Genomic DNA, 72,089 nt, shown 5'->3' with positions numbered 1-72,089 from the left:
TTTTCTTGCCCTCCCCGAAATCGGCTCCGCGACCTGCCCTTGCGTCGCCATCTTGGCTTCCTCGCCGTTCGCCTCTCGCGAGGTACTGCAGCTCTCTTACATGTTTTCCCACTTTCGTGATCCACTCCGCGGTTCTCAATTCTTCGGGGGTAAATTCGGTACCCTCTACATTCACCTCCATGGTCAACGTGCCTCCACTGCAGGGTTCTGAAACGAGCACCGGGGGCTTCGTCCGTAGACGAGCCGCCGCGTTCGTTTACCGCTAGCGTTAAGCTTACCTGGGCGGGACACCTGGTCGACACAAACATTTATTTATTAATACTACTGTCTCCTATTTCAGGAGACGTGGTAGGAGTGGTTTACAACATATGTGCACACAAAAACAATAATAAAAAAAATGTTAAAAAGTCCACTTACAGTAGTAAAATAGTTCTCCAGATGATCCCTGTGACTTCCGACAGGTGGTCGTAAACATTATTTCCAGAAATCGGCACAATTTCCACAGACGAAGCAACTTTCCACGGATCCGATGTGAGCCACGATCACACTCCCTGGACCCTCATGGCTTTCATCTATGGCGAGATGAAATATACATGCAGCGTCACAGGCCTAACGCGCGTAGAACGGCTTGAGTTGCACAACGTGGACCACTCTGGGTAGTCGCTGGTGGCGTCCTGAAGGTGGGGTTCCGTCGGAACGGACCTCGAAGTTCAAGTCCCCAATGCGGCAAATGATTTGTTAGAGACCGAAGTAGCGTTTTAATATTCTCGCATAGTCCGCGGTGGCGAATGGGCATCCACACTTACACTCTGTCTCCGGGCTGGAACTCAACGTCGCGGCGACGAAGGTTGTACCAGCCAGCGTCCACACGTTGCTGGTCCTTTATCCGATAGCAGGCTAGCTGGCGTACCCCTTCTGCCCGATGGTTGACCAGCTGGGCGTCGTCGGTACCGTCGTCCATCGGGTCGTAGGGCAGCGTTGCGTCAAGCATTGTCGTCACCTTCCTGCCGTGCACTAGCCGAAAAGGTGGCAACCCCTTATCCCACGTCTTGTCTTCCACGTACACGTACATCGAGATCATGTCGGCGATGGTATTGATTAGTCGCTTCGTCAGCCCGTTGGTCTGTGGCTGGTATGCCGTGATTAGGCGGTGGTCGATGTGGCTCGGGCGGCGTATCTCATGCGCCAGTTGCGCCATGAACTACGAGCCTCAGACTGTAATCATGAATTGGGGAGCGCCGTGTCGGTGGACTATAGACTCAACGAAAACTTGGCTTCTTTCAAGACGGTTCTCGACAGGAGGGCATTCGCCTCGTCGTGCCGGATGGGATAATCAGCTTCCACGATTATCCAACAGTTTCGCCGCCGCGAGGGTGGAAAAGGTCCAAGTATATCCCTTCCAATCTGCTAGAACTGTGTAGTCGGGGGCGCGATCGGCCGCAGGAGGCTTGCCGGCTTCGACGGCGGTTTCTTCCCTCGCAATTACTCGTGGCACGATCGTGTGTAGAGGCGGGCAGTCATTGGGAGCTTTGGCTAAAAGTGCTTCTCTCGGATACTTGCGAGCGTCCTACTGTAGCCAAGGTGACGAGATGTGGGGTCATTGTGGTAGGCTTAGAAGATTTCTTCTCGAAGACTTGTTCGGGTTACGTCGAGTTACTCTCCTCGAAGTTCTCTTTACAGAGAATAACTTTCCAGTCGACAAATCTTGGTAGGGCACGTGAAAAGGCTCGGACAATCATTCGCCTCGTTTCTTCAAATGGTCGATAAGTGCGCGAGGTACGAGATTGTCCCGTTAAGCGCTGCAATGCCAATAACGCTCAATACGTCAAGTAAGCGATCCTTGTCATGGTCGTCATTGGCGTACACTGGAGCTTACGCGACGGGGGCTGCGGAAGGCAGTCGGCGTCGCTGTGTTTTCGCCCTTACTTGTAGACCGTGGTCACGTTGTACTCTTGAAGTCGTAGGCTCCATGGAGCGAGGTGTCCCGATAGGTCCTTGAGGCTCACTAACCAGCATAGCGAGGGGTGGACGGTGACCACTCCAAAAGGGGTCCCGTATAAGTAAGGGCGGAATTTTGTGATGGCCCAGACGGCGGCCAGGCATTCCTTCTCGGTCGTCGAGTAATTTCGTTCCACGATCGCCAACGTCCGTCCAGTGAAGACGATCACGCTCTCGGTACCCTCTTGTTGTACCAGTACTGCGGCGAGTCCTGCCGCAGTACTGCCCGTCAAATGCTCAGTGTCAAATTAGCTCGTCAAATGCCCAGTGTTGCTCGTGTCTTTATTCAAAGTTCACGCCGTCTTTTCTCAGGTGCGTGAGTGGTGCAGAAAGCTTGGCGAAATCCTGAACAAACTGCCGGTAGAATGCGCAAAGTCCCAGGAATCTTTGGACGGCCTTTTCGTTGGTGGGTAGTGGAGATGCCACCATTGCGCGAGTCTACTCGGGGTTAGGAAAAACACTTTCGTTGCTCATAACCTGGCCTAGGAACTTCAGTTCGCCGTAGGCAAACTAGCACTTCGTCGGGTTGAGGGTGAGTCCGACGGTCTTGATTTTTTGAAGAATGGCTCGAAGGCGCCGGAAGTGCTCGTGGAAGTTAACCGAGAATACCACGACGTCGACGAGGAAAAAGAGAGAACTCTCGCCTTTGAGGTCTGCCAGTACGGTGTCCATGACACGTTTAAATGTTGCTGGCGCCACGCACAGTGCGAAGGGCATCACTTTGAACTCGCAGACTCCATTGGGCGTGATGAAGGCAGTCTTCTCTCGGTCCCGTTCGTGGACTTCGATCTGCCAGTAGCCACTCTTCAGTTCCATCGACCAGAAGTATCAGGAGTGGCACAGCCGGTCAAGTGTGTCGTCTATGTGACCGAGCGCTTACACGTCCGTCTCCGTCACCGCGTTGAGCCGCCTGTATTCTACGCACAATCTAAGCGTTCCGTCCTTCTTTTTCACGAGCACGACCGGTGAGGCCCACGGGCTGCTTGAAGGCTGCATGATGTTCTCGTTGAGCGTCTCTTGTACTTGTTTATGAATGGCCTCTTTCCCATGAAGAGACCCGGTACAGTCGCCGATCCACAAGGAGCGCGTCGTTATTTGTAAGGATGCTATGTTTCGCAACTGTTTGGCGCTGTATCGACTGAATCGCAGAGCAGTCGCTGAATTTGGCAAGGAGGTCTCTGAGCTATCGTCGTTCCGTGGCACTGACTTTGAGATTAACGGCGAGCTGCGGCGGCGGTGTACTTCACGGATGAGATGGCGAGGCTCATCGGAGATCACGGCGATTTCGGCGACGTTCCGGACGTTGTCGACGTGTCCTACAACGGAACATTTCGTGAGGCGCTGTGCCTTCTGTCGGATGTACGTCACATGGACTACAGTGCGTTCATACTGCATAACTATTACGCCCCTTGCAACGCCTATTCCTCTGCCGAGAAGCTGTTGGACGTCTCCTTCCAGAAGAAGTTTTCCGCAGTCGACAGCATCGGTCACGACGGGCACAAGAACACTCGACTGCGGCACCCGGTTCATGTGGTCCGCAATGACTCAGAGGCCGGCTGGCGTCGTTTTGGATCTTCCCGAAAGTAGTCCGGGCTTTCGCAGCTTCAACTTGTTTGCTGCAGGGTGAATCAAGGACAGGTTTTCATAAATTTCGACCTTAGCAGTGCACCTCCCAAAAGGAGTGGCGAAGTGTCCTCCGGCGGTGCGTATTTGCCTCCCGACCCAAGGTATCATGACTTCCGAAGGCAACGAATCAGCTTCCCAATGAAAACTGTGTAATCTGCTCTGGTGTCCACGAGTGCCGACGCGTCGCTGCCATTGATAGCAACGTTGAGGTTGTTGGGCACCTTTGCAGAATCGTCGTTTCGATGCTTGTCATCCCTAGAGTAAGGACCCTCCGACGTTCATTGATGATCTTACCGTCGGACGTTTTTGGCAGCTTCATTTCAAGTGGTTGCCGCGGTTAGCTTCCCCGGCGAGGCATAGTTGACAGGCTCTACCGGCGGGACCTAAGAAAAGGTGATGCATGACTTCGCGGAGAAGGCGAGCGATATATTCGGCGAGGAGACAGCTTAAGTGATGTCAAGCGGCGTAGGTAGTTTTCGATGTCCCGAGGTCTATCCGCATAGAGTGGTCGAAGGTCACTGTGCGCAAACCCTCACAGACCCAGCTGGCGGTAGGGGCATCTTCCGTAACGTCGCGCCAGCTTCCACTCAATGGTAACAAAGCGGGCGTGGTCGGCCGTTCGCCACACGTCGGTTTTTCTCGGCAAGGGTTGTTCTGGGCGGACGTGCTGGACTTGTTTTTCGCGTCGAGGTTACTGCGGCGTTGGATTGTGCCGTCGAGTTAGCGCCTGGTTTTGACGGGGAGCAAGCGGCGGTCGTCGGGTCACGGCGGCGTATGTCAGCGTCGGCTCCCCTTGCGCAACTATGGTGACGGGAGCCTCTGGTCGGAGCGATCGGTCAATTTCTTCGCGAGAATCCTCAGCGATGAAGAGGGATGTCGGAGGACTGGCCGCAGGCAGCGACTTTCGAAGCTCGTTCCGGACGACGTCGCGGATAACCTAACGGATGCACCCGGGTACTGGCACCGATGTCGTCGCTAAGCAGCGTGGAGGCAATGGCGCCTGAATGTCGTTGAGTAGTAGGAGGCACGTGATTAGAGGGCGCGCTCTGTGTTGGTTGCCTCCGTGACAAAAGCTATGACTGTTGCCGGCGAATTTGCGAACGAGGCCTCCCAAGATGTCGTCCCTCACCCCGCACATAAGGACACGCAGATTCTTGTTGTCCGTGGCTTTTCGGTCGGTACGTGCGCACAGTCGCAGGCCGTCTCGAACGAAGCTGGTGACGCTTTCGTTGGGGCCTTGTGTCCTCGTTCGAAGGAGGTCCTCGGCGCTCTCCCATCACTGCTGACTGACGAACATCCGTCGGAGCTCTACTTTCACCTGGTTCCATGACGTAATCGAGGTTTCATGATTCTCAAAACAGTGTTGCGCCGTGCCCTCTATGGTAAGCTAGACGTTCTGCAGGCATTGCTCAGGCGTCCACCCATTATGCCGTGCCACACGCTCGTGCTGGTTGATCCAGTCCTTGACGTCTTCGTAGAGGTTGATGTGGAAGGCGTCGGAGTACAAGGGGCGTCGGCGTACGAGGGGGACGTGCAGGTAAACGACGCGGTAGGCAACAGCGGGAGTTTTTGTTTACGGGCCCAGTGGGCTCATTGAAGGTTTCGTCGACTTATTCGTCTGTAAAAAGTTCACGAATCCGTTGGAAGTCGAAATTTTTGGCGGGTTGACCTTTAATGTGGCTGCTTGCTCTGGACTCGGTAGTCTACACGGACGTTCTTCTTGAGCCCGGGACTCGGCTTGCGCAGCGAGACCTCGGAGAGGCGTCTTTCGTGGGTTTCGGTACCCCACACCTCCACCAGAAATGTCACGAGGTAATGCTAAGGATAAATATTTAATTATGTTCCTTGCGTCTTTTTTTTTTACAAACCAAGTTTATTATCAGCTGCATTTTTTTAGTGATTTATGTAGAATATCATTGACTAAGAATAATGCTCGCTACAGATCCCAAAGAGTTTCCAAAGCTCAGTTTCTGAGAGAACGAAAAAAGCGCTCTACTTTACAAATAGCTCATATACTGTAGTAGAATATATAAATGGGATAGTTGGTACATCACTGAACGGAAAGCGCCGAATCAACAAGGACGAAGAAGGGGACAGAGACGAAGCACACTCTCAACTGTAGGTTTATTGAAAAAAATATTAACTATCAATACCGTCTGTCGGGGTGCTGGCTTAAATAGAAAAACTCTTTATCTGTTAAGTGCAGTGACGGCGCATTAATACACAGACTCTCCCCTTGCTATCTTATGCGGAATGCCTCATGTATTTATCGCGCTGTGCTGTTAGCGTATCTCCCCGGAACTGTTTTTTTTTTTCGAATTCCGGGCCACATGGGCACATATGACAGTGCTCCATAAGATTGCCCGACGGGGACTGTTTCACTGACCAGGCATGTTCCCTGGCATTCTCATTTCTGCAACGCCCCGTTTTGCCCACATACGATTTCCTGGAACTCATTGGTATGTTACATACCTCTGACGTTGCGCACTCCATGTATTCCTTAGCGTGTTTCTTTTGACACACTGTACCATCTTCCTTTTCGTTGTTTCTTTTTTTAACATAGATGAGACAGCTTGTATGGCGCTGAAGCCACCACTGGTACTTCAATATGAGCCGCCAGTTTTTTAGATTGTGAGATAGATTGTGAATGTAAGGAATCACCGCCGGTCTTTTCAGTTGTCTGGAAGGAATATGATCGCATCTTTTTTCTTGATCTTAGAAACAAGGTTATCCGCTACTTCTTCCAAGAAGCGATCGGGGTACCCTCCGCGTTTTAGACGATTTTCCTGCGTGATGAAGCTGTCACCCGCGACATGGTGGCATGATTTCGCCAGCGAGGCTCTGATTAGGCACGATGCTGTTCCCCTTTTAACAAGTTTGGATTGCGCAAAATTGAAGTGGGCAACACCCGGAAAACTATGCCACACAGTTGTGGCATGACAGACTCTAGCAGCAAAAGCAAGACATTGTTGCCCCGATCATGGGGAAGCACTGTCGCGAGGAGAGCTGCTTCGTCATGCAGTGCAGATGTTGAGAAGATGCATGCGGCAACAGTTGGCAAAAACTGATGTACAGCTGCAGTCCCGTTGTTGTGCCCAACGTCTGCTGAATAGGTTTGAGCAACAATCAACCACCAATGGTGCCCAGTGTTTCCGGAACAATTCCTCGAAACATCTATCCCAACCAAGCGCAAAAACTGTTGTGTCGTACGGCTGGAACACTTTTGTTAAGCAATATTTGGCGACAGCATTCTGGCAGTATAAAAGCAAACTGTTTTTCAATCTGCCACGAGAACAGTTTGCTGACTATGAAAACGGACGCTGCGATGACATTTTGAAAGCTTTGTTTTCTGAAAGCAAAAAAAAAAAAGTTACGTTGCCACAACATTTCGGAATCAAAGGGCCCGACGCTACCGCAACATCAGTCGAATAGTACCAAAACTGTAGTTCAGCACTCTCGCAAATGCAAACGTGACGTTGTTGGCGGAGCTTGTGTTGCGTGACAATGTTTCACCTACAGCTGCGTTGGTCTTTTTTGGAATATTTAGCAACATCAAGACAGCACACATTTTGCTGGGTCAAAGCAATGGTTCGGTAACTGTTGCGAGCATGAAACAGTCAACGGTTGGCCGACACAGTTGTCGGAGTGTTTTAGCAGCGGACACTTCTGCAGTGTTATGACTGCTGCTACAACATTGTTGCGCGATTGCAATAAAACTGCTTTCATGTAGCGAAACTTTGTTGCGCCGACTGTCTCTACAACATAAATTGCATGGACAACGTTTGCAAAATATTTTGACGAACGCCTTCTGCCCATACTGGTTTCAAGTGGACATGGGTTGCGTTGTCGTGCGGCGAAGAGGAAAACGGACGGCGAGGCGTATAGACGCTCGCAGACAATTACCGCTTTCTTAAGCTCATCGCAGCTGAAATTTCAAGTTCCTCCCACAAGCTACGTAACCCCGACTGAGCAGTTGAAAACACTCTCTATTCTATTCATGCCAGCTGCCATTAGTCTTCCGTATTGCCACCTTTCGTCTCTTGCGTCAATCAGACGCTTTTCGTTAGCAGACGGGTGCCGTAAGAGGGATATCGAGTTCTTCATATCTGTCTTTACTCAAGTCATTTTGTTCAATTAGATTTTTCATACAGAAGACCCATCACCTTTAGGCATCTCTCCGCAAAATACTTGCGCGATACGTTACGGAGACAATTTATGGCGTTCTTTAAATAACCAAGGATTCATTTGACTCAACTGTAAGGTCGGACTCGTCCCAAATAATGAGTCATGTTCATCTTCCGGTCTAGTTTGAGCTCGTTCTTCAAGACCCATTTGTGACTTGGGTCGGTTTGTATCTGGTTTGTTGAGATGGGACCAACTGCCATTTACAAATGCGGAAATTCGGTCTTGGAGTCCCGTTAATTAACACTGAACATCCTGAATATTCGGAATGTAGACAAAGGAGTGTGTAATTGTAAGAATGGAACTGCTGACGTAGCTGTCGTGCCGGAGGCATCTGAAGGTTCCTAGCACCATACGCTAGAAAAGGTCCTCGTTTTAAGTTCTTTAACGTCAACTGTGCCTTCAAGTAAAAGGCTAAAACGCAAGCAAGCTAGTGTAAGAACCATAACATTACGAAAATTAAAAGTGGCGCTAAAGACGAGGACAAGTAGAAAACACAGACACGGACAGGCGCTGACTCACAACTGATATTTAGTGAAGAATAAAAGGAAGATAAAGCAGAAGTGCAAGGACATATACGAATGGAAAAAGAAGACTAATCGAAACGAAAGAGAGCTACAATTACTTTTGACCCCACCAAAAAAAATTACGGTAAGAAATAAAAAAAACAAATTACACTAAAAAAACTCCAATAAAAACCTACTCCAATTAAATGAAAGAAAGAAAAAGAAAGAGCAATAAGAGGATGCTGAAAATTAATTTAGTTAAACGAAGTTCTCACACAAAATATTGTAAGCAGTGCAATTCCTTCGCCGATAAGGCTACCGACGGTGCACTGCTCTATGTATCCCCTTCAGCTGCTATAACTTGCGCGTAATAAATTTATCTTGTTCTTTAATCACTGAACTTCCTTAGAATTTTTGTTCGATGGAATAGAGGAGTACACTTGCAGTCTCGTACATGTAGAGCAAGATGTCCCGCCGGTGAAGACTTAAGAGACAGTACATGCTCTCATAACCTTATGTTCACACACCGCCCTCCCCCCCCCCCCCCCCCCCCCCCCCCAGTCTGACCCACATACACCTTCCCACACGAGAATAAAATCTCGTATACTACGCCTCTAAGGCAGTTCACAAACTTATTAACATGTTTGACATCGCATTTGTCCTGTTTGTCGTGATGAGAATTGCTTTTCGGACACAGCCTTTTCAACGTGTCAGGTGCAGAAAGCACTATCCTGACATCAAACCTGTTGGCTACCTTTTTCAAGGTATGTGATGTGGAATGGATGTACGGCACTATGGCTGGTCGGCTCCTCTTCTCTTTGCTTTGGTCTTGTATTTTTTCATGCATTAATATATTTCCTGACACGTCCATCAAGATGGACTCCGGGTATTCGGAACTTTGCAGTCGCTGGATTTGGCTGGTGAAGCTCTCTCCGGCTGAATGTTGACACGACTTGTTTAACGCCCCTCTTAAGCAATTGGTCACGATTCCTCTTTTGGTGAGTTTGGAATGTGCTGAGCCGAATCGGACTAGTTTTTCTTTGATCTTGGTGAATACATCCAGCACCAATGGTTGTCCTGGAAGGTCATCTGCAAGTCTAAAAATTTAAGGACGCTGTTTGTGGGAAGTTCATGTGTAAATCTGGACGGGGGGGAGTCCTTGAGAATGTTTCACAAAGATGGCGTGTACGTCGTGAACTGCTTTGGTGTTGCTGTCTTCCGGACGATTAGAGAGAAGGACAAGGTAGTCGTCGACGTATCTAAAAATACGTGTGACTTGGCCGCTTGGAAGATTGTCGGCAATAACCCGGTCGCATGGACAGGAAAATATCACATAACACAGGGGCAACGCATGACCCTGTGCACATTCCCTTTCTTTGAACGTAGTTCTTGCCGTTAAACGTGACTACAGTAGATGATAAGTATAACCTTAAGAGCTCTAGAAATGATTCTTCCGGAAGGCCACAATTATTTTGAAACGCTATTGCTCCATTTGCTTCAACATAATCATTTACTGCTTCAAACAGTTCAGCGTGTGGGATGGAATAAAATAAATCTTCAACGTCGAGAGAGAGCCCATAACGTACTGCCGAAGCATTGGTTTTTAGATATTGAATTAAGGCATCAGAATTGGGTACCAGGAACGGATCATCAAGTTGAAGAGTGGAGAGTTGACGGAGAAGGAAACGTGGAACCGCTCCCTGCCAAGAACCCCTTTCCGTGACGATTGCGCGAAAAGGACACTCTTTCTTGTGCGTTTTGGCAGTAAAGAATATATCTATCAGGTCTTTTTTTGCAGACGTGATCTTTTTCGTTAATTTTGTCAATTCAAGTTTGTGACACAATTGAAGCGCCTTGGCCTTCATTGGCTTGGCATTGAACCCTGATAACTCTTTGAAGTTTTTTTTTTTAAATGGCTATCCCAGCTTTTTCTTGTGGGATGTTGCTAGCTACCAACTAACGCAGGTACCGATAGAGTAACCAGAGGGTTATTTCAACAGCGGCGGCGATCTCGAAGGAGCCGTCAAACCTAGTAGCGCGCGGTCCCCACATCTCCGCGGTAACATAGACGACGTTTAGGGCCACATTACCGCGGGTCGGTTCGATTAATCACCTCCGTCGGTGCCAATGATCGTCTACCTTGTCTCACTCTCTCGAATATAGCGGAAGAGAAGACACACGTACCAGAGTAAGGACGGAGTCCAAGAGCATTTATTAACATACTCTTTTAAACGAACTACAATGTCCCCATCCAAAATGCCCCCCGCGCCAACGGCAAGGTAAGGAAAGGTCCTTACCTGGCCAGGCGCGGGGTTCCGGAGAGCCAAGACCAGGGAAGCATCGGAGAAGTCGCCGACACACGTCCTATCTCTTTCGCGGTCACCCGTTCGAGTCCCCTTTCCCGAAAGCGGGAAAACAAGAGGCGAAACCTCCTCGCCTGTCACCAGTGATCCGCATCCGAGCGGCGGAACGGAAATCGGCCTCCCCGAGAGAGAGTGGGAGGAGGGCCCCCCCAATACAGGGGACCCTCCGCCTCACGAACAGGTCGGAGCTCACGGCGAAGAAGGCCGAGTGTTCCGACCCGCGGCTGTTATTACAGCCATCGGCTAAGGGAGACCAGAGGAATCCCCACACTCTAGGAGTCTAGATAGTTCGTTCTAGGAGCTACAACAAACCCACCTTCTTTATCAGATACCAATAGAGTCAGATTGTTTGTTTTGAAATGGTTGGTTATAAAAGCCGATGTTGTCATGATCTTTTTGTGAGGATTTGCTTTCAGCAACACATCAACAAAGTCGTCAATGCAGCGGATTCTATCGGTTTCCCGGGCTTTCGCTGCGATGTTATGAACGGTTTATAACATATGTACTCCTTGTCTGTGAGGCGGAGTACAAAATTTCGGACCTTTTTCGAGCTCCTTTGCAATGTTTACAGGAATTATGGCAACTCCCAACATTGCAACACACTCGCCTTGCTGTTGTTTCCTTCTGTTGTGGTGAGTTTTTAGTTGGGGAACGTAGGACCACAAGATGAATTCAGTCATCTTGCCAGCTGTGAGCAGATTAGACTGAAATCTTGCTTCGTGACCGCCACTGAGCCTGGAATGGATGTACGCCAGCCATAGTGCCGTACATCCAGTCCATTACACATACCTTGAAAAAGGTAGCCAAGGGGTTTGATGTCAGGGTGGTGCTTTCTGCACCTGACAAGTTGAAAAGGCTGTGTCCGAAAATCAATTCTCATCACGACAAACAGGACAAATGCGATATCAAACATGTTAATAGGTTTGTGAACTCCCTTACAAAAAATTTATATCTGGCCAGATCTGAAGGTTTCAGATATGGCCATATCAAAAATTGGCCACATATAACCTGATATGGTATATCTGCCAGATATAGCCTCATACTGCCAGATATAGCCTGATACCCCTGGCCAGGTATGGAAATCCCAGATCTGGCTAAGTAAGGAAATTCCAGATCTGTCCAGGCATTTTAAAAGGACACAAGCCTGAAATCAGCACTTTATATCTTTTTATTGTCTACAATTCTCCCAAGTACCCCGGCCCGAAATTGAGAGTTAATTAAGGATACGGTGGTCCTTCAGCTCCCTAGGGATCGCTAGTTTTGACCAATTCCATGGTTACAGTGTTTCGAGTGTAATTTGTAGTCACCCTGAACAAGCCTCCCATAGGGCTCAAGTACCTGTCATATCACTTCTAAATTTTCTCGTCAGTGGCAGCGTTTATAATACTGTGCATTCTGTCCAAACTTCAACCAGACTGAGCCGCCGAAATCTCTTACCATATTATCATTCTCGTGATTGTTGTTTTAGCAGGAATTACTTAAAAACCGAGAAATCACAACCACCAAAACCGGGATTTAGCTCAGATTCAGCAAAGCTGTTTATGACATTTTTAGCGTTTCTAACTTAATATCAGCGTCTTTGAAGCTGTACTAGAATGATAATAATGTAAAAGATATGTCTGCAGTTCATCCAGGTTAAAGGTTGGATGGAATGCACGGTACTGACATTGGCGGGACATTTTAAAAGTGGTATGGCAGGTATTTGGGTTCTGTACGGCACGTGTTCAGGGTGACTCCGAATTACACTCAAATCTGTGTAACCATAGAATTGCTCGAAATTTTCGATCACTAGGCAGCTGAAGAAACACCGTCTTTTTGATTCCTCAAGTACGGGCCGAGGCGCTTGGGGAATTGAGCAAATTCTCTATTCGGGCGTAATGTTAACACTTTGAAATAATTAAGCTACATTGAAATCCTCGTGAAAACTAGCACAAATAACCTCAAACTTAAGCTTGTCAAAGCTGAAGTTTGGAATAATTTGTGCTAGTGTTTAGCTCGCGAAAAATGAGTCATTTGCAGTTTGCCAACAAAGAATTGTTTTAACTTTTTAAACTTTTTAATATATTGAAAACCGGCCGCCAGATAAATCTGTATATACGCCGTATGAGGCTTTATATAGGCCAAATAAGTCTGTATATACGCCAGATAAGTCTGTATATACACCATATCAGGCTGTATGTAAGCCAGATAAGTTTGTATATACGCCAGATAAGACTGTATATACACCATATCAGGCTGTATATACGCCAGATAAGTCTGTATATACGCCAGATAAGACTGTATATAGGCCGTATATAATCATTTAATGTTTGATATGGCCAGATCTGGCCCAGATATAAGATTTCCATACGGGCTGCCTTAGAGGCGTAGTATACGAGATTTTATTCTCATGTGGGAAGGTGTATGTGGGTCAGACTGGGGCCGGAGTGTGAACATAAGATTGCGAGTGCATGTACTGTCTCTTAAGTCTTCGCCGGCGGAACATCTTGCTCTACACGTACGAGACTGCAAGTGCACTCCTCTATTCTATCGAACAAAAATTCTAAGGAAGTTCAGTTATCAAAGAACAAGAGAAATTTATGAGGCGCAAGTCATAGCAGCTAAAGGGGATACATGCCGCAGTGCACCGTCGGTAGTCTTATTGGCGAAGGAATTGCACTACTTCCAATATTTTGTGTTTGCACTTCGTTTAACTATCTTAACCGCCGAAATCAGAAACCTCGCTCAAACTACACTCAAACTGAAGGGCCCCTCCACTTTCTCGAGGAAGGCGCGATGGCCGGCGCTGGCCAATCGCGACGGCGGAACCTCCTCGCGATTGGCCAGCGCCGGCCCTCGCACCTTCCCCGTCGAAGTGGAGGGGCCCTTCAGTTTGAGTGTAGTTTGAGTGAGGTTTCTGAATTCGGCGGTAATTTTTAGAGTCCTCTTCTTCCTCTTTCTTTTTCTTTCTTTCATATAATTGGAGTAGGTTTTCATTTGAATTTGTTTAGTCTAAAAAAATTTTAATTTTTACCTTAATTTTTTTTTGAGGTCCAAAAATAACTGCAGCTCTCTTTCCTTTTTGGCTAGTCTTCTTTTTCATTTCGTATATGTCCTTGCACTTCTGCTTTATTTTCATTTTATTCTTCACTAAATATCAGTTGCGAGTCAGCGCCTGTCCGTGTCTGTGTCTTCTACTTGTCCTCATGTTTAGCGCTACTTTTAATTTTCGTAATATATAACCAACTAGCCCGTCACATGATTCTTGTAAGAACCATAACTCGCAGGCAACTACTCAAGGAATGTAGAAGAAACAGAACATTTTCTGCACTGAAAGCGCATTATATCAATTATTCTGATCTACGGAACCGCAGTGAAGGATGACCTGAGAATGAAATTAGACGTAAACGTGCGATCCGCCCACTGCGTGAGGCTGATGACCCGGGCACTTACTCCCCTTTTTTTTCCGCGCGCGCCCCTCGTTTGTACTATTCACATTCTGAGATTTGTGTTTCAACTATTATCCAGTGTGCAGCGCAGTGATTCACGCAACCAGCGTTGCCCAGAAGAGGGAATAGACAAGCTTTCAGGTTTTGTTTTAATTTGTGCTACACATAATAAATCACGCATGGTTCTGCGTGCCATTACAGCCGATGATTGGAAGACAAAATACTGTCTTCCAATACTTATATAAAATACTTAAAACGCCGTTTGCTTTGTTAGCTCTGAAATAAAAGATAAAGAAGACAAGAAATGCTCCAAGACAGCGATTAAAACAATAAAACAACCGCCACATTCTTTTCTTTCCTTTTTCTCGGTGTTACCATATAATGACGGCGCGCCAATAATGTGCTTGAATCAGAGCTATATAGGAATTGTGATGTCACGATCGTCTCTTGTGAGAGGGGCTGACGACTTGCTAGCAGCATGAATGTTGGCAATTATTTTTTGAACTGCGGCAACCGAGAAGAAAACAGTTCTTCGTAAGAACCCTTGGGCCGCCTATCGACTGCCTGGACAAATATTGCTTTTGGAGTCGCCTGCGAGGTCCTTTCGAATTTAGTTTGATCATGCCTGTTTATCAGTTTTTATGCGAAATCAGGAAAATGTATGCGATGCGGTCCCTGTACGTGAAAGCGAACATTGAGTGGCATCCTAAGGAACCTTGACGACATAAAACGTTTTGCTTAGGGCGTGCATTCGTACTTATACAAAAAGAAACCAGCGCTAAATGAGTTGAAAGTAAATACGCAAATGAGCTGGTGTAGATGAAAAATGACTAAAACCCGAGACCACAGGCATAAAACGACAAAAACACTGAATTGTATCAAATAGAGCTGCTGCGTCCTATCTTATCTGTAGCCTCGGGGTTATTGCAATGTTAAGCGTTCAATGGTAAAACGTAAGAATCAATTTAAAATCAGGTGAATTAAGCAAGACACCGCAAATAAATAAAAAACATGATGCTTTGGGAAATTTCCTGTGAATGATTCAGCCTTATGCTCAGCGCAGCAATCTAGCCGCGTCTTAAAATACGATCTAAGAAACAGCTAACTGATCCGTGCAGGGGCGCGCTCAAGGACAGCGTTTATTGCGCAGTTTTAGCAGCTAACACCGCTGTACTTGGACCCTGTTTGAGGCTCTTTTTGAGTGCCTCAAATATATCACATGAGTGCAAGTGATATATTAAGCGATATTTTTTGTGGGATAGTACACGCACTTGTCAAGTGTGATGCCCTTCACGCCAATGTAGCCACAATATAGGTGCCATTCTTAAGCAATTTGCCGGAAAAAAAGTGGTGAACATCTAAGATACTCTGGCGATAAAAACTCGCTGTGCTTCGTTTCAGCTTAGGTCCGAGCGCGGCCTATGTTATGAGCCGAAGGGCCAATCATACAGCGCAAAAATCGCAGCGTCATGGCGTGCTCTCTGGGCTTTATAGAACTAGCCGGCAGAGGAGCACGCACAGAGAAACGGCGAATACCGGCTGGTCCTACCAACTGCAGAAAGCACGCCATGACGTTGTGCCTCTTTAGCAGTTTGATTGGCCCTTCGGCTCATAACATCGGCCGCGCTCGGACCGAAGCAGAAACGAAGTTTAGACACTATTTCAAAAATAATTTTCAGTTGGAGCTGTTAACCAAATTTATCAGATGACAATCATTGTGATAACATAATTAACGGGTGAAGGCGAGCGGGTTGAACATGAATACATGAAATTCGAAGTATAAAACACGGAGGACACCCACAGGACAACCACTTTCTTTCATTTAGCAACGACGTTTGTACTACTGCGTTTCTTTTTCACATTTCCCAAAGAGTGGACAAATTCGATTGTGAAAACTACTTGTCACAACAAAAAAAAGCTTGTGTCATTTCGGTCCTGGGCCAGGGGCCTATTTCGGAAAATTAATCAAGTCCGGGATAATTAGATTGTTAATTATTTCTGCGTAATCACCTTTTTTATATCGTGTTTTAGCGGCAAGGTTTCAAACATAAAATTGCTCAGCATCATCGAAAAACACTCAATAAAAAAATTGCAGAACGATAGAAGGTACGCGAAACATTTGACGGCTTTCCGAAAAACCGCACAAATTCGACGCGTTTTTAAGTTTCGGTTTCAATCGGAGCGCATCTCGGCCGCGACGGCACCCCACCCCGTGGAGAAATAGTGCAAGCAACCTCTACTGTGCTGTCCTCGCGCAACGTAGCAGGGGCTGGTTGCACTATTTCTATGCTATTTCTATGTAAGGAAATTAAAATGCGATAACAGGAAATAAGCGCAGGAAGCATGCTTCAGCAGGAAAGCACACGGGCCGGTAGAGAGAGAAAGAGAAAGAAAGAGGGACAGATAGGCAGTCAAAGAGATACAGATTGAGTTATTAATCTAAGGCGGATCTTGCGTTAGACAGTATGATCGATGTGTCTCACACGAGCTTGCTGCTCTTCTTTCCAGACCATACCTCCGTCTTACGATCTTTAATTAAAAAGCTGTTGTTGCTGGTGAAATAGACGACTGTGCACGAACTGAACAGCAGAAATCAATATTTTAAGGTAAAGCGATCGAAATCATATAACGCCAATTTACGTAAGAAAAATCGCACTCAAGTCAAATAAATTTTGTTTATATGCTTTTTTTTCAAGATGTTTCTGACCTTCCTCTGAGGTACGGGCGTGAGTACGACTTTAGAAAGTGCTTCACTAGAGCGAGAAATTATCCACTGACCCGAAAACATAACGTTGATTACCCTTGTTAACACTGCACACAATTTGAGATATGAAGTGCATAAAATATTTTACGGTAAATTTCTAGGCTGAGTAGACTCACGAAAAAAAAAATGTACTCATACCTGAAATGGAGCGCGCTTCTCGCCTTCTCGGGGACTTGTCGCCGTTCAAAATATTCACCAGGTCCAGGAACCGACCGATGACCTCTCCTGGACTTGCGAAGAACTGTACCAATGTACTTAACTGGAGTCTGCCGTCACTTGAGCAAACGAATGTCGCCACTTTCTAACACCCTTGATTATAAAGGCCAGAAGGGTGAGATCATACGCTTAATTATAGTAGGTATAATCCCTGAACATCGGGGTATAATCAGTGAACGTCTGGATAGTCGGAGAATTTGTGTCACGCTTACGTTCCTCTCGTGTTGTGTCAGCTAGCATAAATATGGGCAGATCGTCGTTAATATCTGAACTTATTACACCAGCCTTGACCTTTTCCTTCTCATAGTTTGTAATAAAACAATCAATTATCATCGATGTGGGCAGTGGAGTGCGCGTGGGATGAGTAATTATATTTATGAAGTAGTTCGCTGTTAGCAATAATAACAAGTAGGCACTTAGGGGGGTACCTTCCAGCAAATTTATATTTAAATCACAAGCGACAAAAATAACATATTTGCTTTCGTTTGTGAGGCACATAAGTTTATCTGAAAATGTGAAAATATCGTGCCATATTTCCGCTGGGCGGACGATATACCAGCAAAAATATGAAAGTTCTGTTTTACCACGCTATTTTATAGTCATCCGTAACAAATGTATAGTCAGGAACATTTCTGAAATCATCACTCGCAAGAAGCATGGCGTCCCCCGCCTCGCCTCCTCCCCCCCCCCCCCCCCCCCCCCCGACGGATAGGATCACAATTTTGATAACTATGGATATACTGGGGGAGAAAATAAAATCGGTTTCATCTGCGGGCAAAGCCTGTGAACATTATAACATCAAGCGAACATTTGGATGAATAAAAAAAGGAACAAGTTTTCCTCTATCTTGGATTTAGCTGGACTAACATTCAAGAAAAAAAGTTTGAAGACTTTATTTGTTTTATTTGTCTAAATCCCAATTGCATCCGGGTTTTTTTTTTTTCTACTCTTTCATAGTTCAGCAGGTAGGCCGACGTCATAGTTCGTGCAAGTAGAGAACATTATCAACTTCAGAGAGCATGAACGCCCCTATTTTCTCGCTGTTATACGCGAGAAAGGCCGGCGCGAGCGTTCCAGATTGCCGGACGCGCCTCGCTGCCCGCCGGTGACGTCGTGTTAGGGTGGCGGGGAAAACCGAAGAACAGAGAACAATTTTCTTTTTCTTATTCCACTAGTGTCCATTTCGAGGAACGAGATAGCATTTCCGAATCGGAAAGCCACGCGCATTCCGATTATTCCTTTGGATAAGGTAGCTAAAACAATCGGCGGAGCTCTTCTTTAACCGCTAAATATATAAGGAAACCTCCTGTAGACGACGAAGCAAGCTTGCGGAAGCAACTTGTTTGTTCAATTCATATTGCTTATCACTTGTCGTTTTCTTCAGAGGAAACAATCTAGAGAGAAGCAAGAATGCAATAACACAATGCCCAACATTTTGTGAAATGCGCGCTTGAGAGGGATCTTTGTCTTGTCATGAGTTTGGTTTGGAGGTGGAAGGCTTGCATCGCCGTTGCCATTGTTCTGGGTTCGCAGTATTGCAAGCTCGCAGAGCGCCCGCCACACCCGCACCATGTGCGCGGTCGAACCGTTTCTCTGTAGCACTCATCTCTATTGTATTGGGCTGGATCGCGGATCGAGGCGTTCTTTCTGGGGCCGAGTGCAAACACCGGCAGTCATCCCTTGACACGATCTAATGCATGATACTCTTAGGCAGAAACGGTGAAATCTTCAACTTCTTAACTTAGCAGCTTTCGTTTATAATGAAACTTTAATCGTGTTTTCCGAGAATATCCGCTAATACTCTGGGCGCAAATATCAAAACCCTTAGAATACCAATATTTTTCAAATAAATATTTCGTGGTTAAGAGTCCAGGGTTGCGACTTTGTTGGGCGTAAACTGTGACACGGTTCAATGAAACAAGGTTTGCCCAGAGTCAATATGCAGTCATTCGTGATCGCGAAGTCATCAGAGCTTAGCAAACGATAAGTTAGAAGACCTTTACTCGGGACATTCGCATCGCTTCAAGCGCCTGTACAGGGTACTTCTGGTGCAAGGTTTTGCTTTGAACTCACTAAATAAAACTCGGAGTGTGTCGTCCATTTGTTGAACGTGTCATTTATTTAGCAAAGGGAGCGTGCGATACCGCCAATGTCGATGGTGCTCCGGCCCATTTGATTTTTTTATTCGGCGTTGAACCACTTGACAGATACAGAATCGATCTCCAAACACCGCCGGGCTCCCCATCCGCGTGAGTCTACTACCACAGAAATCAATGATTGGCAGTTGCTTAGTTGCTTTTGAACATGTCCACAGGGGCCATACATAAGTTGCGTGAATACTAGAAAATAATGAGCGACACTTACGCGCTCAGTGTGGAGCACATTTTAATAATTTCAAATCAGTCCTAAGTCTGTAAAATTTATTTTACAGTCCTAAGCGTAGTTTCTAATATTTTTTTCCTTTATTTCAAAACACATTAGACCTTCATTAGGTTTATTCTGTTTTGTTTTCTTCTTTGATCACAGAGATAACAAAACAATTGTATCCTTAAAACAAGGAATAACGCACTCACTTTAATAAATATAGCACCTAACGTTCCAAAAAAAAAACAGTCAAGCACCCAATTTAAAAAAAAAAAATCCAGAGAGAAGTAAAGCGGAAGAAATAAATAAAAAAGACCCACAAATCAGTTTCTGTAAGAAAATCTTTGTACTTATTGGCAGGGTCAGAAATAGATCAAACAAAAATTATCAAAACTAAGAAAAAAAGAAACAGAAAAATTTTTATTTAGGAACCTTTAGTTTTAGTTTATTCACAATTTTGAAATACCTGGCTAGAACACGGGAAACCTCTTTAACCGGGCGGAAAAAAAGCAAAGAAAAACTTTACTTTTATTAAATAAAAAAAAACGCCGTTGGTTTGGTTTTTGAGTCGGTATACTCTTTATAAACTTAACGTGGCATTCTAGTTAATAATTTGTTTCGAATCCTTGCTCGGGCGACTCCTCTTTACATAACTCGTTACTATATCTACGTAGAGTGCTAATCACACTCGTTCATAGCGCGGTAGCGCGCGGATGGGTGGATGGATGAATACGGCTGAGCCCTTTGGATCGGGCGGTAGCTTACGCCACCTAGCCATTTTGTTTTACCATTTAAGCTTAGAATATTTAAATGTGAAATCTATATTCACTCCGCAGTGCAAAGAAAGTGAGGCTATGAAACCCCCTTGCCATCAGTGAATAAGAAAATACCTAGTTTTCTCTCGATTTCTGCCACCATTCAATTAATCTTTGCTTGGTAATCTCTACAGTCTTGAAATCCACTCTCCCTTCGCTGTCTCTAAAACCTAATGACTTTATTAAATCTATGTTGTCTTCGGTAGGCATAGGGTGAAGCCCTTTACAGTAGAGTATCAAGTGCTCAGCCGTCTCGTCCTCCTCTCCACAAGCAGTGCACACTGTATCAATTTCCTGGTACTTCACTCTGTATGTTCTGGTTCGCAGAACACCCGTTCTTGCCTCAAACAGCAATGAGCTTCCCCTAGAATTGTCATAAATGCTTTCTTTGGAAATAACTCTTTTGTTTAACCTATAGCTTTCCAGAGCCGTCTTTGTCTGCATTCCCTCTAGCCACCGATCTCTTTCTGTGGCCTTAGCTTTCTTCTTAACTGAGACTTGCTCTTCCGTATCTTCGCTATAGCCCAAAAACTTTCCTCTTAATTTCCTAGTGCGCTGTCTCCACTTTGTGTCTACACTCCTCATGTATAAATAGCTGAAAACCTTTCGTGCCCATTGCTCCCCATCCATTTGCCTCAACCTATCCTCAAATTCTACCTTGCTCACCGCGGCATTCTCCGACGAGCGCTCTCTGGTGGCGATTGTGGCAACTAATCTAGGCACGCGGGGAAATATAGAACAACCCGCTCGAGAGGTTTCCTGCCCGCTGGATAGGGTGCCGTCGACAAACACTGCGCCTGCTTGATAAGAGATTTGGTAAATACTTTTAAAACACAGCACAAGGAAAAGAAAGCTTTTTTTTCTTTGTAACCACATTGTTACTAAGCCATCGGGCTTTATTTTTGTGCTCTGTGGATAGGGTTTCATGACGTTTTCGAAGAGCGGGATAGCAGGGCTCGGCGACCCCAACACCCCTCGAGCGGGACGTTCCGTGTTTCCCCCCGTGGTTAAATTAGTTGCCGCTAATGCCACCAGTCGAGCGCTCGCCGGAGAAATCCGCTCCCTTTCGCGTTATGTACTACTGTCATAAGCACTGTACATCGATCTAACACACCTGGAACGTCTTCTCTCTCGCAGGTCAACTGGCATTAGCCAATCGCTGCAATCCGGAGGGGGCTTGGTGAATGACGGACCTGGTAATATGTCTAAACATAAAAAAGATACTCTCCGCGCTCTGGCACTGAGACTGACTTACGTTTCACCCTGTTCAGTGCCATAGCGCAGACCGTTTTTTGTGGTTCTAAACGCACTATTAGCTTCGTCAGTCAACGGGAGGCCTCCCTAAATTGCAGCAATTGGCTCTTTCAAGCGCTTTCATATCCTTTCATTTCATTCATTGTTTCTCAAAAAAATCCTTTCGGACAAATTACATAAGCGAGGACTTGAGAAAAAAAAACAAAAACAAATCAAGAGCACAGTATATAGGAAACCTTGGGTTCAAAAAAACAATCGAGCAATTAAAAACAAGATCAGAGGTGGCCTTGATTGACTCAAGTCATGTAGTCGCCCAATTTTTTAATAATATGAAGCGAGCGTCGATCGCCGGGACGGCCAGCGCTGTGCCGCGGAAAAATGCGGCGTCACCGCGTCACGGGAGAGATTAAGCGCGTCCGCACAAAGCCCTCTCTGGTTGGAGCGTCGTCTGCTAGGCTATCCCGTTGGCCGCACACAGCCCCTGCTCCGTAGAATAAGAGCGCAGGGCGCTTGCAATGTCGAAGTCCATCGCCGATACGCCCCTCCTCTTGAAATGCGTTCAAAATCCTATTGAATTTAGCCTGTGTAACACCGCCTGTTGCTTCTATATCCCCTTGCGTCATGCCGCCCACCGACAATCTCACAACACGTTTTCCTGTTTTTATAGGCCCTCGAGGAGGCATAAAAATGTGCGCACACCCGCTGGTCAAAGAAACTGTGACTATCCGGTTACATAGGCTAGATGACGTCAGCAACAACGTAGTTTATAATACAAAACATCAAGCGCAAGCGAAAACCCTGTCCATGCTCCGTTTCACTTTGTGTTGTACCGCAGCCGACGCTACGAGCCATCTTGGCTAGTATATCGCTAAAGTGTGTCACGTGGCCTTCCCATTGTCTACAACAACATGGGGAAGCACGATGTCACGTGGCAGGGTGAAAGCACTGGATTGGTTTCAATGGCTCGTAGCATTGTCTGCGGTATATAGTTTAATCCGTCGTAGCATTCAGTTTGTCGCGTCACCGTATTTTTTATTTTTCTTTGTGTTCACAAAAGTAAACGTGTACATGAAATGCCTAAAAAAGTAAATTAAACTCGAGATGCCGCGCGATTTATGCCACGCCTGAGCAGTATCACGCATGCAAGCGCTGTTCAGATATTTGCTTAAATTCGGTTAGCTACGCCAGCAGATAATGAACAGGGGCTGTGTGCGGTCCACGGAATAGCCTAGCAGACGGCGCTCGCAACAGAAACAGCTTTGTGCGCACGCGCTTAATCTCTCCCATGACGCCGCTTTTTTCCGAGGCACAGCGCTGGCCGTCTCGGCGGTCGACGCTCGCTTGATATTATTAAAAATTGGGCCACTGTACGCTATGCCGAGCATATTCAAGCTCAGAAACAGATTATCATCTTGGAACTAACTCAACGATAAAACGTCACATGTCTTCCTAAACAACACCACGCCACGTTCTGTTCCCTTGGAGTCTGGGAGCGCGTTCCAGACTCGTGGCAACACAAAAGTCGGGAAAGCCGACACTCCATAATTCTTAGAGTGCATACGTTTCTGACGTCTTTCATGACGATATTACTTCCAAGTCACAATTTAGGCCCTTGAAGACGAAGATAGGAAGTCTTCGGTGAGGATGACTCGTTGTATGCGGGTGTAGTGTTGCGAAGGTAACGCATCAGGTGACAATCATCGGCGAGTTGTAGAAGGCGTCGTTGACGAACCGTCGGAGCCTGCGCAGCACCGGGCGTATCCGAGCCCACACGCCTGCCGGTGGTCGTCCAGGTCGACGTGAAAGATGGCTGCGCAGAGCGGACGGCCCTCCTACTGCTCTACGAAAAAAAAAACAAAAAAACCTTGCACGAAAAACATACAAAAAAATGATTCGGTGAAAAGATTTATTATGGTCCGTGAATGTTTATAGAACTACGGCCGCAGCAGGAAAAACGCTCATGGGCTCTTTCCGCATGACGATGTCGGGGGCGCAAGAAGCGAATGTCCGTGGCTCGGAGTAACTGTAGTCCTGCAGAGGCAAATGTGCAGACCCCCATGCCGCAATCTCCGAGGCGCATATTCTGAGTTGCGTGCGATTGTTTTTAACTCTTCAGCTATACTCCGTTTCACCTTACGATGGACCGCGATAAACGCTACTAACCATCGAAGCCAATCCAATGCCTTGGGAGTCCCACGTGACCTTCCAGATGTGCGCAACAAGCCGCGCGGGGCGCGTAGTCAGATGGTGCATGCACTGCACAGGATTGGTTGGGATGGCTCGTATTGCATGCTGCGGTGCAGCATAAAGTGAAACATGGTATGCACCTTTCCATAAAACACTCGACCCCAGGGGCAAAAAACCGTTTTCGAACCAAGTCACTGAGTGTGAGGCTAGACTCTCACCGGCGTCTCTCTTAACCCTAACCGAGTGGACTGTGATTTCAATAGCCGCAGCCTGCGTAGCCGCAGTTTCAAACACTGCTGGGGGCTAAATTCTCGCATTTTCTCGCTATATTTTTGATCTGATGGTACATGTATTTTCCAGAGGACATTGAGTAAGCACTGTACCACATTTGAAAAAAAAAAAACTAAAATTAAAAATAGTAAAAACTATAAACTTTTTTTGTTGGGTACGCGCGACAGAACGAATGCGACTGGAATGTATAGTTCTAGATGTTTTTTTTACGATAAGCTTTGACGGCGCCGCGGGATTCACCGCATGTGGAACGACAAAGCGCTTTGCTGTAAAAAAAAAATGAAACAGAAGGGGACCGAAAGGCATGCATTTTTGACGCTCACAAATAACGTGTTTACCGATGGACAGGACACGGGCATACAATTGAGGAAGTGGTAGCATTCGAACAATATATCGTACGTACCACACGATGCAGTGTTGTTCGAAAAGAATTTATTTGAGCAAGATCTCAAATAAAACAGTCACAGTCGACGGAATTCACAGCTTGACGATCGGACGGAATCCCAAATGACTTCGCTTTGGGGCACGTTTAGGGGAGAGCTTCCTTTTTTCACAATCGCATCAAGGCAAAGGAACGAACGCGACTGAAGGGGTGTCCAAAGAGGACACTACAAAACGCACGACTCCGACAAATCGTGAAAATTGAAGCGGACGCTCCCGCTTCAATTTTCACGATTTGTCGGAGTCGTGCGTTATGTAGTGTCCTGTTTGAAAACCCCTTGACCCGTTTCTCACCCCAACCCGGACAACTGTGTTAGGAGACGACTGAGGATTCTACGCGGATTATCTGTAAGAGGGGGGAGAACAATGTTCGCAAAATCCCGACGACGGTCCTTCGACGTCCTTCACCTTCTTCGTTTCCGGTGAATGTAAAGCAGAAAAACTTGAATGGCAGGCACTTACCAGCCTTATTCCTTACAATGGAAAATAACACAAAAATGGTACACAGCGCGCATAACAAAAAATTAAGTGGAAACTTTCAAGAGGGGCGAGAAAACGTCGAATGTAAAACCGCAAAAGCGCAGGTAGAGAACCGAGCTGAGCGGGTCTTCACACTCCAATAGAGTGGCAGAAAATTTCCAGCTGATAGAGGGCGCGAGAGTCGCACCAGCCGCATCAGCATCAGACACATGGCGGCGGCCTAGGAGCGTTTTTTGGAAAGGTTTATATTCGAGCAATAGAGTTGCGTGAACTGCCCGTGCGGCACAGCACGGGAGCTCGGCCGTTCGGCCGCTGTCCAGAGCGATGAGCGAAGATTGTGAAATCACGACTGCAAGCGGCGTCTATCGCCGGAGTTCAGTCAGCGAGCAAAGTGAGCAAACGACAAAGCCAGCAGATAAGAAAAAAACGAGCCTGCGCACTGCGCCGTTCTCTGCAGCAGCGGCGCGCCGTCAGGCAGCGCGACGATGCGATTCGGTCTAGTGTTCCTGTTTAAACATTTTCATATTCCTCCGCATGGGCGCTGCCATCTTGGAATCACGTGACGGGGCAGCGATTAGGTTGCGTCAACTTGCTGCCCCACTCTGCCCTCCGCGCCTGGGCAAATGCGTTGTATTCGTGTTTTTCGTCGCGTTTCCCCGCCCTTTCCTGCTTTTCTTCGGAAGCGGTAGTCCGGTACGTCCACTCGATGACTAAGAGATCACGAGGGTTCAAATGTCTTTATGACCACTGAGATTTGTTTAGTAATAGTAGCGGAACATTCTCAGTAATTACCGCGTATATTTATATCGCGCATGTAGGATAGGAAGGCATCCAGAATAGTCAGCAAAAGGAGACCATCCGTATTTCCTGAAAATATCGTTGTTTTATTCATAATATACCGAAAACAGTTTCCTCTGATTATGTGAGAAAACCCGCGGAGGAGATAGGCAACGAACGCTTCGCTTGTATTTTATCTGGGGCTAGAAGTACGTCAACTTCAGGCGATTTGCTTGTTCATGATATCAGGCTTACATGTGTTTGAGGTTCTCAAGCTTTTTTTTTGTTTTTTTTGGAACGTAAAAATTTAGTTGGTCGGTTCACCTTTGATGTTTAGGGTATTGCATAAATTGCTTGCTGCCATTTCGACAGCATCTTCAGAGATTTATTGATTATATTTAGATAAGCATTCTCATCCCCTTTCTTTATTTTAACACAATGATTCGGTCTTCGCGCGTAAGCAACTGCCACAGACACTTAACAGTACCAAGTATTAAAGTAGCGTGCACAAAGAAATAACATAGTGTTCTATTTGCAAATCCAGAGCGCGGTTCGGGTTCGGCGCATGCGCAATAATAACAACACGTTTTTTGGTTGTTTTTTTTGCTTACGCTGCTTTAATTTTTGCAGTATCTGAACTCCGCAATATGTGACGCCCCCTCCGCCCCCCCCCCCCCCCCCCAAAAAAAAAATAAAAATAAAAGAGCCGTCTGCATGACAATTAGATTGTCATGGGCAATTGGCATGTCCAGGATTGTCGATGGCGAATAGGGGTTTACATTTGGTGGCTGGCGACACTAAAATTTACAAACCAAATTTCTTCAAGCAACTAAATATTTTTTGTCACAGGTCAGTGAAATAGTGTCCAGCGCTAGAATTCTGCCAAATGTTCTGAGGTATTTCTCCTCCTGTGCCCTTTCAATGTTATTTGTCCAATTTTACGGAAGAGAAATGCAAGACTTAATTAGACGGGCCTGTCACTTAAACTATATCTTGAGTAAGCAAACGCTCATATAAAAATAATTTATTTCCTAGGGCCAATATCGCTAAATTCTGCTTATGAGTACTTTAGCAGGGTTGATAATTTACGAACTTTCCTAGTCGGCCTGTCATAACATGGTCGTGTACTGAATTAAAAAAAAAGTGGCCGATACGATACTACTTTTTTTGATCAGTTATCTGCATCCTTACACCATACGTTTTTAGTCTGCGAAGTTCACTAAAGTTTGGGTGCCCACGAAAAACAAGCAATGAGTAGTTAACTCGCCAGCTCATTTGTTCTAGCCGATCAACTAAAATGCTAATCAAGCTGTCGATATGCTTCTTTACATTCACGTGTTCGTCTCTTCATTATTTTGTTTTTCTGGAGACGGGTGTCTTCGGGTACGGCCTTAGACGATGGCAATCTGCCCTGTACATTAGTCAGGCTTTTCGCAACTGACGATAATCAGTTGCATCAAAGGAGCTGGTAAAAAAAGCCCGCAACTTAGGGTCACACCTCGTTGTTCTTAAAGTACCTTAATACCACTCTTTCATTGGTTGTGTTCACCAGGCGAAGTATCGTAGCACAAAATTATGCAAAAGCAACGTAAAACAGCAACATAGCAGCGTTCACGTTGAAACCAAAACCAACCAAATTGAAGCAACCTAATGGTGCCGAAAGCGTGAACGCCATCTATTCACCGAAAAAAGACTTAAAAAATGAATGGGTCTATACGCCCTCCTACGGGAGTTGCGCGTTATTTCCCGTAGTGCCGTGTTTCCTGAACGGCCTGTTGATGCTGCTCCTCACGTGACTGAATCCGGCGAATAGAGGCGCCGTGCGTTCGAGGCACGCGCACGCTCAAAAGCAGGGGAATATACGCCGAGGCGCGTGCAACCTCTACTTTCCTGCACGGCATTTGAACCGACTCCTCACGTGATCGGATCTCGGCGAATAGCGGCGCGGCGACACGTGGAAAGCAGACACGCAACTCTGGCTCTCGTAGGGAGCCGATACAGGAAATCTAATTCGGTCTAAACCCACCTAATCGACCCCATCAGTGATGGCGCCACAACATGGCGCTCCGCTCTAAACAGACCGTTGCTAGGGCCGTTGTTTACGAACAGATGCAGAGGGGCTCGACGTGAGGTTAGGAATTGTCCGATAAAAAAGTAGATATTTTTGTAAGCACTGATCTTGTCAATATTGTGACGGATGACAAGTGACGAGGCGGTGAATGACCGAGTAAACTGAACGTTTAATGGGGCGAACTTGTGGCCGAAAATAAAAGGAAAACGAAAGATAATAATAGAGCGTCGCGGGCGACCAAGGCGGCGAAGCAGCACGATCGAACGCTGAGGCGAAAAACTGACTCCGTCTCGCCACGTGGGGTTCCGTATGTACTTGCGTGAGCTTCTGGAATAATCGGCGTAGAATGTTCGACGCGTAGAATTATTCGGACCTCGAACAAGCCCCCCAACACGATTCTCGAATTTACCAGAAAACTAAATTCCAAGAATAAACAAAAGGACGCGTGACTCCTCGGAATCGAACCCTGACTTCTCGCGTGGGAGGCAAGCGCGATAACCGTTAGGCTACGGCCTCTCTGCCTACTTGGCGCGCGGCAATATCTAATCACGAAGACTTTTTCTATCGTCTCTCTGCCATAAAGCGATGACAAAATCCGACAACAAAGATTTGCAAAGGATTTTGCCTTGCTAACAGACGATTGAATGGCTTCGGGGGTTCAGTGGCTCTCTACGAGGGAGTCCACGGAGTGTGCAGCCAAGACGAGGACGAAGGAGGGCAGGACGCAAACGATGCACAACTTCCAACTGATTTTTATTGAAACGCGTTGAGGTACTTATAGTCAAACTTAGTCACAAAACAACACAAAGAACCATCACGGAGCATGTTCAGGGTACAGCATTATCTTGCTCCCAGGTAAGCAAGTTCATTTTCAGATAGAGCTATTGCAGGCTTAGCGATACACGTTTCGCCTAAGTAATTTTTAGCTTCTACAATTTCACGTGTTATGATAGCCTCGCCTCTTTTGATTCTAATGCATCCACAAATAGTGGACCACAACCGCATGCCCTGCAGTGCATGTCAAGAAACCCATTGCTGTGTTTTTGCATATTGCTACAGCGCTCGGGAACCCATCATTTAGACATCGCCCCGTCTGCCCGACGTACTGCACGCCACGAGACAGCGAATTTCCATATACCATGAAATGCGTGGCAGACGAGAATTTTTGTTCAATGCTTCTTTTCGCATCCGTGTTTGGCAGCCACGTCAAGTTTTGTTAGTTTCCACAATTTCATGAGCGTATTGGGCGCGGAAAACACTACCTTTACACTTGATTGTAAAGCCATTTTCTTCGAATTGTGCGACGCTCTGTGAATATACGATATAACAAAAACTTTTTCTTTCCGTATCGCCTGCTGGCTTCCATTGTTTTCCTTTGAGACAGTGATTTCCTAGAAGAACTGCAGCGACCGCAACAAGATGTGCTTGAAGTACCCAGCTGCAGCAAACTGCATTGCGTGCTGCTTAAAACCAGCAAAGGTCAAATGCTCAATGGAATGTTTGAATGCATTCTTAAGACAGAGGCTAACAACACTTATTTTGATCAGCTTAGAGTTGGCTGAATGAAGAGCATGCAGCGGCTTATGCGCACGCGGAAGTGATCGTCAAGATATAAAAACCTGAAGTAAAGAAAATGTATAGTGTTTTCTACCGCCATCTCATCCGTGGCGTCGAGCGTGCAGAGGCATTACTTAAAAGTGGTCATGGTTTTCGCAGTCTCTGCTTCAAAAGCGTGTGTATCGGAACGAGTACAAATTATGAAATCACCTACGTATCTGAATCTTCCTTTACTTGGAACCCTTAAAATCGGCTGCTAAGAGTGCTATCAAGTTGTGCTAAAATATATCGCTGAGGACTGGGGCGATGCACTACCCGATACATATGCCCTATTTTGGCAAGTAATGCTTGCCATCATAGTGAATCAAGGTTTCCAAAGATAACAAACCGAGGACTTCTAAAGAGCCACTTCTAGGAATCCCCGATTTATTTTCAAAGGCTACAACTCAATGCATTGTCATGTTTGGCATAGTGGCCTTTCATGTATATGTCGGGGATTTTTAGCAGTGGTTTTTCATAAGTACCCAAATATATTGTATAATTGTGTTTTTAAGACTCCTTGCTCTTTTAAGCAACCGAAAAATGGTGACCCGGACGCACGGTGTAAGATACATTTAGGTAATGTCTCTCTGCCCGACACTGGGATCACATTATGTTCGGCGCACAGAGCGCTTCACTCGCACAGGGAGAAATGGCGCCCAATTATGGAATCCCTCCCAAAGAGACCGCTCCGGTTGTTGCTTCCAGCAGTGGTCCCCCCCCCCTCCCCACCCCCCTCCCCCCCCCCCCCCCCGCCCCAGTCCCTCGCTTACCACTTTTTGTTTACTTCACCGCCGCCACGCCTCCACCAAGTCGCCAGAGTGCGTAAAACTGTGTTCTCTTTCTTCTTCTTCTTTGGGTTAAGGCTCACCTTCAGGCGCGATGGTGGTACCTCTGATCGACACTGCACCAAAGCAAAACGCAAGGCCAGCCACAAGCCGCGCACGACCACCACCCTATGAAAAAGGCGAGCACTCTCCGCCGCCGACACCGTGGGCCCCGAGCAGGGACCTCATACCCACGATGCTCATACCCCAGCGCCCTCCGCGGGGGCGCGGAATTGACTACTCCTGGTACGAGGCTAGCAGCAAACACGATCGGGTCACTCCTTCTTCACGGGAAGAGCGGCGAGAGTCATCGCTTAAATGTATTTCTTCCACCGTGCCCGGGCGTGGTTTGAACACGCCAGCTTCTCGAGATCGTACATTTTTATATACGATCTTCAGAACCTCTCGGAAGATGCAACCGCAAGAACGAACTAACTTGGACAGAACCAGCCACTGCACAATTATCGGCCATCAAAAAGGCACTCTCGACAGCAATGCTGTTCACTCACTCTGACATTTATCATGGCTGACGCATCCGAGACCGCAGCAGGTGAAGTTCTACTAGAGTTAGAAGACGACCAAGGGGTGTTCAGCGTCGTTCCTTTGAAAACTATATTCGCCAGCAGAAACAAGCTACAGAAGATTCCGTGGAGAGCTACTTGGACTGTTTCTCGCTGTAAAACACTTCTGTCGTTTCCTGGCAGGTAGACAATTTTGTATTTGGACGAATTACAAGCTTTTTGAGATACGCGTTTGCATCTAACAATTTCAACCATACCTTACGAGACTTACGTCATATTTCCTTCGTGTCCGAAGTAACAACAAACAAACAATTCGTATCGGGCAAAGACAACCCCGTCGCCGTTGCGTTAGCTCGTATACACATTAACAAGTCCTCTTCAACTCGAAGAGTAGACTTTGCAGTGCTCACTCGAGCCAAACAGGCGAACTGTGCACATCTAAAACATCCCTTACCCTTTAAGACGTCAACGTTCCTGACAGCAACAGAACGATCGGTTGCGACGTTTTTACGGGCACCACGGCGACCATACATCTCTACGGAAATCCCACACACTATGCTTCACGCACTGCACACGCTGCCAGAGGCTTGTACACGCGCTCCCCAGCGTTTAGTCACATTACGCTGTTTGTGGCCTGGCATCAACGCAGGTGTGAGGCGTCGGTCGCAATTGTGCCCTCGGTGTAAAAAATTGAAAGTTCATCAAAACGCGATCACACCTCGTGGCATTTTTCCTGAACCTGACACTCGCTTTAGCTATGCACATCAGGACGTTGTGGGACCATAACCATCATCGCAGGGTTTCCAGCAGTGGCGTAGCCAGGAATTTTTTACGGGGGGAGGTCCAGTGAGCGTAAAGGACGCCGGAGACGCCGTGTCTGTACCACTGCTTTCTCAAGGGTGGTGGATGTTCATTCCGCGCGTTCGTGGTTTTCGCTAAGCGTGCTGCGGACAGTGTGTGTGTGTGTCTTTCTGGTGCACCTGCTCGGTTTTATTTGTTGGACTACCGCACATCCAGGAATTTACGCGGCGACATTGGGACTACTTTGAGAGAGATTTTTTGCTGCGAAGAACTCAGTTGTTCCTATTTGGTCTGATGGCTTTTGTCTTCAGCTGTGCAAATTGTTTCACTTGTATCGACCCTGTGAAATTAAGACATTGATCTTTCAGGCCTATATGAACTAGCCATGTTTTAATTTGTTAGCGAATAATCCAGCATTTGTTAAACATACACCACCCACAATTCACAGGCTTCTTCCTTTATGCCTTCCGTTGGCGTACGAAAAAAAACACGGTAAGTTCCGCTTAATTGTGGCAAATCAAGTGATTTCCGGTAAATTCTTGCTTTACTGGAAGAGAAGAGAGCCCATAATTCAGTAAAATAATTTTTTACTGGAAATGAAATTCCAGTAAAAATCTTTTTCAATAGGCAGTTATGACATTATACAATTATTCTTAGACAGAAAAATTCAACACGCGTGAATCATGACGAATATGAACTCGGGCCTATTCACATAAAGCAGAAATCTAATGAGGATGATGGGACATGTATTGGTAATACGGAATACAAGTCACACAAAGAGTTAAGCGCAATACATATGAGAAAGCAAAATACTTTTAACGCCGTGCTGAATCAACCTGAAACTGGGGTAGAGAAAACGCATCGAAACGTACGTTTTGATTTTTCTTAACCCGGTCTCCTTGAGACTGTGATAGAGAAGACACAGCAAAACCTTGAATAGACAGAAAATTTGAGACATCGTCCTGTCTATTTTCTGTCTCGTGTACGTTTTTCTGTTTGTCCTCAGCCCTTCACCTGCCCCGCCTGCACGCTTACGGTATTTTCCCTTTTAACGCAGTTACACACATATGAAAGAGTGAACTCAGAAGTGTGATGCCGGTGGTGACAATGCGCAATACATATTGGTCTCAACTTTCAGTGGGAATCGACACAGATTCAGAGTGTTTGGTGAGCGTCGCGACGCCACTACTTTGCATGCTCTTATTGTTGCGCCAGTCACCCCGGGTCTGCTGAAAACGGGCCGCTGTCCCGGTGTTTCTGAAAGGACCGCGGCCAGCCGTGTGCAGGTGAGAATGCCTCCGCCAGCCGGATGTGGTCAGCGGACCGTGTTTTGAAAACCCCTGAATTAAACTGTTATACCAAAGAAGTCGTGGGGATCCGTCAACTTTGCGTTCAAAGCAATTTCTAAACCCCTCTGACATCTCAATGCCGAAACGTTTGGTGTGGGTATCAAAATTGCACAATACATATTCAAAGGTGACTTTCAATTGTTTAGAAGTGGGTGGTAACATCGGAATCTGAAACCGTATTTTCGCTGCATCGAAACAACTTCATAGTTCAAATGACATCACACAAGCGCTTTGTATTTGAAGATGAAGGCGGAAAATCTTACATCAGCATAAGGCCATTTACGTCATATGTAAGCGTATTTAACACGGACACGCAGCACTTGTGTTTTTCCCAGTTCGGAATCAAAAATCAACCTAGGAGGTCCTTGCCGATATTGGGAGGAATGAATTCACTCTTTCTCATATTCGTATACACCCTTGCCTTGCTATACGGTAAGTGAGGAAAACGCCATTAATTAGTAAAGTGATATCCGTTTACTAATCAAGCAGAAAGCATTGGCGACAAAACATATATTTCTGACTCAAGTCTTACCTTTGCGCTAAGTCTCTCTCAGCATGTGCGTAGAGATCGCGCATATGTCTTTTATTTCTTGAATACATAACCGAATGCGCAGTCACTCAGTTAGAACTAAGCTTAGAATTTCTCACGTTGGTGCTTGTCGGGGGGCGTCTATTCACATTAACTTGTTCAAAAAGTTAGTCGCGATTAAAGCTTGATCAAATGTCTATCTTTGTTTCTCTTCATTGTACCCTACAAAAAGTTGTCTTGAAACTTAGCTGAGTGATATTGATCTCTACAACAATATATTTTGAGAAATGCTCGAAAAAAAAATAAAGCAATACAAGTCTATAAGCGTGTGTGAGAAAACTCCTGCAAAACAGGAGTTTTCTCACACACGCTGAGAAAACTCCTGCAGGCCGATTCTTGAATATGCCTCCGAGCTATGGGACCCTTACCAACAGTACCTCATCAACGACAGAAAGTATTCAGAATAGGTCTGCCAGGTTCGTTCTTAACTCCTATAATTGGCGTCAAAGCGTGACTGCCTTAAAAGAGGAACTCAAGCGGGAGCTTCTCCAAACTCGCCGTAAATGCCTTCGGTTAAAACTACTACACGCGATTCATTACGAACTCTCTGGAATTGATAAAGGAACATACTTACTTGAACCACATTTCATTTCCCAAAGACGTGATCACTCGAGGAAAATTAGACCTTTCTCATCCAAAACTGACATTTTTAAACATTCTTTCTTCCCGAGCACTATTCAGAGCTGGAATGAATTACTGGAGGAATTAGTGTTAGAGAAAAACAACTCAAACATTTTTCAAGCTCTGCTTGGCCTTTAGCACTCAATGTATGTTGTCTTCGTTATGTGTTATTCCTAGTTACGTGTATATTGGTGCAACAATGAGCGCGTTTCTCTGCGTTACATTTTCGCAGGGCTGGTTTCATGTTGTTCTATGCCTTGCTGCAGGCTGCGAGTGCTTTTACTTAATATTCTGTGACGCCCTTTGTTTTTCTTCTTTTTGCCCCTCCCCCACTATAATGCCTTCACGGGCGCTGTGGGGTACATGTAATAAATAAAAGTAATAAATAGACAATTGCATTTCGAAATGGACAGTCAGTGATTAAAAATGATAATGAACTTCCCTGTTTGTTTTACCAGTAAAACAACACCCCTGACAGGCTCCAATACAAACTGACGTGCCTAGGGTTATCTAGTTGCCTTTTGCCACCCTCTGCAATTATTTAGACTTGAAATAAACTTATATTTTTAATAGAACTATAACAGCGCTGTAAATATCCCTGTGTTTTAAATTAAGCCTCATCAGCATTTATCTTCACTGAAGAGTGCCGGGATTTGGTATACCAATATAAAAACATCAGTTTTACGTTTAGCCTGGAATATTGTTTTGCACGAAATAGCAGACTATTAGTTTATGCATAAAAATTTAGGCTTGGTATTCTTGGTACACGTGATAACTAGGAATGGACGTTTCTTCAATACAGAAGATTGTTCGTTGTTTCGCTCTTTCATGTCCAAGTCTAGAATTCACTTCCGTGGTGCTAGGACTAAAACATTCCTCACTCCCGTGGAGAATATGGTTTGCTAGTCAGTAAGGCTCATGGCTTTGCGTTGCCTTCTGTCTGTTCGTACACAACTGCAGTGAGCATGGTGAGTGTATATTGAAGGTGACGCGATAATCATTCGATTCAACTGTTGGTTAGACTACATTGGTCAGAGGTGAATGCTAAGATATCAACCGTTAGATTCTCTCTTAACTATCTGTCGTTACCCCTTAATAATAGTCCTTCTTACCCATATCAGTATGTTAAAACCTCACCCGTTGCACCTGCCGAACCAAAAAAACGCGACACGGAAGAAATTACTTCCTCGTTATTTATTGCGCAGATGTAATGTACTCATGAGGAATTCAGAAATAAGTGTTTGGAGAATCTGTTCCTTCCCGGTACCGCCTTGACGAGTGTTGCGTGTCTAGCGGGCGGCTACACGTACTATCGAAAATCCGATAAATACTCTGATGCTTTTTATTATAGAATTGGCCAAATTAATTAGGGGGTACTATGAGAAAAAAGGTCGTACTATTCAATAACTTTTGGTTAGTTACTCTTGTCGCATATGCTACTAACTTCTTACCAACTACAGCGTGTAGCAGGCGTGCTCTTAACAGTTAATACTTAAAAATGTATTAAAGGAAACTAGTCTCATTAGCAAGACTATGAAAAAACCACTACGTTGGTTCAGACTGAATGATAACTGCTGTAAAATATCTTAGTTCCCACCTAAGGAGAAGCTAGAAGGTGCTAGCTATAGCCCAATTCAAAGGTCCCAAATATTATTTGCATTGCTCGCGCGGATATAATTGCACCGTCTACACTTTATATTGCACAAACATTACGCACGCCATAAATCGGCTGAACTCACTACACACAGGGATCACGTAAACAAACGCAGCACGCGAAAACACGTACACGGTCCCACGCTACACCGATCACTTGCTGCGTCGTTTGCTATTTTTACTTTTATACCGGCCTTTCTCAAAGCACGCCTTTTCTCCGGTGACAAACTTACCAACAAATAATTTACAAACAACCTGTCCTTTTGTCGCTAATATCGTTTCTCGACATTGAATATTAATCGAATAAGGGATTAATCTCTTAGTTAACATGCCATTCACGCTGTAAATCGTTGCTCCAGTCGATATTACTACCTGCTCCTCTGAGTTTCACAGCCCATGTTTCCGCCTCTGTGTATATTTGTGAGTATAGTGACTTATTGGGGATTCAAGTATTGGATAAATATGGCGGTCTAAAACAGATCGTGCAGTACCATGTGCAAGCTCAGCGCGCCACGGTGCGGCATCATCAAGCAACCATTTTTCTAAAAATGGCCCCGTATGTTATCTCAACGTTACGAACCTCCAGCAATGTGGTGGCGTAACCGAGTTTTCAGGGGCTTGATTTTTTTAGAAAAAGCAAAGACGAGATAAGAGATGGCCAAATTACTTTAGTAAATACGTTTCCGAAACTGCAAAAAATAAATAAATTACATCACACATTACCGCAGACTAAAAGTAATTACATTGCAATTACTTCAGAGTAATAAAATTACATTGACATTTATTTTCAATGCATCTAGTCAGTCCTTCGTGCTCATTTTATTTACAGTATATGTACCAAAACTCAGGTCTTCCTGTTTACACCACAAAAACCCGATGCACCACGAACCGAACGACACTGAACGGTCGTTCTGATGACGGACCCGACATGAGCGTTAAACAATATGAAGTGCGAGTGCGAGTGCGCCACTAGGGCTGAGAACGTCACGCTTAATACTTAGAGAAAATACCATTGACCACCAATACTGGAAACTCGAGCCAAATACATGGGGTTGTCGGGAGGCACAGAAGTGCTGCCATCTCTCGGTGTGGGATGGTAAACTATGAGCTCGAAATTAAAAGCATGACAGTCATTCACTGCACTATCTTTTCTCGTCACACTATCAGGAATTGTGAATATACGGCAAATCGGTCTGCCGATTTCAATTGAGCAAGTGCTGATACACGTAATTTCTAATAATCGGCGCGCTTCATATTAGCACTAAGTATTTATATTATATAGACCTATGTATTACACCTGGTACGAATGACCTACTGGCAATTAATGACTTTCTAGTAAATTGACAGTTTATGGACCACTCTAAAGGTTATAGTTGTTACTAGCTGTAGTGACTGGTTCTTTACAGTTGGAAATAAAGCACAGCAGTTTAAATATTTAATTGCTCCATAGGTCATTATTTTAAATTATATGAGATGCACTTCCAATGAGGCTGGAAATGCTACACGACGTAGTAATTACAGCCAGTAAATGCTGCACTGGCTGTTTAACGAAGAGTCAGTATTTATAAGAAAGTAGAAATAGTGTCCGGTTCAGTATTACCTGCCGTTTTGGGGGCCTGGTTAGCCTCTAATGACTGCAATCACTATTGAATTGTACTTCTGAGTTATTTGGACAAGTATAAACTAGATTGCCTTACAAGGGCTAATTAAAGTTTACGACGACCGTGGACGATGCTGAACGGATGCGGCGAGCGGCATCTTTTGCCGGAAGGCCTACGCCAGCATCGGGAGTGGTGCCCAAGACCGCATGGAACAAGGGTGGAGCCGCCACGTCAGCCATCCCTTGGCAGACGACATTGTGGGCGACATCTCAGCACAGGATGACGGTGACAGGCACAATGCTGGTCAGGCAGCTGCAGCGTTGGACGACGACGGCTTCACACTCGTGAAGCGAAAACGGCGCGCTCTGGCGTCATCCGGAACTGCAAAGTCTGATAAGGTACTTGCCGTGGCTCGCCACACAAAGGCTCTCTTCATATCGAGATTGGACCCAAAAACATCAGTTGCAGACATCGAAAACCTTACAGCCCCTTTCTTGGACAGCAAAATTGCTAGTGTCACGAAGTTGCAGACGAAATTCGAATCATATTCTTCGTTTCAGCTCGCAGGGTACTTCTCAGTTTTTGAAATCTTGAACAAAGCAGAAGTGTGGCAAGAGGGTCCAATCTTCCACCAGTTTTTCGGCAAACTAGACCGCTCGAGAGTACATGGGTCTGAATCTTCATCTTCACCAGCTGTAAATGCTTAAAACACTTGAAATGTATTATCTAAACACCCGGGGCCTCCGTTCTAAGGCCGTTGAGTTTATGTTTAATATTTTGTTAAGCCTATCTGAGATCATATGCCCAACTGAGACCTGGCTTTGTCCCGGCATTTCTATAAATCGCTATTTTCCTCCAACTTTACGGTGTTTCGCAAAGACAGAGATTATGCTAACACGGGCATGAAAGTCGGGAGTTGTGTACTGATTGCTGTAAATTCTTTAGTTCAGTGCCACAGAAGGAAAGATCTCGAATCCTATGCTGAGTGTGTCTGGGTTGAACTACCTGCCAGCGATGATTTTAACTATTTAATCGGAAATTACTATTTTCCTCCTCTTTTCAGCGATCTTGAATTTATCGAACATTTTGAATCACTGCAGAAGAAGGTCGACTTTTCTAAGTTTCGTGCCCAGATTCTAGGCGATTTCAACTTGCCTGGAATTTACTCGGGCGCTGGCATGAATTTTCGCACAACTGGCGTGACTTCTAGAAAAGCCGCCGGGGTTTTCTAGAAGTTTTTATCAGTACGATTAAATTCAAAATTCTTGTGGAAATGTTCTAGATATGTGCTTATCTAACGCACCGCTCGAGCCGGCGGTATCATCTGTAAACCCACTCGTACCCGTTGATGTTTATCATCCACCGTTCAAGACAAAATTCTGCTGATCATGTAGGCTGTCATGTCTGGGCGCGCGCCGCCGATAACAGAATATCGTAGTACGGCGCATGCGCCACTAAAAGATAAAAAGCGGTGCTCCGCTGGCTACCGCCTTCTTTTGCTCAGTTACACCACATCCATGAGCATGGTGGAATAAACCTGTCCTTTCGCCTTTGGAAACCTGCTTGTTCCTCGCTTCTAGCCGACATACAACAACTGGCGACGAGGTTGGGACAAGGACCGTCGGCCGAGAAAAGCAGGTGTTTCCGCAGGGGCGGACATAGCATCGACAGCCATCATGAGCGAAGAAGCCGGGACGCACTTCGCCGGTCGAATGGGTTATCTGGAACCATTCGACGAGTCTTCCAGCGACTGGGCTTCTTACGACGAAAGGTTAACGTCGTTCCTGATCGTCAACGGAGTTCCAGAAAGCGACAAAGTTCACGCCTTCCTCAGCATCATCGGTCCGAAGACCTACGCGCTACTGAAGTCCCTGACTGCTCCGGAGCTGCCTTCAACGAAGAGCTTCGAGTACCTCAAGAAGGCCCTCGGCGACCACCTGTCACCCAAGCCGTCCATCATCGGTGAGCGAGCCAAGTTTCACCGGAGAGCGCAACATGAAGGCGAGTCTATTTCCGAGTACGTCGCCGAACTTCGAAAACTGTCGCAAACGTGCGACTATGGAAGCGTTTTGGACGAGTCACTCCGCGACCGCTTCGTGTGCGGATTATTAAGGGAAGACATACAGCGCGTGCTGTTCACGGAAGACAGCAAGCTAACGTTCCAGAAAGCGGTGGAACGCGCCCAAGCCATGGAAGCTGCGAAGCAAAGCGCGGCTGAGGCTCGCGTCGGCAACTCAAGCGTCACTGACGTGCACAAGGTGCAAGCAGGGAATGAGAAGCAGAGGGACAGCTGCTATCGCTGCGGGTCGTCACGGCACCGCAGTCAAGAGTGCCCTCATCGGCAGAGTGTATGCCACAAGTGCGGCAAGAAAGGTCACATCCAAAGGGTTTGCCGAAGCGGGACTGACGTAGGGGGCAAGAAACGTCCGCCAGGAAAAAGGGTAAAAACGCTGGAAGTTGAAGGACGACTAGCCGTCGTACACGGCGTGTCTTCGCCCAGCCTTACCCCAGTGACGGTGCAGATGGTGATCAACGGATCTGCGGTTGAAATGGAACTAGACACAGGAGCAGCGGTAACTGTAATGTCTGCTAAACAGTTTCACCAGTCTTTTCCGTCTGTGAAACTGACGCCAACTGTAGTCAGGCTTCGCACCTACACGGGAGCCCTAGTTCGACTTCAAGGCGTTGCGACAGTCAATGTGCAACATGGTGAGGCGTCAGTACAGCTGCCACTGTACGTCGTCGATGGAGCCGGGCCGCCACTACTGGGCCGGGAGTGGCTTCGAACGATACGACTCGACTGGAACAAGATCTGGGAGCTGAATCACATCTCAAGGTCAGACGTTTTTGCTTCTAAACGTATAAAACAGAAGCTTGACTCTTTGCTGTCAAAGTACGAGCCACTGTTCAACGATGAGCTCGGAACTATAACTGAAGAACGAGCAGAACTTTTCTTCAAACCGAACGAGAAACCGAAATTTCTAAAAGCGAGAAACGTTCCGTTCGCGTTGCAAACGGCTGTTGAGGCGGAGTTGTCGAAAATGGAAAAGATGGGCATTATCACTCCGGTGACTACAGCAGAATACGCCACGCCTGTCGTGCCGGTTATCAAAAAGGACGGGGGCATTCGTCTTTGCGGCGATTATAAGACCACTGTCAACCCTTGTCTTGATATTGACCGTTATCCACTTCCAAAAGTTGATGATCTATTCGCGGCCCTATCAGGAGGCGAACTCTTTTCGAAGATAGATCTTAACCGAGCTTATCAGCAGGTGGTGATGTCAGAGTCGTCAAAACGCTACCTCACGCTGAACACGCACAAGGGGCTGTTCATTGTAAACAGACTTCCTTTTGGAATCTCGTCAGCACCCGGAATTTTTCAAAGAATAATGGACACCATGCTGAAAGGTTTGAGCGGCGTTTGTTGTTATCTAGATGACATTTTAGTCACGGGCAAGACTACGGAAGAACACATGGCCAACCTTGAAGCAGTGTTGAAGCGTCTACTTGAACGAGGAGTTCGAGTCAAGAAAGAAAAATGTTCGTTTTTTCAGCCTGAACTTCGCTATCTAGGTCACAGGATCAGCGCTGACGGCATCTCGACGTCGTCTGACAAGGTGGAGGCGGTGCTCCAGGCTCCCGAGCCCAAGACAAAGCAGCAGCTCCAGTCTTTTTTGGGTGTCGTCAATTACTACGCCAAGTTCGTGCCCCATCTTGCAACGACAGCCCAACCGTTTTACAGATTGCTGCGCAAGGACGAGCCATGGTGTTGGGACCAGCTTTGCCAGGAAGCCTTCAACACCATGAAGGCCGAGCTGGCGTCGCCTCCCACCTTGGCCCACTACGACCCCGACAAACCGCTAAAGCTAGCGTGTGACGCCTCTCAGTACGGGGTAGGTGCTGTAATTTTTCACGTTTACGCAGATGGCAGCGCTAAACCCATCGCTTACGCTTCGCGTACGCTATCGAACGCTGAAAAAGGGTACAGTCAGCTCGAGAAAGAGGCACTAGCCATTATTTTTGGAGTTAAGAAATTCCACTCGTATCTTTATGGTCGGCTCTTCACTTTGGTCACGGACCACAAACCACTCCAGACCATTTTAGGTTCGAAAACTGGAATTCCAACCATTGCCGCTGCGCGATTGCAGCGTTGGGCAGTCGCATTGTCGGCCTACACCTACGATCTTATCTTCAAGAGATCAAGCGAGAATGCCGAAGCAGATTTTTGCTCGCGTCTTCCACTACCGACCGTTGGAAACGAGACTAAAGAAAATGAAGAATCATTCTACTCATTGCGACTGCAATCACTGCCGGTATCTAGTAGTGATATAGCACGTGAAACAGCGCGAGATCCAGTTTTGTGCCAAGTGAAAGAATTCACAAGCGCAGGCTGGCCTGCGTCTGTCTCTGACGAGAAACTAAAGCCTTTCTTCGACAGACGCAACGAGTTGACCATTCATCAGGGCTGCATCATGCTCGGAATGCGAGTTGTCGTCCCAGGGAAACTGCAATCCCTGCTGCTGGATGAACTTCACGAAGGCCATCCGGGTATTGTGCGCAGCAAGGAGCTCGCGCGCAGTTACGTTTGGTGGCCGGGGATCGAGGCGGACCTGGAGCGCAGCGTAAAGAACTGCGTAAGTTGTCAAGAGCAACGTAGTGCGCCTGCCAAGGCACCCCTCCATCCGTGGTCATGGCCCACAACGCCGTGGCAACGTGTTCACATAGACTTTGCTGGACCTTTTCTTCAGTCTATGTTCCTTGTTGTGGTAGATGCCCACTCCAAGTGGCCAGAAGTATTCATGATGCGCTCAACCACGACGGAGAGCACGATTAACACTTTGAGAGAACTTTTTTCTCGTTTTGGCAACCCTGAAACTATCGTGTCAGACAATGGTCCTCAGTTCACGTCACGGGAGTTTAAACAGTTCACACAGGAAATTGGCTCTCGTCACGTCCTGACAGCTCCCTACCATCCAAGTTCAAATGGTTTAGCCGAACGCTTTGTACAGACCCTCAAGAACGCCCTCCGTAAAAACAAGGAGAGTGCGCCTTTACATGTGAAGTTGCAGACGTTTCTGCAGAGCTACCGCAACACGGCTCACGCCACAACGAACGAGTCACCCGCCAATTTGTTTTTGGGGCGACGTTTGCGCAGTCGCCTAGACGTTGTAAAGCCTTCTGTGGGGGAAAGGGTAGCCCGCAAACAGTTCATGCAGACTGCAAGCCGGCGTGGGCACGATCGTGACTTTGCCGTTGGTGATCATGTGCTCATCCGTAACTACTGTGGCAAACCCAAGTGGGTGCCTGGAGTGATTCTTGCGCAGCATGGCCCTGTTTCCTACCAAGTACGCGCCACCACCTCCAGAGGCAGCTTCACCTGGCGTCGGCACAAGGACCAGCTGCTAAGAACTCCAAGCCTTGCCGACGAGGACGCTGACCAGGAAGGCACAGAGTTCTTGTTGGTTCAACCGAGCGACAACGCACCCCAACCATCGTCCTCGTCACCTACTGGCGGAACTGTCCCAGCCGAAGCAGCACAAGCGCCTGCTGCCCGACGGTATCCGGCAAGAACCCGGAAACCTCCCGAAAGATTTCAAGCCGGATCTTAACCTTTTTGAGCGTGTTCAAATAAAGAGGGAGGAAATGTCATGTCTGGGCGCGCGCCGCCGATAACAGAATATCGTAGTACGGCGCATGCGCCACTAAAAGATAAAAAGCGGTGCTCCGCTGGCTACCGCCTTCTTTTGCTCAGTTACACCACATCCATGAGCATGGTGGAATAAACCTGTCCTTTCGCCTTTGGAAACCTGCTTGTTCCTTGCTTCTAGCCGACATACAACATAGGCCACGTGTAAAACGTTCTTCTGCTGGGTATTCTTATTCTCACGGAAATTATCTCGGTTTATATAAGTTTCTAGAGAACTACGACTGGTCAATTGTCTTACACGATGGCATTGTTGACTCCGTCACAGAAAGGTTGACCGCGATAGTTAAGAAGGCTGTGGATGCCTTCGTTCCTAAACGGTGGACGCGCAACTCCCGTTATCCCAGTTGGCTCTCAAAAGATTCAAAAAAATGCATTACGAAAGAAGCTGCACTATCATCGCTTATACAAGAAAACAGGGCTAAGTTTATAGTATCAAAAGTTCAGTATTCATTGTTGTCTCGTTAAGAAACTTTATGAACAAGATAATCGTTTGCCCTTAGATGGCTTCGAGCAAAGCCTTAGAAAAAATCCGAAAGAATTCTGATGCTTTGCTAAGCAACACTTGCATGGAAGTAAAGAAAGTATTTGTCTTCGAGATAATAATGGATACCACTGTTTGCCGGCTGATATCGCGAATAGTTTTGCTGACTTCTTTCGTTCGTGTTATTCCCCTCCTATGAGTAGTTCTTTTAGTGCCACTAATGCTGGTTGTAGTGTTTTTTAGTCTTCGTTTACTGTTGGCGCAGAAGAGATCGTAGAAGCCGTGAAGGAACTGAAACCCAAATTATCGAGCGGTGTTGATGACATACCCATGTTTATTATAAAAGGCTGCTGCTCTTTACTTGCCCCTTTTTTTATGCACATTTTTACTTTGTCTCTTGCACAAGGACACTTTCCCGAGCTTTGGAAAGTGTCTGTAGTTGTTCCTATTTTTAAAAACGGTGATTCTACATTGGTTAATAATTGCCGTCCTGTGTCATTGTTATGTAGTTTTGCAAAAGTTTTTGAAAAAGTAATATATAAACGTGTTTACTTTTACCTTAGCCCAATGATATCTGCGTCTCAACGCGGTTTTTTGAAGGGTAGGTCAGTTGAGTCAAATTTATGCTCGTTTTTAAGTTACTCTGCACCAGTGGTGTCAAGTAGGGGACAGGTAGATGCAATTTATTTTGACATGTCGAAAGCATTCGATTGTGTATGTCATAATTTACTGCTACAGAAGCTGGCCTTGCATGGTTTCGGCCCGCATTTTTGCGCGTGGTCTTCCACGTATCTCATTGGTCGTCGAAACTCTGTTCGCATTTCTGATAGCTACTCTGACGAGTTTATTTCAAGTTTTGGTGTACCCCACGGATCCATCCTGGGACCACTTTTATTCCTTTTGTTCATAAATGACCTTGCTTCCCGTATTACAGATGCGAAAATTCTTTTGTTTGCCGATGATGCTAAGCTTTTTATAAGTGTGAGGTCACTATCTGATTGCTCCCGGCTCCAGGCTGACATAGGACGTGTTTCTGAATGGTGTGTCAAAAACCGCTTGTCACTTAACCCCAAGAAAACTAAATCAATTGTGTTATCCAGAAAGCGTGACATACTTTATTTTTTATATAATTTGGGAGGGGCCCCGATTCCTCGGGCACCTTTTATCTAGGATCTTGGTATATTCATCGATAGTTCACTATTCTTTAATAATCACGTGTCTATAACCGTGAATGCAGCACTGAGAGTGTCGGGAATGATTTCACGGTTGTGTTGCGAGTTGTCTACGCCCCGTTGTGTACTGCACTTGTTTAAGACATTAGTGAGGTCAAGATTAGAATTTGGCTCAATCATTTGGAATTCATTAACGTTATCTCGGGCTCTTTCAATAGAAAATATACATAAACGAATGATTAGAATTGTGTATGACCGTTATATTGGAAGGAAATATTTTTACCATTATGAAACGTTACTTGTTCGATTTGCGTTGCACAAGCTTGCTGTGCGGAGGCAATACAGAGATTTTATATTACTTCCCAAAGTTGTACACGGAGAAGTGAATTCAATTGATCTGTTGCGTTTCATAGACTTTCATGTTCCGTCAAGGGTCAGTAGGAATGTGCTAACCTTTTACCCATCGTGTATGTCATCTGTGTCTCCTTTATCGAGAAACCAATTAGCATTTAATCAGACCCATCTTGACATTTTTTTTTGTTCAAACCAGTTTATGCTTTATGTGCGAAAGTGGGTGTCCTTGAATTACCTATTGTAAGGCGGGTTCTGTATAGTCTTTCAGTTTCTGGTATCTGTTTATATTTTCATTGTGACAAGTATTTCAATGTTTGATATAGTGCTGTGTTTTAATTTTCTTTGTGTGCACCACATCCTAGACTGAAACGTTGTTTGTGGGCACGTAAAATAAAGATTTATTATTATTATTATATTATTATTATTATAATGGCTCTGGGCCAATATCCTAAGCTATTTCGGGGCATATAGACCAAGCAGCTGTTTACTAGGTAGTTCCTCTTGTGATAGACTTTAATGACCATTAGTGACCATTTCGTGATATTTGTAATGTTATGTTTCAGATTGAATTCGAATGACTACTATTTGATATTTGATTTTATTTCCTAATTATATGGCGGATTTTGGGTTCCAAATGACTTTCAATGATAATCAGTGACTCTTTGTAACTATTTCGAGTTATTTGATTGCGCGCAGAATGGCTAATTTTGACTTTTAGATCAATATTTGACATGACCGATATGTAGTATAACTGACTTCTAGTTACTTTCAATGACCTTTGGCCACTATTTCGAGTTACTTGACTATGTGCAGACTGAGTAGGCTTCATATCGCTATTATTGTCTATATGATCATGTTTATAAATTTAATGGCAGATTTGGGGTCCAAATGACTTCCGTGACTGTCAATCACTATCAGTCACTATTTTGAGTTATTTGATTCTGTGCAGACTGAGTTGGCTTACAATAGCTACTATTGGCTATACATTCATATTTATAATTATATGGCAGATTTCGGGTTCAAATGACTTCTAGTGATTGTCCATGATTATCAGTCCCTATTTTGAGTTATTTGATTGTGTGAAGACTGAGTTGGCTTCATATGGCTATTATTGGCTATATGATTATATTTATAAATTATATGGCAGATTTGGAGTTCAAATGACTTATACTGACTATTAATGACTATTGGTCACAATTTTGAGTTATTTAATTGTGTGCGGGCTAAGTTGGATTCCAATGGCTATTATTGGCTATACAATATTATTTTTTTATTTATATGGCAGATTCGTGGTTCAAATTACTTCTAGTGCCTATCAATGGCCATTAGTCACTATTTCGACTTACCTGATTGTGTGCAGACTGAGTTGGCCTAATATGGCTATTATTGGCTATATGATTATGTTTATATATTATAAGCTAGGGTTGGGGTCCAAATGACTTGTAGTGACCATCAATCATTATCAGTCACTAATTCGACTTATTTGATTTTATGCAGGCTCAGTTGGCTTCTAATGGCTACTATTGGCTATACAATCATATTTTTTTATTTATATGACAGATTCGGGGTCCAAATGACTTCTAGAGACTCTCAATGACTATTAGTCACTATTTCGACTTACCTGATTGTGTGCAGACTGATTTGGCTTCATATGGCTATTATTGGCTATATTATCATGTTTATAAATTATATGGCAGATTTGGGGTCCAAATGACTTCTAGTGACTATTAGTCACTATTTCGACTTACTTGATTTTATGCAAGCTGAGTTGGCTACCAATGGTTAGTATTGGCTATAAACATCTGTTATTGACCTGGTTGGCTCGAATTGCCGAAAAATGGCTATTTGTGCTTATTGGTAGCAATATTCTGCTATTCAATACTTATGAATGAAAATGGCTTGAAGTGGCTATTGTTAGCAATAGCATATCATCTTAACAATATCCCCTTAAATCGCTTCAGAATGAACGTTAGTGACAATTAGTGAGATAGTATTCATGATGTTTCGATTATGAATGGATTCAAGTGTCTGCTATTATTGGCCATGGGCAGTTCTTGGCAAAATCGGCTTGAAATGTCTATACATGTCTATCAGCGACTATTATTGGCAATTTATGCAATTGGAGTGTTTATAGATTTGAATGACTTCAACTGGATGTTATTAGCTATAGGCATCTATTCTGGACTTGGTTGCTTGGATGGGCTATTATTGGCTATAATCATCTGTTCCTCACCTCGGTGGCTTGAATTGGCTACAAATGGCTTAAAGTGATTAGCAATTATAAGTAGCAGCTATTTCTTTGTCTGCAAACAGAAATTGCTTCATGTGGCAAGTTTTGGCTATTACCGTCTACTTTTTTACCAGACTGGCTTTAAACGGCTATGAATGGCTATTCGTGAATATCAATTCAACGACTATGAATGGCTATTCATGAATATCCATTGAATGACTATGAATGGCTATTCATGAATATCCACAATTATACTTGCTAAAGCCACTGCTACCCTATTAAAACCAATCTGAATAAAAATGAATGATAATAGTCAGCAACAACTACTAAAAGCACTAAAAGTGCTCATAAATATCAAGACTAGCCACTAATAGCCATTTGTAGCTATTTTAAGCCAATTTAAAAGAATAAATGCTTATATTTATTAAGTGAAGCTTGAAGACAGTTTCGTCCATAAACTTTGAAATACCACAGAATTGTCAATTATACTCACTAATAGCCACTGCAAGCCATTTGAGGTGGTTCTGGCCAGAAATAGACGCTAATGGCCAACAATGGCCAATAAAAGCCATTCCAGTCAGTAAACATGAAACCTGCTTATAAATATCAACACTAGTCACTACTAGCCATTTGTAGCAATTTTAAGCCAATCTAAATGCTTACAGTCAGTAATAACCACTTGTAGCCAGTTTCATCCAGAAACACTGAAATAGCACATAATTGTCAATTATACTCACTAATAGCCCTTGCAAGCCATTTGACGCGAATCTGGCCAGAAATGGATGCTAATAGCCAACAATAGCCACTCAAAGCCATTCCAGTTAATAAACATAAAACCTGCTTATAAATATCAACACTAGTCACTACTTGCCATTTGTAGCAATTTTAAGCCAATCTAAATGCTTATAGCCACTAATAGCCACCTGTAGCCAGTTCAATCCAAAAACACTGAAATAGTGCATAATTGTTAATTATACTCACTAGTAGCCATTGCTAGCCATTTGAAGCCAATTTCGTCAGAAATAGAGGATAAAAGCCAACAATAGCCACTTAAAGCCATTCCAGTTGGTAAACGCAAAAAATCGCTCATAACTATCAACAGTAGTCACTAAGAGCCATTTGTAGCCAAATCTTGTCATCGCAATACAAATAAATGCTTATAGCCAGTCAGGGATGGGCAAAATACATGGAAATATGTATCGAAATACAAATACAAAATACTTCGTCAAAAATGTATTTAATTACAAATCTAAATACAGTTCCAAAAAAGCATCCAAGTACAAGATACAAATACAACCAAATAAATTTGGTCTCCTCTAAATACTTTTCCAAATACATTCCTCAAAATTTGCGTCAGCGACTTCAGGGCACCTGCAACCGGTTTCTGGGTAGCTCATTTTAATTTTGCATTGCACACTCGGGAGTTAGTGTGCGAGGCTCTAGTAACGTACTAGAAATATAATCACAAAAATGTAATCAGCTTGGACGTAATAGGGGAAAAAAGTGCAGAGCTTCACGCAGCTTTTTTTGTCAATTACATTTTAGTATAGACCAACAAAGAACCAAGACGACCATGACGCGCAGCACTAGCTAGATAATGTTTTATTGTTGCAACTTGCACCAGTTACGAAAATCTGGACGACCCGCGCATTTAGAATGTTCCAGGCAAAAATATGGATGGAAATTAGGCTGGAAAACATCACAAGTTGTTACAGGCACTTATTTAACCAGTCTGCCTGTGAATGTCGATTTCGTCACTATTCTTGCCCTGGACTAGCACCGTAATCACAAAGTCGCTAAACGCGTGTGCTTGATTGAGAGACACTGCATTCGATGCAGAACGTAGTTTTCTTCCTGCTCTGGACAGTGACAATAAATTTGAGGGATGTATTTCCGCCCACCAAATTGTATTTAATTACAATTGCATTTGAAATACCCACGTTTTAGTATTTAAATACACACGTCAAATACATTACCCAATTTGTAATTAAATTCAAATGCAAAATACACAAAGTAATTGAAATACGTATTTAAGATACTTGAATTTGAAATACTGCCCATCCCTGTAGCCAGTTATAGACACTTGTGGTCATTCTCATCCATAAACACTGAAATAGCACTTAATTTGCAATTATACTCACTAATAGCTATTGCTAGCCGTTTGAAGCCAATCTGGTGAGAAATAGATGCTAATAACCAACAATCGCTACTTAAAGTCATTCCAGTTAGTAAACACTAAAACACACATAAATACAACACTACTCACTATAGCCCTTTGTAGCCTACATTTCAATCAAATATATCTAAAATTTGATGCATAAGCCAATAATAGCCGTGAGCCCATACTCATTTTTAAGTACCGAAAAAGCACCTAATTGTTTAATTATATCATCAACATCCATCAGCAGCCATTTCAATTCAATCTGGTCAAAAATAAATACAAATAGCCAACATTATCCACTTGAAGCCATTCCATTTCGTAAATATAAAAATAGCTCAAGTAATAGTTATCTACTAATTGCGGTTTGTAGCCATTTGCAGTCAATCTATTCCAAAATAGGTGCTTATAGCCACTATTAGCCACTTGAAGCCTTTCTCATTCATAAACACTCAGACAGCAGATAATTGTTAGTATGCTGACTAACAGCCATTAGTAGCCATTGAGCCAATCTGGTCAGAAATATATTCTAATAGTCAACAATAGCCACCTGAAGTAATTCCAGTTCATAAACAGAAACAGCTCAGTTTTCATTACTCATTAATATTTGTAGCCATATCTTATAAATATAAATAAAAGTGGAGGCTGATAGCCAATAATAGCCAGTTGAAACCATATGCATTCACCAATGCCGAAAGAGATAATGGTCAATTATGTCATCAATAGCCATTGGCAGCCATTTAAGGTCAATCTGGTCAAAGAAGATGCTAATAGCCAACAAAAGCTACTTGAAGCCGTTCATAAGAGTAAGCAAAAAGAAAATCACATAATTATCAATAATAATCACTTCTAGTCACTTGGAGTCATTTTAAGTTGGTCTCATAAAAAATTGATGCCTATTGCCAATTATGGTCACTTGGAGCCAAGGGCATAATAAGACATGTTTCGGTCGGAATAAAACAAATAAATAAACAAGCTCAAAAAAGGTTAATAATCATTGAGATTGTACAAAATCGCTATACAAACCCTGACTGGTCTATACAACACACTGCATTTCGACATGAAAATACCAAGAGGTCCAATATCACGAGCTTGTGCTCCCTATGCTCCATCAAAAAAATGGGAATATTTCATAGACTATCAATTTCTCTAGCGAGTCAGACCCGCTTGAGTCAGTTCCGGCGAAAGTGGCGAGTTGTCCACTCCACACCGCCAGGATCGCTTTCTACTTCTGTCTCCCATTTTACCCTGGAGTTTCCTGTATCATTCTCAAGGGTATTTGTTTAGAGTATGAAACACGAATTTCTATTTTCGCCTACACCCCCAGGGGAAGTAGAGCAGGCAAGCAGACGTCCAGGCACTGTCGACGTAGATGGTCGCTATCAGGCTCTTAGATAAATACTAGCTTGAAAAGTGTTGTGGTTCATCATCACGAGAGCCGAGTTACACTGGACTGCCCCTTGAATTATCATAATATATACATAAAAACGATGTCTTTTAAATCATGACGCTCAATCTCTGTTATGTAGAATTAACGCAGACATGCGGGTGTCCAAACCCCATTAAAGTTTCCCAAGGACTCAGGACTTGGGAGACCCCTGGTATGCCTTTCAAGATATACCAGAGGTCTCCCAACTTTATAGCTAAGGGACCGGGTTAGGTGTTTTTCGCGGCCTTGAGGGCCAGAAAATAAGCAAGTAAATAATAAGAAGCGTTTGGTGAGCGTCGCAACGCGATATCTTTACACGCGCTTATTTTTGCGCCAGTAGGGACGGGCGTGCTTGGTGACGGGCCGCGGCCCGGGGGTTACTACGAGGGCCGCGGCCAGTCGCGGGCAAGTGGGGCGCCCTCCGCGTTTTGGATCCGATCCGCGTATTATGCTTTCGAGAACCCCGACTTAAGCGGTTATCCGAAAGAAGTCAGGAGTATTCATCAGCTTTACGCTGAAAACAATAATAGTAAAATTACTGAATCCTTCAGACATCTCAGTGCCGAAACCTTTAATGAAGGGTCAAATTATCACGAGACATTTTCTAATGTATCTTCCAGTCTCTCGGAAGTGGGCGGTAATACCAGACGCTAAAACCAGACTTGTAATCCCTTACAAGTAACACTTCCTAAAGTGATCTTGTAATTGCCACTTTACTTTTTTGCACCAGTAATTTGTGATGTAATTTTGGTACAAAATATTTTAACAGATTACTTGAAATACAGGTTACTTTTTTTAAAAATATGAACGCAACACAGAACTGGAGCAATATAAGGAGAAAATTTAGCCGCACAAAGACAGAGCGATTCCGACCAAAAGGAAAACATCGAGAGGAGAAGAATGACCACAATAATAACTCGATTTTTTTATGACCGGTCACTAGACGCACTAGAAAAACGTTGAAGGCATCCAGAAACATGTGAGGAAAAAAATATCATGTCGACAACGCCGAGTAGGCTCTTTCCCTCTCCACCGCTTTTAAATGGTGCTTTACATCTCCTGGGCAACAGAAACTTCTTCGGATTTATTTGCTCTTAAATAAAGTATTTTGTTTTTTACCAGGACTACCATAATGCGGCGTTTGAGAAATGGAAAGTACTGTTACATAACATTCTTGAAAACATCAAAATTGTTTCTAACGTTTTCTTGATAGGTTTACGTGAAAAGTGACGGGAAGCTAATTTGTGAAGTAACGAGTAAAGTAATTCGTTAGTTTTTAGCAAAAGTAATTTGTTACGCGAATAAATTAGATTGGAGGCTCGATAATTTGTATTGCAATCCATTACATCTTTCGAGTAACGGGAACAAGTCTTCTAAAAACGCCTCTGCGCAGCGGCAAAACCACTTAATTGTTCAAATGTTATTATAAGTGCGGTTTCCATCTGCGGATGAAAGAAGGCACATCCTACGCCGCTCACATCAACATAAGCTCATTTAACGCGGACACGTAGCACATGAACATAACGTAATAAGGCACTTGAGCTGATTTAATGTGAAGATTTGTAAAACCCAAGACGGAGGCTACGAAGAGGGGACAAACACAAGACGTCTCGGACTTGACATTTTTCTCCAGCCTGAAACAGCAGCGCGGAAGGTACCTGCCGATATTGAGAACAATATATAGGGTGGCTAAAGTCGCCAGGCTCGATCTAAAATGGACCGTAAAAATCGACGCCTGCCCGTAGCCCCTCAAACTTTTCGTCAAAGGTGTATTTCATAGGTCGGTTTTTTCTTGTAGAATTACAAAGCGTAGTTCTCTTTCTGTAAAAAATAAGGCCAAGAAACTTGCCTGGGTCAACGGCGGGAGGCGACGCAGACGACCAAGTCAAGGTGCGGGGTGTGTTTGACACTCCTATTGATAGATGGCGCTACCTCCTTGTTTCCGTCAGAGTTCTGGTTTCGGTTTGCTTTCAATGAAATATCGAAAGTGCCCGCGTCGACCGTGGTTTATTGACACCAACATAATCGGTTTTGTAATCTACCTTTGGCGTGAAAATAAATGCAGACAATGATAGAAAAACTTCAAGTAACAAAAATAAAAGAAAACGCGGTTGCATAACGACAACGCTGACGGCGCTCTTGCTGCCGGCGGATTTCGTCTGCGTGTCGTCTGCTTTCTTTCGCTGGTCGGTTGCATCCTCGGACGCTGCTTCCGAGACCTTTTTTTTTGTTTTGTTTTGCCGCGGTTGGTGGAGAGACAGCCACCATGCGTCACTTTGGATGCTATTTACACCGCATGCACTTTTGAGACACGGGAGGCTGCCAAAGCAAGCTCCAGATAAACAGCAATTAATGGCTCTGAAAAGAGCCTGTCAGTAGGAGCCCGCGGTTTTCGCGGTTGTCAAAGCCGCTGGTCATATGTGCAAAATGGATAGATATGTGATCTTCAGTTCTCGTTGTCTTCAGTCCACATGTCCACCTCGAACTTGGAGGCACTTGTGCAGTCTTCGCTCATAATCCCTGAAGGCTGCCTCCCGCATGTTGTCCGTGATCGCATCGAAGGCGGATATAATCCGCTCTTTTAGTTCCGTCATCGAGCGTACGCGAACTGCGTAGACCTGGGCTTTCACAAAACCCCAAACAAAAAAATCACAAATTGTCAGGTCAGGGGACCGTGGGGGCCAGGGCATTGTCGGTGACCCTCGACCCATCCAGTTGCCGGGAAAGGTTCTGTCAAGCCAGTCTCTCACTGCGGTGGCGTAATGCGGTGGTGCTCCGTCTTGCTGGAAGATGCACACCTCCCTTTGCATGTGCGAAGCTTCCAGCTCCGGCAAGACGTCCTGTTCGAGCATGCGAAGGTAGGCGTCGCCGGTGACCGTGCCTTCAAAAAAGAATGGACCGACAACGCCTTCCCTCCAAAGTCCACACCATACTACGACCTTTGGTGACTGGATAGCCTCTTCAATGATCCAGTGGGGGTTCGTCTCGGACCAGCAGCGGGTGTTTTGCTTGTTCACGTGCCCATCCAGATGAAAAATAGCTTCGTCCGGGAAAAGCAGAAACGGAAGGTGGTTCCTGTTTGTGGAGATGCGCCCAAGTTCGTCCACGCAGAACTGCTTTCGCCGTTCATAGTCATCTGGCTGCAGCTCGAACAGAACCTGTGGCTTGTACGGATACATTTGTCGGCGGATCACCATCCAGACGAAACTTTTACTGATGCCTAGTTGTCTTGCGACTTGCCGCACGGACAGGCGTGGGTTCAATGCAAATGCCGCAAGCACGGCGTGTCGTTTGTTCTGCTGTGGCGACCTCTCTTCAAGTACTCGCAGCCTGGTCTGCACAGTGTTTTCCGTGTTGAATCGGTGCACCCAGCGCAGGATAGTCCGACGGGTGGGCGGACGCCTGCGAAAAGTGGCTCGAAACTTCGATCTCACTTGCCTCATACTCCTGGTTTCTGTAAACCAAAGGACTACTTTTGCCCTCTCTTCGACGGTCAGGTGACGCATTGTGGCTGTTTTCTCCCCAACCACGACAGAAAAGGTCTCGGAAGCAGCGTCCGAGGATGCAACCGACCAGCGAAAGAAAGCAGACGACACGCAGACGAAATCCGCCGGCAGCAAGAGCGCCGTCAGCGTTGTCGTTATGCAACCGCGTTTTCTTTTATTTTTGTTACTTGAAGTTTTTCTATCATTGTCTGCATTTATTTTCACGCCAAAGGTAGATTACACAACCGATTATGTTGGTGTCAATAAACCACGGTCGACGCGGGCACTTTCGATATTTCATTGAAAGCAAACCGAAACCAGAACTCTGACGGAAACAAGGAGGTAGCGCCATCTATCAATACGAGTGTCAAACACACCCCGCACCTTGACTTGGTCGTCTGCGTCGCCTCCCGCCGTTGACCCAGGCAAGTTTCTTGGCCTTATTTTTTACAGAAAGAGAACTACGCTTTGTAATTCTACAAGAAAAAACCGACCTATGAAATACACCTTTGACGAAAAGTTTGAGGGGCTACGGGCAGGCGTCGATTTTTACGGTCCATTTTAGATCGAGCCTGGCGACTTTAGCCACCCTATATTTACGGTTTATTATCTTATATACGACTTCATATATACTACTTGTTGAGTGAGAAAACCATAATTATTAGCGAAGTGATAATAATTAACAAATTTATTCAAAATCATTAGCAACACATGGATTTTTGACTCCGTGGTAACCTTTGCGCTAAGTCTCACCCAACATGCGTGTAGAGATGGCGCATATGTCTCATATCATTTGATTACATAATCTAATAGCCAGTTACCCATACACAACTAACATTATTCTTTCTCACGATAATGCATCCGTTGCTTCTCGAGAGATCTGCATTGACTTTAACACGTTCCAAAACCAAATCGAGACTCAAATCAGATCAAATATATATTTCTACTTATAGGGGCTGTTCCGCCAATACCTGTCTTGCACATTACAGACTTATATTGATCTCGACAACATTGTATGTTGAAATAAACGATCGTATTAAAACAATGCACTACAAGGTAATAAGCATGTGAGCGACAACTTCTGCAAGGAAACGATTTTGAAGAGGACAGTCAGTGATTAAAATGATAATAAACTTTCTTTTTACAAATCAAACAATCCCCCTCAGAGGCTCCAATACAAGTTGACGCTTCTATGGTTATACAGTTGTGTTTGCCACCTTCTGAAATTACTCAGCCTTGAAAGGAAAATTAGCTTTATAGAACATCAAAAACGTTCTATCTGCTTTAATTAAAGTTAATTTAGCATATACCTTTACTTCGGTGTGATATACTTTTTCGCTCTTCTCACGGTATGTAGATAATAAGAATTTTTAATACAAATTTAAAATAAATGTTTGTGTTAATCCTGAAATCAGGTTTCATTCGAAATAGCAGACTCGTCATTGTGAATAAACCTGGAGACAAATAACGAAAACTGGGGACAACCACAAGACTGTCTCTAATTTAGGGACGGTGTTGTGGTTGTTCCCTTCATTCGTTTCTTGTCTCAAGGTTTTTTTTTTTCACCATGATCGTACAACAGCTCGCCTGCGCAGTAAATTTGATTTTAGCAGACTCTTAGTTTACGCGTCGAAATGCTGGCTTTATAAGCTTGGTGCATGTGTTAACTAATGACAAACATTTCGTTAATCCTTAAGATTTTATTTTTTGTTCACGTCCAGATTTAAAAAGCCCTTCTGTAGTTTTTTGGGAGCACCACTTTCCGCGATCACGTTGAGAATATGGTTTGCTAATCAGTGAAGTGCATTGCTTTCCGTTGCCTCATCTCTGTCTGTACCCATCTGCACCAAGCGTAGTGAACGTTCGTTGAGGGAGTCGCTACAATCATTTGATTCAACTGTCGGTGTGGTTTGTACCGTGAAGCCGCACTCGCACTGCTTATACATAATAGAAAATGCAGTCTGCATTCCTATTCTAACGCAAGTCACCGCGAGATTCGTGCTTCGAATTTCACATGGCAATGCGTTCAAGAAAACATCTGGCACGCGGCATTCGAAACAAGGGTGTTGCAGTAACTCGTGTTTGGAAACTATTTTCTTTTTAATAATGCATGAGCAGTATTACTCTGGTTTTACAGTTGTTCTTAAGTTTCCGCTGTTGTCTCTTATAGAAGCCCTTCATACTGATTTCAGTATATTAAAACATCTTCCATTGCATGCGTCGAGCTTATAAAAGGAGAAACCGCACGAATTATTTGCTCTTTGTTGGTCGTAAAACTGCGATGTTCTCATAACAAACATTTACTTGGTCAAAGGTTTCATCCGGGGTTTCACCTTGACGGTTAAACATTCGTGCTGCTTAATGCACTGCGTCAGCAAAAAAACGCTGGTTCTGTTTTCGTTATCCTTTTGGTCAGTGTAAGTAAAATGTACTCCAAGGAATAAAGTCGTAGTGCTTACTAACTTTCTGTTCGTAACTGCTTGTGATATATGTTACTAACCTTTAGCCACACCTAGTAACAGGTGTTTCCTTAACAGTCACTAACCAAGGAACTTAGTGAAGGCAAATAGTCTCATCCGTAAGACCAAGTAGAAACCACTACATTGGTTTAGAATCAATATGGAACTCCTGAAAAATATATAGCTGCCACTTAGCTCAAGAGTCTAGGTGGTGCAAGGTATAACCCAATTTAAAGGACACAAATATATTTGCATGGCTCACGCAGTTAGCTCCATATCTCCTTCAGTTTATACTGCACAAATATTACAGAGATCATCAATCGGCTGGACGTATCACGGGCATGCAGACTTGTACACGCCACTAAAAAAATATCTGCAATGACATATACATTTACCCAAAGCAAAATTGTAACTAATTGCTCTTATAATTACTCTTACATAGAAGTAAGTGTTCGTTGCTTCAAGGAGTAATCTTTTAGTCTCACAGAGTTACTTTTACTTTATGTCGTAGGGTGAACCCAAATAGAATATCAGTACGAAGTCCAAAACGAGTGTAGCACGGGTCGGCCGTCCCACAGCGCAGGGTTCTTCAGCTTGATGTCTGGTGAGGAAACGGCAGCGCAGCGTCGCTCCATTGCGTGAACCAACGACTGCCAAGTCGTGATTCTACTCTTTAACATTCTTACCAAAGGATTAAGACTGACGGCAGCTATTGTTTTTTTTTTATCAGTTGGATTGAGGAGACTAAGAATAACGCGAAAGATTCCTGTAAAAATACGCATTCTACCGACGATGTGCCCAAAAATGGAAAGAAAGCAGCAACAAAAAAGAGATTGCCATTTTATTTAGGACACAAACAGCGGACGCACCGCAAGAGTGACAGGAATGTGGGTAGCTTGAAGCTTCAAGAAGAATAGATAAAGAAATAGAACAAAATGAAATAAACAATTGCATTTCCAAAATAACGAAAGCTGCTCGTTCATCATTTTGAGCAACCTGCCAGTTACGCCGTTTTCAGTCAATTTCGGTGGTGAACTGTGTTTCAGCGAAATACGGCACTTCCACTCTTGTTGTGACATTATACTAGCTCTCGTAGTTACTATACCCGAAGAGGTCATTGCTAACTGTCTCGAGCTTTTGGATGGCGCGCAATCGTTAGATATCCTCCTCTCTGTGTGTTCGAAAGCAAAGAAAGAGTGAAATGGCTAATATAACAGACAGGCAGAGACCTTCTATACAAACTCGCCTAAACTTAGACAGTTTTTTTTTTGTTTTTTTGTTTTTTTTTTTAGAAGGGAATTTTTCGATATTGGGAGATTTGGGAGTATACTTGAGACCGAGACCCAAGGTTTCATATAACTGCGCTTTCCTCTTTTCTTGTAGGCGAGCAAGCTGCAGTTGCAAACAAAATGGTAAAACAAAAAATGAATCTAGGTGTTAGGCGACCTGAAAAGGCTTTGAGCCTCTGGAGACTGCCAGGCCCTGCGCTTCATAAGTGCAAGTGATAATGTGATTTAGGTAATGCTCATCTTAGAAAATAAAATGAACAAATTTGTTTGGTGTTGATATTCCCACTTTTTTTTACGTGAATAAAAACGAAAATATGACGGATTAAACCATTCGCTTACCTAAATATCTAATGCAATTACTTTACAATTGTTCTGTAAAATATGTAAATATTGCCTTACACAATTACTTATAATTATAATGAAATAGTTGTAAGTTCGTTACTTGTAACGGGTTACGTAAACGTCCACATACAGGGATCACATGCACAAACCGAGCTCACAAAAACAAGTACATCACTGCCCGCTAAACAAATCACTGGCTCTCTCGGCAGTTTTTTTTTTTTTTACTTTCATACCCTCCTTTCTGAAAGCAGATTTACCTCAGTGATAATCGCAGCAATCAATAATTTTACAAAAAACATATTTTTTAAACTAAGGTTTACTTTTCACGACATTGATTTTAAATGGCACAAGGGATACATATTTTAGTAAATATAACATTCCCGCTGCAATAATTCGCGATGGCCAATGTAACTACCTGATGCTCTGAACTTCAGAGCCCTGTTGTCGCCTTTCTTTATAACAACTTAATGTACCAATGAATCAACAGCTACAGAGCGGCAACACGTCGTTGCACTACACGACCAAATATAGTTATAAGTAAATAATTTGTTGGGCGTAACATAACAAAATAAAAATGTACATATCATTACCATTTGTGGACTAATTCGAAAATGCAATAACATTATTCAAGATGAGCCAAACGTATAGAATTTATTTTTTTAGATCTTTCGGGTTTTCTTAATTTAAATTCACCGGAGGTCTTCCAGTTCCACGCAAAACAAACACGGTGTCGTTTTCGTGTTCGTCGTTAGGTGCCATCGGTATTGTGTATTGTCGGTGCCTTCTGTGAGCTCGCCCGCTGTTCGCCCGTAGGATTTTCGCAATGCTTGTCCACCAAAAGTCGTCACAGCAAACCAAGAAATTGGTGGGCAACGTGTACGCATAAGTGAGTCACAGGGAACTTTGACCCTTTATTCTTCAAGGATACCGGCAGCGAGGCCACCGGCCTAAATGAGAAGGAATGGGCTTTGCGCCCGCCGATCCCTGGGTTCTGCTAATAGAGCTTTCGCTATGCGTATTCTGAGCTGAGGTGCGCTAACACCCCCCCCCCCCCCCCCCCCGTCCCCTCGTGCGCTTAGCGGAAACTCAACGCTATCCAAATAGAGTTTGACTTCGCGCCGCAGACTGCGCGTGCTCCTATTTTTGTATTTCGCCCCGCGCTGTGATTTTTCAGCAACAGAAGTGTTTCCCCATTTATGACCTCAAACCAGCGCAGCGGTGATGAAATGCAAGGCATTACTTAAATTGTTGTCTTATATCTGTGTCGGTCGCAAGAAAAACAAAATTCGACGTGATCTAACACGGTCTAAATTACCTTGTCATACTGTCCGAGCACCTCAGTGAAACCGTTGACTTCAGTTTAAAAACGAATGAAACATTGGGAAACAGGCGCCACTATGCTTGCATACTCGATCGGCGATCGAAACTCAGCGACCTCAACTGCCATTCTAATACGAAATGAGTAGCAGTAGCAGATGCGTGTCAGTCACGCCAAAACCAAAACTGAAACCAAAACCAAGGAAGTCTGGTCCTAATTGGCCCGGTTAGACAGACGTCAGTTCTGGCACCGCCCCCTGATAGCTTTCTCTCAATGCCACAGAGAGACGTCCCCGAGTATAGTCCATCATTTTCGTGGCGTTTTAGAAGTCAAGAGTTCTCGTGTGCGGCTTCGATCGGCGCTCAAGTAGCTCGCGGAACTACGCACTTCAAAAGAGCTCTACGTCCTCCTCAATTTGCGACCCGGACGACCACTGTCAGCCACAAAGTTCTGTGAACCTTCTAAGCTGTTGAAACCCGGTCAGCGCGACTCCCCACCTGTATTGTTCTTTAGGAGTTTGCCGGACGCTTTTGAAAGTTTTGATTTATTTTTCTGTTCAGGATGCTTGCCCTTTTTGGTATTATCTTCCTCTGTGAGAACCAGAGAATACCAGGTCTCGTCGACGGCTTGGCGTTCGCAGCATGCCGACGAAGAAAGCGAGCATCAAACAGTTCGCGACGCAGGCCATTCGATGTTTTTCGATGATTGATTCAGTGGAGATAATCTTCGAAATGTTTTCCCACCTATGTTTGCTTTCGTCGCAAAACATAGCTGTTGGGTCCAGGGTAAATTGCGGAACAAATAAATCCCTTTTTTTTAATGTAAAAAAAAAAAACTTTTCATAAAATTCCCTAAAATAAACCGCATTCCGTCCCAATGCCGTGAATGGACTGTTCGTCACACTATATATTGGATCTGCCGTGTTTCCTGAGATATTTCTTAAATAAACCTTTTTTCGGGTCACGCGGCACCGTACGGTACGTGCAACTTATTGTTCGATTGATGAGACTTGTTGGATGTCATGTTGTGACCGAGAAATACCAATGACTCTCGGTTTTCTTGAGTGGAAAAATATTTTCGGCAGTTGAAATCTTTGTAGGTCGACACGGCTGAGTGTAGGGCATCTTAAAAATCTGCATAAAATACAACAAATATTCCACCTGTCTTTGATTTTGTTCTCTCGCGTACAGGGCGACCAAAAATAGCTTTCATTTGTTTTGTTTTTCAAGGACTTATACATTGCTTTTTTTTAAACATGGAGAAATTGTATTCGCCACAAGACACAAACGATGAAATAAAACGGATCAATTTAGCCACAACCAGTGTCCGGAATTTCGCTTACGCAGGCTGCTACTTCTTTTTGAAGAACTCACAGCCCAGCGCAGTCGGCCAACACAGACGTACTCTCTCAAACCTGGAACACGCGGTGTAAGCCACTGTATTCGAAAATGTCGCTGGAAGGGCCAAAAAAATGAGTGCGTAGGCACATAAAGTCATAATAGAGAGCTTTCGATGATTGATCCCATACCTAGAATACCTTTGATAACGATAAGATGCTTGGGAAAAAACAGCAACGGTGTATAGGGCATTGCTGTCGGAGTCATCGGAACGATCTACTAAAACTCTCTAATGATCACTTTCCCGATTTGCTTAACTTGTATGGCAACCGAATTTAATGTCCGTGGAATATTTGAGGTGAAAGAGCTAGTGAAAAAGCCGTAATGGCCATAGATGCAGCTACAACTAGCTTTTTGTTAGACTGTAGAATTATAATTCTTTCGGTACGCAAAGAACTGTCCCTGTTTCGCGATGAGTTTTAATGCATTACAGAAAACGACTCCCTCCTTCTTTATCATGGCACTTTACGACCTTAAACCCAAAACTATCCCTGCCATATCTCAGGTAGGATACACTCTGCAACGATGTTGCCTATTTGTAGAAAACAAAATTGTGCATTCCAAAATCGAATATTAAAGGAGTGCATACATTCACTTTTTTTGCAATCACGCTTTTCACCGCAAATTGTGTGTTTGAATGTGCACTCGGTAACTGAATGGTTACAGAGTCTGCAAGTCTAGCACGCACAGACGAAAATGATACGCAGTATAAGTGCGGAAAGCGCCAAAAAGTACAACATATTTCTGCAAGAATCATCAATGGTACCGAGGCTCTCCCGGAACACTGGCCCTGGATGGTCGCAATCTATAATTCAAACGACACCTTTGTATGCGGAGGGGTCTTAATTGGCGAGGAACATATAGTAACGGCAGCACATTGTTTTCGGTAAGTGATTTTTCTTTTCAAATTTAATGCAAATATGTATTTTTATTTGTTTTCATATAATGCTTAATTGCTGTCTCGCACATTCCTAGTCCGTTCTTCGTTAGTTTCAAGGGTTATTTAGCCACTCCCTGTGCAGTGCGGTTTGAGGCATGAAGCGACACACGCGTTTCTGCTTTTTGCAGCGTGAAATTCGCATTTGATGGCGGCACATAATTAGACAAGACACCCGATAATCAAATTTTATTTAAAGTTTAAACAATTATCGTGTGTCAGGCACTCCGTTTACACGTGGTGAGAAAATTGGCGTTTGAACTTCAATATGAATTTCTAACTTGAGGCCAATAAACGATATTGTACCTGTCAAAGGGGTAGAACGCAGGTTCTCTCTCAAATCTATTAATTAAATTTGTATATTATTTGTAAATGTAAAATTAAAAAGTGGTTGTGTGCAACCATTATTTTCTGTAGCGGTATTTATGTTTACCGCCCACCCTACTTGGACCTCGAAAGGTCCCCAGTATGTACAAAATCAATAAATAAATAGATAAATAAAACTTACTGAATTCGGTAACAGTAACTCTCTCTGCTTTTTCTTTATGATTAAAGAAACCAAGAGGCTCATGAGTTTTCAGTTCGTCTTGGAACCACACTCAGAACCAATGTTTCTCAATGTAACACTGCACAAGATTCTAATATACAAGAAAAGAAAACCAGAAATGCGGAAGTATCTCCAAAATTAGATGAAGAATACAATGAGGATTCTGAAATCCAGGTGATCTGTATTGAAGTTGAAAGCTTCTGCACCCCTATTCAAGACAACTGTCACCTCTTCATGGTACGTAAAAAGCAACGGTCCTAACACCTTTAAATGTTGTGCATCATGCTTTTTTATATTACTTTCGCAGAAAGACATTGCTGTTGTAAAATTAAAAACGAAGGTCAACTATACTGACTATATTCAGCCAATCTGCCTTCCGGAAAACTGTGTCGATCCCCCTGCAAGCAGTGCATCCTATGTTGCAGGCTGGGGACAAATATATGGTAAATTTCCTGATCTTAATATTTACTACAGACGCGATTCATTATAAAATACAACTCCGCAACTTCGAATGATTTCATAATTTATTTTTTGAGCTGGTAATTAAAAAGGTATTCTTGTGTGTTTTGTGACATATAGCTTATACTTTGATCAGACTGTGGTTTTGGTGTTTCACACATGCTGGCATACCAATAAGCCCCGGGAATGTACAATCATTCATATGGCCTTTATTAATATTTTAAATAAATATTTGTTTTACTCCCAGAGTATCACAGTCTAGATGAATATGAAGATTATTTTGAAGTCGAAGACGAAATAGGCGACCCTGAGATTCAGAAACCCGTAAACAAAACATCAAGTGAAGTAACTAGCGTGGAATCGCAAACGGAACCAGGAGGAATCATATCATTTCGAATCCCAAACACACTGATGGAACGGAAACATGATTTGATTGATAAGGATCAATGCACTTCCGAAATGAAAAGCGAAGTTCCTGACTACATCATTTGCACAAATGGAGGATCATGTCGTGTGAGTAAAGAAAATCCTTGAATTGTGCTTCCTACAACACTCAAATATCATATAATAAATCTTATTTCTTCTTGCATCTAAGTTCATAAAGCATGCAGTTCATTTTAGTGTAACCCTTTAATCCTAAATGTTTGTCCAGCCGATCTTCCCTCCGTCCGTGTCATCATTTCTCCGCTGTTTAGCGAGGAAATTGACGTTGCCTGTCCTCTCACGTTAAGAAATTGTTTCCTGCGCTAAATTGAGCAGGAAAATCTTAATCACGTTACCTGAGCACCAATTTAGTTTTTTAGTCAAATATGGAAACAAAATTGATGTCCCGTGATTTTAAAATCCGATTTAAAGACATTGCAATTGTTAAAGAAGAAATTTACATCACGTGACTTGTCACGTGGTTTTTAACAGGAAAATATTTGTTTGCCCCGCTAAATTTAGCAAGGAAATATCTGTCACGAGACCTTTACACCAATTAATTTTTTCTCTAACTTTACGGAGGAAATGATTCAGCATTGATTTTCCTTCTCTCCCGAAAGGCTTTGACGTTTTCTCATCAAACTGAGACGAGTATATCTCAAATAGTGTATCCCATGCATTGCAGGACTTTGGAAGTAAATGCCGCTCCGTTCATCTGGTGAAAAAACTAAGTTTGCCTCAAGCATCTTGATTTGTCTAGAAGTTTTGAATGATATTTATATTTATCTGAGGCATCTTCAATTTGCTTGTGTGACTAAACTACGTTCTCCGCATGATGTGGCAACTTGATTGCACATCAATACTTTTTACCCAAAGAAAGGACACGTTCTGGGTCATAATCGGCGTTTCCTTTCTTAACGAGATCTGGAGATCGAAAAGACATATCTCCTCCATATGCACGTGAAACCCACCACGATCACCAATATTCCTGTACGTATATTCAATCCGCCGGCGAGGGAGAGCAATCAGACTATTAGTGAAGGAATACATACTTTTTACTATAGACATCATTAATTACCGGCGGTGAGGAATATCGTCCAGTCGTGATATTCGGCCCGGTGAACAAATAAACGCTCTGTAGATGGACATTCCGCCGCAGATAAACGAAAACATGGCGGAGTATTGTTCGAGACACACGATTAAGCATGAGCTTTGAGAACTGCTGCGGGTCGAATAACATGAAAATACATGCAGAGCAACACTGGACGCGGATGCGCCAGAGCAAAATCGAAAAAGATGACCGCGGGAGGGTGCAGATTTGGCCTAGACGCCGCGGGAGCATTAGATGAGGCCTGGATGGGTAGCGGTTCACTGTACGTTGCAAGGCGGACGCTGCCGTTAGTGGCGCTGTCAATCAGCTTCGAAATTAGAGCTGCGCGCCGCATTTAGGTAATAATAATAATAATAGCTTCTTCGCAGATCCGAATCAAGGTACAAAAAAAACCGTCGCACCAAAGCACTTTTGTGCTTGTGCGTGAGAACGGGCAGTCCATTCAAATTATCTTTCTACGGGGGTACTCGGTTTTCAAAATCCTACAAACATTTTCTTCAAAAACTATTCAGTGTTGAGGCACAAGAGAAACAAAACGAAGACAAAATGTGTTCGTTACATTTTAGATGTCACGTACAATTACTAGGGAAATTGCAGTGTGACCAATTTGCCAAATACTCACAAACAACAAAAAAACAGTCATGATTCCAACAAACGACAAAACGAGGATCAGGTATCCCAAGGGGAAATACACGATGGCAACTAATAAACCAACGCGCTTTGTCAAGGTATCTGGTGGAAATCTACAAGTAATTTTAAGTAATTTTAATGCTGTACTCAGGGAATTGGAGAACGCATGAAGATTTCGCTTCATTGTTAATCTTGTACTCGGCCAAGGTACGCAGAAGAAAATAAAAAAGAGCTCGGGAGAACGACTAGTTAAGCTTCAGTTTTCTTTATACACGATTTCCTCCTTTCCTTTTTTACAGGTATTAAGGAGTGGAGGGTGTGAAATATTTAAGGAAGTTGGTTGACATATGCATGCACATAAAATATGCGGAGCCTAGTTCGTTAGTTAGTCTATATTTTTGGTATCTGAAGCGTTTCCGTGTTATCAGTTGACTTTCTTTGATGGTGTTCATTTTGAACTCGGATATGAAGTAATGATTCGATAGATTGACAAATTTGCGCAGTTTATTCACTTTCAATAGGTCAGGTTCTGACAGGTGATCGTCAAGCACTATATTTTCAAGTTTGGCTTCATAGGCGATGTTCCGCACCATCACTTTTATTAACTTAGTTATTCTTTGTGTTCCGAAGTCAGGATCCATAAATAATATTTCCAAAACTTAGTTTTGGCTCTGCCAACATTTGATAAATTAATCGTCTTAGCCAAATGTCCCCGGGCTTCCGCAAACTGTATAAGATGATATTGTCCGTAGGTGATTTATTAGATGATCTTCATGGGAATTTAACAATAGATGCTCGTCAAATTACGTGCCTAGATATTTTGTGTTTTGGTAAATGAAAGTGGCGTACAGTTGCGCTGATCATTGAGTCATATGTAAAAAGGGGAGTTTTGTAAGGTTAATACCATTTTGATGCGTTCGAAGGCACATAAGGTGTGTTTTTTTCATTGTTGTCAAATATAGAGTTTTCAGAAAGCTAGTTCATTATATTATTGAATTCAGTTTGCATGCTTTTGACTGCATTATATTAATTTTTATTTCCCAGGACTAATGCTGTATCGCCGGCGTACTGATAGAGGTTAGATTTTAGAGGGAGTTGGGCAAGACCGTTCACGTAGATGTTAAAAAAAGCATAGGGTCTAAAACAGATCCCTGAGCCACGCCGCAAGTTTTGTGCAGAGAGTCACTGAAGCATTTTTCTTTCCTAACTCGTTGAGTCCGGTTGGAAAAGTGAGTTTTAAACAAATATAGGAAGTTCCCCTGAAAGCCAAGGTTTTCTTTGTTATGTCGTAATATGGAATAGTCAATTGTGTCAAATGCCTTTGTCAGGTCAAGAAGTATTGGAAGTACTACATTATTAGAACCTATTTTTAGTTCATGCTATACGTCATGGCTTCACTTAAAAACGTAGTACAAAATTGTTGCCGAAAGCCTTACGGCGTGGGGTGTTGGTAATTTGTGAATATTGCTCACAAAAGAAGGTCATAATTTTTAAAACAGCTCGTTCCTTTATCTGCGAGATGAGGGACATTAGTGCGGCGGGCCTGCAGTTGCCTAATTCATTTTTCCAAGATTTTCTATCAACAGGTCGGACTATCGCAACCTTAAGTTTATCTGGTATAATACCGCCAGCAAAACATGATTTAAGTTGTTACAGTTCACTTTTATGTCTCGCGGTCTTAGTTGATCATATCCCGCAGGTTTTATGATTGGCATACTGTTAATTATATATTCTAGATCTGTACTTGTCATTTGTGGTATCGGTATGCCGAGTAATGTACATTCGACAGTGGCATTCCAGTGTCTGTGTATTGTTTACTGGCTGGTGCAAATTTTGTACAACTTTAGCGAAGTTGTTATTGAAGTTGTTACTGATAATATAGTAATCGGTTACTCCAACGTTTTGCTTTATACATTCCTCAATCCTGCCTTCAGGTGGTCTTTTCATCATTTGATTCACAATAGTTCGCGTTTTCCTGCACAGACTACAGATTCAGCTTCTTTTCGATGTTTTCAATCGTAGTCAAAACCGCGGTCATATGTTTGTTTTTCTGCACTTTTTGCGCCAATATAGCCGCTTGTCCGTGATCTGAACTTTCGGCAGTGTCCTGAACAATCTGGTCATCTCCGTGCTGTTCTTGACGTTGGGTGTTTAGTTTACAGGTTGCACAGAGCCAAGTCAGCGGATTTACCGCTTTTTCGGCTTTTTATGCGGCTTTCGAGCACTTCCCATTTTGATACAGGCTGTTGCATTTTGTGCATTTTAACAGTTGACTATCATCCATCACCTCTTTCATACATGCTAAACAAACATTTTCTTCGATGTGAAAAGTGACTCAGTACGGGAGAGCGCAGTCCAGCGAAGTGTGCGGTGCGAAAAGAAAGAAGAAAAAAAGAAGCACCCACCTGAGGAGCAGAAAGAAAATGTTACGTTCCGCTCAGTCACTCCGCCGGACTGCGCAGGTTCCCAATCCGCTGTTTGCTCATCTGGGCTATATCCCGCTTTGTCTGATAGGAGTTCCGGGTTACCTGCTTCGTGTCTACCTGGTCGGGCGGTGAGTCGAAGGCTGTGATGTTGCAGCCACAGTGAATCGCCTGGCCCGCTTTCTTTGTTTTCCTGGGCAGCAGAAAGGGAAACACGGCTCCTATACTTATCATACACCCTCCCCGATGCTGCTGTGAGATTACAGATCCACAAGGCATATGCTCCCGATAATTAAATTCTTTATCTAGTCGTTTCACAGCAGCGATTCGACAGAAACCACAACCCAAATGTCTGCTAAGGTTTCGATGGCAACCGGTCCCATGTTCAAGTGATCATGGTGTGCTCCTTTCTATTCGATGAACTCTATTCAACAAACGTCGCCCATGGGTGGTCTTCGCGCGGTCCTTTTGGCAACGTCAACCAGCTCTGAGAAGGAAAGTTTCAAAGAAATAGTTCCTAAGATTACAGCGCGATACACATACTTTTGCCTCTGTAGAAGTATTTGTGAGTTCGGCTGCGCTTAATTTGTGAAACATGTTTGTGTGAAATGCTCGACACTTTAACTCAATATTTTTTGTGACCACAATAATCAGACCGCACTCTCAATGTGTTACTAAGAGAAACCTGTGGTTATTCACTGAAAGCACGCGCCAATGAAAGAGTTAGCATCATGGATGAGTTGTATCTTTTTTTGGCTTGCATGTGTCATAAAACGAAGTATCATGACGTCTTGTTATGTCCAGATGTGCGCCTTGCTTGCGATCTAGATGGTAACGTTCTTGTACGCTCAGTTAGATTCTACACTGTTCTGCACGACTAAAATTACGAGCTTATTCTTTTCAAAAACTTTGTAGAACAGCTCCCCATTAGAAATACTAGAAACGTACTTATCTGAAAAAATGTTTAAATCCTCTTGTTTATGTTTTATTGCTATCAAGGGAAATATTTGGAGAGCCAACATTTGTGCAGCTTAGTATGAATCAATGTCGTAAAGGTTGAGTTGCAGTGCTGTGTCCACGAATATCAACACTGGTCAATATGTTGAAAGTTTACGTGAATAACGGCGGATGTGTATTGCTCTTACAATAGAAGCATAGAGAAATAACCTTGTCCGCCCTTTGTGGTCAACAAGAGCATTTCTCAAATAGATGCTTTCAATTTACAAGCAACACCTTGATGTCTGTTATTTTGTTCGTTCTGGGTATTTGTGTCTCTTACAGTAGAACGTTGGAAACATTAACGCTTATGCGGTACAACATGAAAACCTGCAAAACGCTGTAACATTAGCAGTAGTACTGCTAGTAAATCACGCGGAGAAACGTGTTAGGTTTCATAAAAACATATTTCGAATCTTTCTGTGTAGTATAAAACATCAAATTCAGTCTAATAATTTCTTACGCTTTATTTTCAGGGAGACAGCGGAGGACCCTTGATGTACGAAGATAACGGTCGGTGGACTCTTATTGGTGTGGTTTCTGACGGGCCAGATGACTGCTTTCACCCAGAGAGACCTACACTCTTTGTGAAGGTCTCGCACTTTGTGGACTCGCTTATTTCGAAATTTATAGAACATGGAAGTCACAGTGACAAAAATTCCACGTGTGCTACGGAGGATGCCCGTAAAGAGTGTGTAACGAGGTTCTTACAGTTTTACAACACGTCTGTAGAACCACAATACATCCCGAAGGGATCTACCTTCTATCAGCTCTACAACATGTCTGTAAAACCATGAGACATCCTGAAGGCACCTACTTTCGAGTTAATAAAAAAATATAAGAAAAAATGTTTACGCCTTTGTACACTTTTATTTGCCTGCATTTATGATCTTACTTGCTTCGTGCAAATGTGCGGGATTGCTCTCGATGCAAACTGGTAATGAAAATACGGTGAGTGAGCAGGGGAGCTGGTGGAAGTGACCTCTACTGTTACTTTTTCTACCACTGTCAACTGAATTTTCTTCGTCTGGCGCAGTCACCGGTTAAATTCATAATGAAAACTATCTTTGCTTCGGCTATACTCGTGCTCAAAATGCAATGAAATAACCTTTTTCTTTTGTTTTTAGCAAGAATGTTTGTTTCGTAGTGTCGAGATGACATCTCTGGTCACTGAAGTGATATTTCCTTTCCCTGCAGGGTTATTCCGAACGCTCCTTGGAAATGCCATTCGCAAGTTGATTAAAAAAATGTTCAGAAACGCTTATCTTAAAAATCATAATACGCGGGATGCAGCACTTATCGGAGCGATCGATTAAATTTGTTTAGAAGGCAGTAAACGTCACGTAACATTATGTTGTCAGGTCTGTCTGTCATGTGATACCATATAGTGAAATGTCTTCGCGTCACGTGACGTGGTCACGAGACGACTTTACGTCACGCGACCTTACGTCACGCGACATGGACATGTGATCTGACATCACTCAACGCCGTCACGTTTCGCGAACTTCGGACATCAATTCGTTGTCTTCGTAATATCGTAGCATCACGTGACCTGGTAGAAGTAACAAAGATGTGCAGGCCAGCTAGTGAACTTTTAAGGGCGATAGGAGGACTTCACAGCGGCGAAGCGCGGACGTGACCAGTTGGGCTACCCATGTAAAACCGCAGTGGGTCACACCTCGGCTCTGCAGGGTCCAAATTTACGAAGATGGGAGCTCCATTGCAGCAAAACGAGGGACATGCACTAGACTATCCATTTAAAACCCCCGTAGGCCCTACTTCGCCCCCGTGGGGGCGAAGTTGCGACAATGCTGGATCAACGGCGGGAAAACGTGGGCGTTCCCGATTTGGGCTATCATGTAAAATCCTTGTGGGTCCCACCTCGGCATTGCGGCAGCCAAATTAGCGACAGTGTGGGCTTCAGGGTGGCAAAGCGTTGGCGTGCCCCCGACTAGGGCTCCTTATGTAAAGCCGCCGTGGGTCCTACCTAGCCTGTGCATGGATCATGTTAGAAATGGTGCGGGCTCCACATGGCAAAGTATATAGGTATTATCGACTTGAGCTGCATAACTAAAAGCCCCGTGTGTCCCAACTAGTCTCTGCGCGGTCCATGTTAGCAATTTGGGGGGGGGGGGGGGGCTCCATAGTGGCAAAGCTTGGGCATATCCGACTTGCTTGGGCTACCAATGCAAAAACACCGTGGGTCTCACGTGCACCGTGCATAACCCACGTTAGCAATGGTGCGGGCTCTATGGGGCAAAGTGTAGCATACCCAACTTGGACGGCCTAAGCAAAACCCCGTCGGTCCCACCACGGCTGTTCAGGGGCCACGTTAGCAATGATGTGGGCGCCACTGTGGCAAAGCGTGGGCATATGCCCAACTTGAACCGCCCGTGCAATACCACCGTGGGTCCCACCTCTGTTATGCGGAGGCAGAGTTAGCAGAAACGTGGGCTTCTAAAGGAATACCATGGACATACTCAACTTGGGCTGCCCATAAAATGCCCACATGGGTCCCACATCAAAAATGCAGGGGCAGATTTAGCTCACAAGCGGGCTTCAGGGGGGCACCGCTTGGGCATGCCCATTGGCAGTGCAGATTGGGCATGTCCTATCTGCACTGCCAATGCAATGCACCCGTAAGTTCCACTTCGGCTATGAAAGGGGCGGGGGGTGGAGGGCAGAGATATTTCAAAAGTGGGCTCTACGGGAGCATGCGCAACTTCGGGTGCCCATGAAATTCCCCCGGCGTATTACCTCGATTATAAGGGGGCACGGTTAGCAGAGATGTGAGCTTCAAGGGGGCAAAGCGTGGGCATGCCCAACTTGGGCTACTTGTGCAACTCCGAATTGCTAATATTCAAAATATTTGCTGAAGTTTGTATTTATTTATCATAGCAGATCGGCTTACTATTTTACCAAATCACTTAGTGTTGTAATTTCAAGCCTGAGTGAGTAATTTTATGCTTGCTAAACGTTAGTACTAACTTACTACTCGGCCTGTACAGACCAGTGTCCGAAATCCTTGCCCCCAACTACAAATATGTGGATATAATAATCTTAAACGCAGGCTCTTGTAAAAAAAAGGGCCACGCATTCAACAACATTTCTGATTGTTACAGCACTATGTGCATCGATGTTTTTCTTGGAGCTTCGTGAATCTGCTTGTTCTGACGTTCTTGAACTACGATATATGTGAAGGTTTCTAATGAAACGAAGTCTTCCAAAACCGCAGCCCCCTGCTTTGTCATTGCACGGGCAAAAACAAACGTGCCGGCGCCCACGAAACAGAGCGGACACTGGTCTGTGTTGAGAAGGCCATTTTACGTGGGGTGGATTTTTTTTACGCAGAGTATTCTATTTGAGGGTGAATTCTAAAACACGCTCGTCAGGATGTCGTATCTGTTCTCAATTTCGGTGC

General features: G+C 44.3%; 1 protein-coding gene across 1 annotated transcript; it reads left to right on the top strand.

Annotated features, from left to right (window-relative positions):
• The first annotated feature begins 33,240 nt into the window (after positions 1 to 33,240).
• LOC121836173 (clotting factor G beta subunit-like) lies at positions 33,241 to 69,465 on the top strand. Its single transcript, XM_042290993.1, has 6 exons — positions 33,241 to 33,289; positions 61,809 to 62,028; positions 62,635 to 62,863; positions 62,934 to 63,069; positions 63,333 to 63,598; positions 69,145 to 69,465. Exons 1-6 carry the CDS (start codon positions 33,241 to 33,243, stop codon positions 69,463 to 69,465), a joined length of 1,221 nt encoding a protein of 406 aa, XP_042146927.1.
• The last annotated feature ends 2,624 nt before the right edge of the window (positions 69,466 to 72,089 follow it).

This window comes from Ixodes scapularis, unplaced genomic scaffold, assembly GCF_016920785.2.
Source record: "Ixodes scapularis isolate PalLabHiFi unplaced genomic scaffold, ASM1692078v2 PGA_scaffold1__304_contigs__length_218370807, whole genome shotgun sequence".
NCBI classification, from domain to species: domain Eukaryota; kingdom Metazoa; phylum Arthropoda; class Arachnida; order Ixodida; family Ixodidae; genus Ixodes; species Ixodes scapularis.
Note: the sequence above shows the minus strand (reverse complement) of the source record. Positions and strands in the feature narration are given on the sequence as shown.

Excerpts from the sequence above, each read along its gene's own strand:
- LOC121836173 (XM_042290993.1), top strand. The coding sequence starts at position 33,241 with ATGAATTCACTCTTTCTCATATTCGTATACACCCTTGCCTTGCTATAC. Across the intron at positions 33,290-61,808 it reads CACCCTTGCCTTGCTATACG|AGTCTGCAAGTCTAGCACGC; the intron begins GTAAGTGAGGAA and ends GAATGGTTACAG. Across the intron at positions 62,029-62,634 it reads ACGGCAGCACATTGTTTTCG|AAACCAAGAGGCTCATGAGT; the intron begins GTAAGTGATTTT and ends TTATGATTAAAG.